General features: G+C 41.1%; 1 protein-coding gene and 2 long non-coding RNA genes across 3 annotated transcripts; 2 read left to right on the top strand and 1 right to left on the bottom strand.

Annotated features, from left to right (window-relative positions):
* The first annotated feature begins 24,203 nt into the window (after window positions 1–24,203).
* On the top strand, window positions 24,204–58,907 carry LOC146667313 (uncharacterized). Its single transcript, XR_014912037.1, has 3 exons — window positions 24,204–24,400; window positions 49,670–49,857; window positions 57,950–58,907. It is a non-coding gene; the product is annotated as an uncharacterized LOC146667313 (long non-coding RNA).
* On the bottom strand, window positions 53,723–55,419 carry LOC146667314 (uncharacterized). The gene is made up of 3 exons (XR_014911946.1): window positions 54,904–55,419; window positions 54,341–54,623; window positions 53,723–54,175 (listed from the first exon to the last, which is right to left on the bottom strand). It is a non-coding gene; the product is annotated as an uncharacterized LOC146667314 (long non-coding RNA).
* A 2,675-nt stretch (window positions 58,908–61,582) lies between the features above and the next one.
* LOC146667312 (heart- and neural crest derivatives-expressed protein 2-like) lies at window positions 61,583–68,286 on the top strand. The gene is made up of 2 exons (XM_085409015.1): window positions 61,583–63,805; window positions 67,867–68,286. The coding sequence occupies exons 1-2, from the start codon at window positions 63,191–63,193 to the stop codon at window positions 67,987–67,989; spliced, it is 738 nt and encodes a 245-aa protein (XP_085265141.1). The 5' UTR covers window positions 61,583–63,190; the 3' UTR covers window positions 67,990–68,286.
* Window positions 68,287–72,089: the final 3,803 nt, after the last annotated feature.

Genomic DNA, 72,089 nt, shown 5'->3' with positions numbered 1-72,089 from the left:
AGTTATAAGAAATCTAATTTGTCTGAGTAGAAGAGAACAGAGTGTGCTGGAGTTTTCTGCCCCATTTCAGCAGGAGCAGATAAACAGGGAGCCAAGGTCGTAGCTTAGGCGCTGTGTGAGAGAAAGCATGTGAATGTTTAGGCTTTGTATGATAAGGTGGAGGCACCAGAGGCTATAAAAGTTTGAGCACTGCTCCACCATTTTGAGATTTTGAGGCTGTCTGCATCAGTGTCCATCTCCCACGCGTGTGATCATTAAAATCATCGTTTGACTCAACCCGGCCGGACCAGTGTTGTTATTGTGGTTTTTTCTCTTGTCTCCATCCCCAATATTTTGAACCTTAACACTACATATGAATATTACCCAAATGCCTGTCTCAACAGATGTGTGTTGAGCTGTTTTTTAAAAGAAGCTACAGAGTCGTTGGTGCCTAGCAGGGGAGGTAAACTGTTCCACAATATTGGAGCCAGGGTTTGAAAAGAGCGATCCCCCTTCGTTTTCAAACGGCTCCGTGGAACCACTCTCAGTGGCTCTAAGGATCCGGTGTGGAGAGTAGGGTTGGAGGAGCTCAGTGATATAAGTGGGGGCCTCACCTTGTAGGAGCATGAATGTAAGAGTGAGGATTTTAAACTGATATCTACACCCAACTGGAAGCCAGTGCAAGGACTTTAACACAGGGTGATATGGGAGAATTTATGACTGTGGGATAAAAGCATGTTGGACCGCTTGGAGGCGATTTAAGGAAGCCTTAGACAGACAAGAAAAGAGTGTGTTACAGTAATCTAAACAAGAGGAGATGAAGGCATGCATAAGCATCTCCAGTTTGCCTTTGGATACAATAGTCCTGAGTTTGGCAATGTTTCTTAGATGAAAAAAGCAGGAGCGGGTCACAGACTAGATATGAGCTTCGACAGAGATTGATCAAAAATGATCCCAAGATTCAGAGCGGTAGCTTTTATTGAGGATGAGAAATGATCCAGACGTTGACTAATTTGGGGCTTGATGCTCTCTGGGGCAGAAATCAAACACTCAGTCTTGTCTGCATTCATCTGCAAGAAATTGTTCGTCATCCAGCCATTAATCTCTTCAAGAGAGTCCACTAGAGTGGATAATTTGTCTAATTCCCTTGGTTTAAAGGAGATGTATAATTGGATATCATCTGCATACAGATGGTAGGAATTAGTTTTGAAGCTGCTAATGATACGGCCTAAAGGAAGGATATATAATGAGAATAATAGGGGGTGTAGAACCGAACCTTGTGGGACTCCCCATGACAATTTAGCTACAGCTGAGCAAAAGTTTCCCACCGAAACTAAGAATGTTCTATCTGCCAGAAATGAGGTGAGCCATTTCAGAAGAGATCCAGATATCCCTACCATGTGATTTAAGCGGTGAATTAAGATCTGATGATCAACGGTATCAAAGGCCGAGCTAAGGTCTGAGCAATCGGCTCTGTCAGCGGCCATCAAAAGGTCATTGGTGACTTTGAGGAGAGCAGTTTCTGTGGAATATGACTTTCTAAATCTGAAGGTTATCAAGACTGTTATGTTTCTCCAGTGCTTTTCTTTCCCTGGGACCAAACGACTTTTTCTAATATTTTAGAAATGAAAGGAAGTTTTGAGATGGGTCTGTAGCTTGACTGAAGAGTCGGATCCAGGTTCGGCTTTTTCAGCAGAGGTTGAATAACACCCTGTTTAAAGCACCTGGGGACCTAGCCAGACAGCAGGGAACCGTTTATCAGTGTGACCACAGAGGGCCCAATGGTGTCAAAAAAAGTTTGTTCCAAATGATTCGATCTCCCAAACATTCCAGTTCTGTCATCACTAGCAGCTTTATTGCTATACAGCAACTCAGATAAGTTAGAAATTTATGTTGTATTCATACAGCGCAAAATTGCAAGAACCGTTGCCTCAAGGTGCTTCATACTGTAAGGTAAAGATCCTACAATAATACAAAGAAAACAGAGACAACCCCAACAATCAGACGACGTCCTATGAGCAAATGCCTTGGGGACAGTGGGAAAGAAAAACACCCTTTTAACAGGAAGAAACCTCCAGCAGAACCAGGCTCAAACTTGGAAATAACAAAGGAACAATGAAAGTCACCGTACCCATGGGCACACACAGCAAGATGAGACGACACAACAAAGGACAGAGGAAGATGCAGACAGTATATACACACAGGAAGAGATAGGCAAAGTGCACACACCTGGGCAACATAGACAGGGTATGCAAAATGGAACATAATACACAGGAGATGGGAGACCATCAAAATAAAACAGGAAGTAATTCACACACACACACACACGTGAACTTGACACTAGGACTGGGGATAAAAGACATGGAGACATGACAGACTGGGGAGATAACAGGAAGAAACAGAGATGAACATGGGAACAGGAAGAAAACGCAGGGACTAAATTTACTAAATTAAGCAGACAAGACCAGAATCGCAGACAGTCACAGAGACAGAAAACAGTTCAGACAGCGACAGGAACATGGCCAGGGAGGCAACAAAACACTGAGATGAAACTTGGACAGACTGGATGGGGGAACAAACTTGAAGAAAAACAAGGATTCAAGAACTAGGAATATAAATAATAAAAACTCAGAGGCAGTGAGCACAAGATTAACTAACACATATAATATAGAACTAGAACTAGTAGAAGTGATCACAAATTTCAAAGAAATCACAAGTCCATAACAAACTCAAACACTGTGGCAAAATTAAAACCTTACAAAGACAATTCATTTATGTAGACTGGTTTAGTTCAGATGTCCATAACATCCCATAGCCAGAGACAAAGAGGGGAGACTAGTCAGGTTGGGTTGTAGATGATTATTTTACAAATAAAATAAATCATTGTTTTATTTTTTAGTTTTAATTTGTATTGCAGCTGTTGGTATTTAATATTACTTTTTGCTATAGTATGTTGGGTAGCATATTGTTAGCTTAGCCACCACACACTCTGCAGTTCTGCACAAGGGGTGTGTTTGTTTGTCGGGTGGTTGCGTTTGCATGTGTTTGTTGTTAGGAATGGCCTTTGCAGCCCTAACTTAATACCAGTACATTGCTGCTACTATCTCTAAACAGTCGAGAGCACCCAGAAGGCATCCATATAGTTGCTGGGGACTTTAATGAGGCATGTTTGATGTCTGTACTTCCCAAATTCCACCAACATGTTAAGTGTCCTACCAAGGGGGACAGGGCACTGGACCATGTGTACAGCAACATCAAGCATGTCTACAGAGCGACACCCCTTCCCTACCTAGGACAATCTGACCACCTCTCTCTGCCCCTCATCCCCGCCTACACCCCTCAGGGAACAAACCCTCCAAGCACCCAGGTCATTGAAACATGGCCAGATGATGCTGTCCTCCAGATACTGCTTTGTCCTCCAGATACTGTTTTGTCCTCCAGATACTGTTTTGTCCTCCAGCACTGTTTTGAGCTGAAAGATTGTCCAATCTTTGAAGAGCAGGACCTGGAGACCTTCACTCAGTCCGCCCTTTTCTGCGTTAAGTGCTGTTTAGAGAATGTGACAGTGACAAAAAACAAACAAACAAACAAAAAAAACATGCAGTTTTTTTCCTAACCTCAGGCTGAGGCACAGTTCTCTGTACAGCACTGCCAGAGCCAACCTGAGGTAGTGTTTATTAGCAGTCTGAGTGGACCAGGGGAAGAAGCTGTTAGTGAGTCTGGAGGTGTGGGATTGATCTGAGGTCTACCAGGACAAGCACAGTATCCACAAGTCCACCGTCAGAGGCCATAAGAAGATCGTTTGTAACCTTGTGATGAGCTCTGACAGCTGACTGAAACTCTTCAAATAAGACATTCTTCTGCAGATAATCTGTTAGCTGTTTTGCAACTACACTTTCAAGAGTACCAAACACGCAGGCAGTAGGAGAACACGCTCTAAACTGAGTAGCAGTAGAAGGCCAGCAGAAGCTTCCAGTCCAAGTAATTCTTCCTCAGGACACGGAAGAAGTGAGACGCCAGCTGCTGCCGAGCCGTCTGCATCTAGTAGAGCTACGTCATCTCAGTGTTTTATCTTTTCAAAGTCGCCCAGTCCATAAACAAGGTCTTTTCCCCTCAAATAAGTCAAGAGATCCAACATGAAGGATTTTACTTCTAAGGCTCATATAAATAAAGTTAAGTTTGTTTGTTTTTTCCTGCAGAATAGGTCAAGCATCTTTTCCTGTTTTTGAGCAAGCAAATAAAACTTTCTGTAGTGTTTCTGAGCCTGCATATAAAAAAACTTCTTGTCCTGGTTTTATGCTGGAGAACTTAAGAACTGAGTCTTTGGATTTACAGCTTGTATTCTCTGTTCCAGAAGTATTGTAGCAGTCACAATTGTGTGGTGTCTCTTTAAGACAGCCTAAGGCAGGGGTCTCCAACTCCAGGCCTCGAGGGCCGGTGTCCTGCAGGTTTTAGATCTCACCCTGGGTCAACACACCTGAATCAAAAGATTAGTTCATTACTAGGCCTCTGCAGAACTTCAAGACATGTTGAGGAGGTCATTTAGCCATTTGAATCAGCTGTGTTGGATCAAGGACACGTCTAAAACCTGCAGGACTGCTTCTCCTCCTGATCACCCTCTTGTGTATATATTGTCTCAGTCTTCCTTTGTCAGAACGTCAAATCATTCTCTCCTTGTGTTTCCCAGCCTCAGTGCTGTTCTCAGTTCAGGTTCCAGTCAGTTTGTGTCTAGATTACCTTTTGTATCTAATGTGTTGCTTACTGCTGCATCCCTGTTTTCAGTTGGAATAAAAGTCTTGTTTTGGGTTTACCCTGTGCCTCTGCATCTGTGTTTGGGTCCTCACACTCATCCCCACAAAAACTTAACAAGGAAGCAGTGCTGAGCTTGTGCTGTGATCATGACAAACTAGAGGGTACTGAGTAGGGATGGGTACCAGTATCCGGTGCCATGATGGCACTGGTTCTGACATGATGGCAGCAGCAGCCGTTCTTCTCTGCGTGAGTAGCTTCATGTTGTTCGTGTGTAATTTACGTTGAGTAGGCTAACCACGTTATTACATTAATGCATGTAAGGTGAACTAGCAAACATCATCATAGCTACATGCGGCTGTCTTCTTGTTTGATGCCAGATACTCCCTTCACCCTGGACAAAAAGGCTAAAATGACCAAAGAAAAAGTGGAAAACAGCTAAACATGAGAGGTTTAGGACAAAGTTTGTGTTTTTTCCATTGTTTAAGCACTGCTTCCAGCCAAGAGTGATGCCATATATGCCCCATAGCTGCAGAAAAGGCTAACATTGTTATCTTTTTACAAAAACCAGCTGAACATGAGAGGTTTTTGGACCAATTTTGTGTTCTCCATTCTTTAAGCACCGGTTAGAGCACCGTTTAAGCACCGGCACCGTTTCAAAAGTACCAGTTTGGTACTGGTATTGGCTAAAACCTAAACAATACCCATCCCCAGTACTGAGTAGATATTGTCACTTTTTATTTCCCCCGGACGTTATTTTATCTCTTCTTTTTATATTAAGCCTTGGACACAAACTCATTGAGCTATGATAAGGTAAGTTTTTCCTGCTTTATGTCATAGATAATATGGAGTTAATAAGAGTTAAATGGATAATGGCAAACCGTAAGATATTAGCTTACAAAATATTAAGATGAGGAATGCTAATTCCATGTTTAGCTGTTATGTAGTGTTAGAAATGCGATGGACAAGGCTGCATTATGACAGATTTCAGGATGGTGTGAAGTGTAAAACATGGGCTTACATGCTGTCCTGATTGAATTCCAGCAGATATAATGATGACATGGGTGTGACGTGGTAAACTCTGCTGGCGTGGAAAGCTCGATTGCTACAGGCCTGGTCAGGTATCACAGCTGAGGAATTAGATCACACATCGTTGCTCTCCTTTAACCGAGACTTTGTCGCCTCATTAAGGGTGTATAACAGTGGGTGTGTGGTCCTGGAAATATAAAGCACATCAAACTTGAGCCATAATGTTACCACAGAACAATACACAGAACCATGGCTCATTCTAACATTTCAACAAGTGTAATTCTGACTTATTCATTTGAGAACTAATAATGCTTCCGTACTTATGTTTGTCCTACGTACGGTGTACAGCACTTCAAAATCAGGCAAAGATGTCCCAAAACACAAGTTACTCCCTAATCGTTTCTATCAAGCCACAGATACATTTTCCACTCTCTCTCTTATCTAATATTCAAATGCTAACAATCCACCTCATCACACTTGATGCTGATTGGTGGAACTCTCTACCTGTGAATGAACAGGTAATCAGAGCCGACGAAAAATTAAGAGTCCTGCCTCCCAGTTGTTTATTAGATTAATACACTAATATCTCCTGAATGGGGTACATTTGTGTTTGTGTTCATGTGTGGAACTGAATGACTTGACCTGAAAGACTTTAAGCCTTGAAAAGAGCACGTGGTGGCTGCAATGAAGAAAAGCCAGGATGTTAACATTCTCAGTACTGGTATTTGTGCTTTCATGCTTCCTGCTGCAGAAAATGGATGTTCTGATGATGTCGATGTTAATGATTAATGCCAATATTAATTCAGTGTCCAACAATCCTAGGTCAGTTGCTCAGAGTTTTACTTGCCCAGTATTTTGCAGGTCCAAAGGTGGAAAATAATGTTAATAAAGCTTTAAAATCAATAAAAAATGATGTCATTAACCCCATGCCCCCCTTTAGACTCTTCAGCTTGCTGCAGGAGTCACTGCAATCAAAGGCTGCCTCAGCCTTCAGTAAGCAGCATGATTTAAACATCCTGTAGTTCATCTGCATACATGCGCCTTTATTTTACTGTAGCTTTACTGTAAATCTTTCTCTGTGTAAAGCAAACAGTTTGCAATGGAAGCAACTGAATGTTTTGTTTTTCTTCATAATTCATGCTTTGTTGGACGGGTAGTTTGATCAAGAACTACCACCAGCCTGTAAAAGTTTAGATGTTGATTCACTCTACCTCAGCTTAGCACCTTGCTGACAGCTCTAGCTCTTTTCTCTGTGTCATTAATCTGCACTTATTCTTCATTTAATTACTAAGTTAAGTTACTGTGTCGTGTCGTGTTGTATTTAGTGCCGATGTGGGACAGTTTTCCAATTTCATTGTACTATTGTACTACCTATGACTGTGCAATGACAATAAAGGGTTATCTTATCTTATCTTATGACAGCATCATCACTGAGGCTGTTGTGTTATCAGTCGTTTTGTTGATAAAGCTTGTGTGGGCTTAATTTTGTGTAAACACATTTCTACTGCAGGTCTACTTTTAGCTGTAAATGTGGGTTTTACTTTTACATAGTGGGCTCTGTAGAGTGTGTATTAATCGAAGCTCAAGCACTGATGATTTTTTATAAACAATGTCTTTGAGTTGCATGATGAATGGTTGCAGCCTTACTCTCACACTGTCATACTGTCAAACATCAGTGGCCAGAAGACTTTGATTTTCCCAAGACACAGAACTTCTGTTAGAGAAAGACAATTCAGACTATTACACACTTTACCAGATGTTGACTCTTACCTCTCAAATGAACAGACTAGCTAAATAAATGTAACAATACAAGGCTTAGAGGATGTCATTTCTTGTTCCATTGCAGAGGCAAAAAAAGGCAACTCTGTTGTACTGTAGAGTGTGTGCAAAAGGCTGTAACTATTGCAGTGTTTACAGTGAATTAGATGGAGGAGTTGCACAGGGACATGGCCACGGGCAGGAAGGATTCCCTGTGTCGTTCAGTGGTGCTTTTTAGTAATCCCAGTTTCTCACTGAGCGTGCTTGTGACTAGCCAGCACGTCATGGAGTGGGTGGGAGGTGTTATCCAGCATTGTCCTTGTCTTGGACAACATCCACCTCTCAGGCACCACCTTCAGGGAGTCCAGCTCCATCCCTACAACATTACTGGCCTATAACTTTATCAGGCTGCGTGCATGGTTGACGCATGCACACTAGTAGTTAAAAAAAAGAGACACGTGAATATTTCATTAAAAAAAAACCAGTGTCCCTAAATTCTCATTTTGCTCCTATATTTTTTCCCTTTACTCTACGAGTCCCTGTGAAAACAATTTTACTACTACTACTTTATATCTTTGCACTGCAGCTCTGTGTGAAGATATAAGGAATCCACAGCTCTGCGACATTGTGCAGAAGTGATTCAATACTTTTCTTTGATTAAGACTCTGAGGACCATTCCTGTTTGTCTACAGGATCAGACTTGGATCAGTAGAGTATGAGAGGCCGTCATCGGCATAGTGAGCACCTCATGTATCAAGTTTGATGGTTCGAGGTGCAGAAACACTGAATCGTGGATTCTTCTGGCTCTTCCTATCATCCTTTCCCATGAGCCACCCAAGTGTGATGCATGGGGAAGGATTATGACCCATGAACTGCCTTTGCCTGCTGAACTGTTTTACCACTCTATACAGAAGCCTGAAACTCTCCTTCCCATATTCTCAGTCATAACAGATCATACCTTCAGTGTGTGAGATGCAGTAGGACTTAGCACGTTAAACTTATCAAAGAAAGCTAAAGACTGCTGAGCTATGATAACACAGGGTTTTGTGGCTTTGTCCCATTCTACTTTAGGATAGACCGTGGCCGGGCAGATCTCAACAGTGAAAGTCTCACTCCACAGATTTGAGTGAACTGGATAGTAATGTCTAAGGTTTGTATGGGTTCTGGCTTCCCTCCATGCTCCTAAAGCAGGTTTATAAACCACGGTGCCTGACCTGGGTGCAGAGCAGATTCGTGTTTGTCACTGTTGCGCTCAGTGCACTTAATGTTGCTTTGACACTCCCTTGCAGGGTGCACTGAGGACTTGCAACCCCTAAAACAGTTACTATTCTCCCTGAGGAACTTTCTGTCTTGACACTTTTTTAATGTGTGGGGTTTCTTATCAGAACATCTCTTATCTGGATCCTTTTTGTGTCTGTGGAGCAGCAGCTGACAGCTCTGTTTTGTTGACGGAAACCTCCCCCGTTTGTATTTTCAAAGAGGTTTTTCTACTTTAACCATGTTGGTTTGACAATCAGAGTTGAAACTTGGATCATTCCTAATTTGTGCTTGCTGGTAGATGAAGGCAACAAAGAGGGAAAACGGGGGAAATGGTACACAATGTAACTGTTTGCAAGAGGATCCACGAGAAAGCCATTTAACTTGTATACCATATGTAAACTTTTGTGCTATTGCATTTACACCTCTGGGGGTATCAAGATAAGCAAGACCAGGCAGATCTCCCTCAGCCTTAGCAGCATCTAGTTCCATCATCACGTTACTGAGATCCTGGAGTTTGGCATGGTCTTTCTTGCCAATTTTTGGGAATACCCAGTTTTTGGAACCAAGCCTTCTCAAAAGCCTCAGATGAACTAAAACAAGCACCAGTATGCTCAGCACTTTGCTGGCTGGTGTATGTGGGTGGACTTAATGTATTTTGCATGCTCAGCTGATTGACTTCCCAGTCATTCGAAAAGAAGATCCATTTCTTCATCACTAATGGCTTTCTGGAATGAACCCCATGTAGTTTTCTGGTCTGTTATTAAACTGTGAAAGACCAGTTGTAACAAACTCACACTGTGATAGAAGTCTGACAAAAATGTGTCATGTTTGGAGTAAGTGGGCGGCTGAGAGTTACCACATGGGAGATGGGGAAGCGCTTGCTTGGCATCGTTGCAGGGTGGCTAATGTGCAGTTATGTTGCATGGAGGCATTAGAAAGTCTTCATAATCATTTTCTCTGACGAAAATAACGTGTTAAATAATCATGATCGTTCTTTATTAACTTCTTTGGACATATTCAAGAAGCCCTAGTACTTCTCATTATTGTCATGTTAAACACACTTTTGTCTTGAAGATGCAACCAGTGAGTTATCAAAAAATAAATCCTTAGTAGTCCTCAGAGTACTAAGTGAAATACTTTTACACAGTGTTCTCAAAAGATGTTTCCGTGTGAGGACTTGAGAGGAACAGTTTCAGGCTACGTCCACACATAAAGGCAGAAATGAAGGAAAACGCTGCTATGAACATGCCAAAGCAACAGGTGGCGCTAGATTCCTAACCGTGCAGAAATGTTGGCCAATCAGAAGTCTAGAAGCCTCGGTGGGAAAAAGTAAACAAAGCTGGGGCATAGAAGCAGAACCGAGTCGTATGTGTGGAGGGACAGTAACTGTGTGTATATGTAAGCATTTAAACACTGCAGAGAGTAGAATTAACAGTAACAGTATTGTAGAAATTCATTTCACCGAAACAATAACGTGGCGCACAGTGTGACGTCACAAAAGGCGCACACCTTTGACGCTGCGTTTTCTCCGTTTTTCTCGTCCACACGTAAACGCAAAAACTGAGTTTTAGAAAATATCCACCCTGGCCGGAGTTTTTAGAAATCTCCGTTTTCAGTGACTGAAAACGCCGTTTACGTGTGGACGAAAGGTGCAAACGCATAGAAAAATCTGCGTTTTCAAAAATACCCGGGTACGTGTGGACGTAGCCTCAGTTTGGATGTTCCAGAAGTACAAGGAGCACGCATCTTTAGAACAGTGGTTAAAGCTCACACTAAGGACTTTGGTTTATAGGACTAAGAAGACTACAGACTTTTGGTTTATCGCTGGCTTATATGGAACAAGTAGTGGAAGGAACAGAACAACAAAAGTGACGTCAGGTAGTGAAGGCAGTATTTAACTGGAAATTATACTTAAACTATAACTAGGAAAAAAAAATCCTTTTTTTTATGTCAGTTTATAAAAATGTTGTAAGTACCATAAGTGTATGTTTAACAGTAAAACAACACAAGCTTCGATATTCAGATATGGAAACTTGTTTCTGCCAAGAGCAAAACAAAAATTGCTCATTCAAAATTTTGAGTTCATTAAATATTCATTAATGTTCTTTAATATTCATATGGATGACAGTGATCATCCTGCCTCTATAGTTTTGGTTTAAACAACAACTTTGCTACGTATTAAGGGCCATACTTTGGACCTAGTTTGTTGCTCTGAACTTACTCCTTTTAATTGCAAAGCTGATGAACTGCTCACTTCTGATCACTTGCTTCTTTCTTGTCAAAATGACCTTTTCTATAACCAAGAACCTTCGTACCATTTATTTTCGGAACATTAATAAGAAAATCAATCCTGATACTCTTTCCTTTGCTTTCTGTGGTCATTTGCATTTTCATAACCTGCTCACCCAAGAGGACTTAGTTTCTTATTATAATGCTATTCTCAACAGTAGTCTAAACTCTGTTGCCCCTCTCAAAACCAAATCTGCATCATTCTCTCAGTCAGCACCTGGTTCACAGCTGAACTCAGGCTCCTGAAAGCAAAAGGCCGATGGCTTGAACGCCTTTATCAGAAAACTGGTCTTGCTTAATAATCATATTCTGTATTATAAGGAGTGTAATCTGCCTGCTACTCCACCATTATCTGTTCAAATGATGACTCAACCAAGACACTGTTTTCACTGTTCAACTCTTCTTTTAGGTCACCAGATTTTCTACCTGCGCACCTTTACTCGTCCTCCTCTGATTCTCTAATGTTTTTTTCATCGAGAAAATTCACAAAATACACCAAGACCTGGTTTCCGATGTTCCATGTAGCTCTTCCTGTGTATTTCCTCTCCCATCACGCTGTTTCTCTGCTTTCCAGCTTCCCTCTGTTACTGATATTTCAGATCTCATCTGTAAGTCAAAACTTTCTACGTGTCAGCTGGACCCCATTCTTACAGTTTTGGTTAAGGCATGTCTGCCTTCTTTGCTTCCCCTCATGTCTGCTATCGTCTGTTCTTCACTTACCACTGGAACTGTTCCTGCTTCCCTCAAAATTTGCCGCCATCACCCCAATATTGAAAAAAAAAACTCGTCTAGATCCCAATAATTTTGAGAATTTTCATCCTATTTCCAATCTACCATTCCTTTCAAATATTCTTGAGAAGATAGTCGCCACACAACTGCACTCACATTTAACTAATAATAATCTGTATGAACAGTTCCAGTCCCGCAGCACTGAAAGAGCACTTATAAAAATAACCAATGATCTTCTTATGGCAGCTGACTCTGGTTTACTTTCCATTCTTATTCTCCTCGATCTGAGCGCTGCTTTCGACACTATTTCTCACTCCATTCTCCTCAGTAGGTTAGCCTCTATCGGTCTCTCCCATACTCCACTAGCCTGGTTTAAATCGTACCTGTCTGATCGCACTCAGTTTATTCAACTCAAATCCTTCACTTCTCAGCCCTTCCCTCTGACCACTGGCGTACCCCAGGGATCTGTCCTGGGCCCCTTCTTTTCATTATCTACCTTCTTCCACTTGGACATAAATATAATATCCAGTTTCACTGTTATGCCGATGACACCCAGCTGTATCTGTCCACTAAACCTGATGCTGCTCTTCCCCCATCCTCCCTCACCCTCTGCTTAGCTGAACTAAATTCATGGTTCTCTTCTTATTTTCTTAAACTCAACAGTAACAAATCCGAGCTCCTCTTGGTCGGCTCTAAATCTACATTATCCAGAACCAACAGTTTCTCTGTTACTATCAATAACTCGCTGGTCTTCGTTTCTTCCTCTGTGAAAAGCTTGGGTCTCATCCTCGACAGTACTTTTCGATTCACACATTAATAATGTCACTTGGTCTGCATATTTTCAATTGCGCAACATTATTTGTCTCCGTCCTTTTCTCACCCCACATGCCGCTGCCATTCTTGTCCACAGCCTTGTTACTTCCAGGATCGATTACTGTAATTCACTTCTTTATGGTCTTACTCAGAAATCCGTCCACAAGCTTCAACGCGTCCAGAACTCTGCTGCCCGTATCATCACCAGGACCTCTTCTGTCCACCACATCACTCCTGTCCTGCAGCAGCTTTACTGACTCCTGGTCAAATATCGTATCAATTTCAAAATACTCTTGTACACATTTAAGACTATTCATCATCTCTCCTCATCTGGTTCAGATCACCGCCCCATCTCGGTGTCTCAGATCTTCTTCTTCTCTTTCTCTCTCCGTCCCCTCCCCCTGTTTTGCCACCATGGGGAGCAGGGCTTTCAGCTGCTCCACTCTGGAATTCCTGACCTCCTGATTTAAGAAATATCACCTCCTTCTCTCTCTTTAGGTCCCAACTCAAAACTCGTTCAAAACAGCTTATCCCACATAACCTCTCCACTCTGCTATTTTAAATTTGTTTTATGTCTTATGCTTTTATGATTGTGTAAACTGCTGGCTTTTATGTTGCTTTTGTTATTCTGCTGTGTGCAGTGTCCTTGAGTGTTCTGAAAGGCGCTTTCAAATAAAATGTATTATTATTAATTTCAAGAAAATAACTTAATATTTTGAGTTAGCTCTGCCAGTTAGGAAGCTCTGTAAAGGTACATTGTTACCTGGAAGCAGAAGGCATGAGGCATCAGCTACCAGTGCTACCAGTACTGCAGTTACCGGTTATGACTGAGCAAACTGCGGAGTAATTTCAGTGTGGTTTTAAAAACGATAAAATCCTTGTGTTACTAGCTGAATTGCATCTGTTGCTGAGGAACTTCAAGGGAACTTCATTGTGGATTAGCAGAGCTAACTTGAAATTTCAAGTTATTTTCTCAAAACTTTGAGATGCCTAACCTAAACTTTTGAGAAAATAACTCAAAATATTGAGTTATGGATGGTTTGAAGCCATTCATAAGCTTCCATACTAGAAGTGTTTCTCTTCTAGTTTTTCTCTTCTAGTGTTTCTCTTCTCTTGTTGGGCTGGCTGTAGCTCAGGTGGTGTAGCTGGTCATCTACTGATCGGAAGGTTGGTGGTTTGATTCCTGGCTTCCCCTAGTCTGCGTGCCAAATATCCTTGGGCAAGATACTAACCCCAAATTGCTCTCCGATGCATCCATCGGAGTGTGAATGTGTGTGAATGTCAGTTAGAAAGCACCTAGGAAAACTGTGCTTGTTTGAATGCACAAGTTGTATAAAGCGCTTTGAGTGTCAGAAGAGTAGAAAAGCGCTATATAAGAACCAGTACATTTACCATTTACTGGTTTGAGAGAAGCATTTCCTTGAAAGTTGGTAAATCCTTAGTTGGGCTAAATAACATAACATTTCAGAGTAAAGCTAATAATTAAGTAAAAACTTCTTAAGTGAACTTGCCTGGAATTTCAGCTAAAACAAAATTAAATCTGTTGGGTTGATCTGACTTAGGAATTTATCAATTTATTGCCAAATGACTGTAAACTTCCAGCCAGACAGGTAAACTGAACCGACAACATACTACTTCACTTTGGGGGGAGGACAAGGTTCAGAAGGGGTTTATTATGAAGAAATATACTTTTTTTTATAAGTATTAAAACTCTGACTTCATTTCCAAATATCTCACTTCTTAATGTGTATTTTCATAGATTACTTCCAGGATCAAAAGCATGCATTTCACATTCCCACAGCTAATCTACACTGAACTTCCATGAGATGGTTTTACTAAGCAGTTTCAATTACAGTTCTTGCTGGGTTTGGAAATATGATTTTGAAGAAAAGAGAAAAGAAAAAATCAGAACTCTGCTTTCAGTAACAGTAACCTTTCAGTTGTAAATCAAGTTTAATAATTAAACAGAACAACCTGAATTTCTTTAGATCTTATTCACACGATTCATTGTATCCCAAAGAATTGTTGCTTAACTTTTCAAAGGAAATGTTATTTACACTTTTAGCATAAGATAAGATAAGATAAGATAACCTTTATTAGTCCCACACGTGGGAAATTTGTTAGCATGTTCATATCTGTATTTTAACTTGTGCAACTTATTAAATCTTATTGAATGAGACACCTATAAAATCAAAGATCGGGCTAAAGTCTAGTAAGAAATGGCTTGAAAAGTCTGGAAAGCTTTCCTAAGCCGGGACACTCAGATGCAGTTCTAACTTTAAAAACAGACCTAGTCTCCAAGTCTGTTTCATGGTTTAACGTTTGTTTCATGTGGGTTAGGTGATCTCAGAGAGCGAAATAATAATAATAATAAATGTACATATAAATGTATATACCTTAAATGTAATATTGGGACGTGTTAGTGACATCTGCAGGGACATGACACATAAGGCTCAAACTATAGTGATTTAGCAATGACTACCCTGTTACTGTAGGGTCACCTTGAGGTGGATGCTATTGTGATTTGGCACCATTTAAATAAAAGTGAATTGAAGCTAATGTTAATGCTAGATGCTACACTGTCTGAGGGATTTCTACATATCAGCTAGAGAATAAATACTGAAATACAATGCAGATTTCACACAGGTCAAGAACACTTGTGAACACAGTTCATTGCTCATCCATAAATACAATTTAAAATTCTACTTTGCAAAGGAAAAACTGCAAAGAGAGAGAAACGCCATGTGATATGTTGGGGTGGGTGAAAGTACTGAATAGATAGATAGACATGATTTAAGGAGGTTGTCTGTGAGGACAACATTGAATTAGATTCGAAAGGGTTTGAAGCAGAGAAGGCTTTTCTTATTTTTGCAAATTTCTGCCAAAACACTTACTCCACCATCATCACTCCATGGTGACACTGATGTTCCATACCTGCAAAACACTGCACAGTTTTGACTAGAGATGGCACGATACCACTTTTCTATGTCCGATACCGATATCATAAATTTGGATATCTGCCGATACCGACATGACTCCGATATAGTGTGTTTTAATCAATAAAACTGTTTAATATCTTGCTGCATTTTGTATAAGTTCATACTCAAGTTTAAATAAATAACAACACTAAAGCTATTCTGTTATACCTGTATGCAAAAAATACACTGCACCCAAAATATTTCATAGTTCAGCAAAACTGATCAATCTAATAAACTTAAACCTGCTCCATCCTCCCTATGCTGGTATTTTAAAGAGTACTTAGCAGAAATATTAAGCAACCTAACTAATAGGGTTGCAAACTCCCAGCAAAAAAAAGAGGGAACCACCCCCCACCTCATGATGCTTAATCGACGTAATCAACTTTAATTTGATGCACAGAATGCACAGAAATAAATTATTTTTCAAGAATAATTAAATAGATTCAACATCTTTCTTCAGCAGAACTGCAGACTGCACAGATGGTATCTTCCCAAAGGAAAAAGTACTATAGCTTACTGGGGTATATTAGACTTAACAGTTACTATATACAGTGATGGACTTCTATACATTTTACATCAAATTAAAACTTTGGGTGTCAGATAATTATTTATTAAAAGCTCGACATTTTAAATGAGAATAAGAAAGAAAAGTATGTCTTTGTGCCCCCTTTTCCCTGTTAATGCCCTATCAGCCCCCCTGGCTAAACTTTGCTATATCCGCCCCTGCACAGTTACAGCCGTCAGCTGTAGAAAAAGATCCTCGAGTAGAAAGTAATAATAAATACATTCTAACAACAGCTGATCAAGCTTAAACGTGCTGCTGTTGTTCAGCCGCTGGTTTCCTCTTTCTGGTGCAAAGTGGACCAAAAACAAAGAAGAGAGACGATCAGCTGATCATTGATCAGTTTCATGATTGAAGCAGCAGCAGGAGAGAGAGAGAGGCAGTCGCTCCATATATCGGTTGTTAAGCTTAATGTGGGAATGCTTTACAAACATTCAGAGATGGACTTACACACTTGCTTCTCTCTGGGATCACTTCCTCGGAGTTTGGCAGCGAGGCTCCAAACACACACAGCCGCTCTATCACGTGACCACACTGCTCCCACGTGCTACGGTTATGAGCCGAGTTACGTCGTGTTGCAAGTTTTGTGAGGTGCTTTTTTGATATTTAATGGATCGGATTACATTTCTTATTTCTCTCCGATATCCGATCCAGTAATTTACGTCAGTATCGGACCGATACCGATACGTAATATCGGATCGGTCCATCTCTAGTTTTGACACACAAGTAAATGAAAAATGCCACAATTTTTTAAATTTTTTTTTACATTTTTGATTTCCTGCTCTCTTTATTTGACTGGCTGTGTTTTTCAGCTGCAGATTAAAGTGTATTCGTGTGCTTAGCAATGACAGCTGAGTAATGCCATCAAAGCAGCGTAAAATTAGGATATGGGACAACGTACAGATAAAGTAAAGTTTTAAGTAGGTTATGCATGAATTTCACTAAAATTATAATGATTTTATTTTTTTTATTGTATATTGTCTTTGTGTGTTTGAGCATGTGTGTGTGGGGGTGGGGTAGAGAGACGACTGGACTGTGTCAGGACTGATGAGAAACATTCCTGTTAGCGTAGCATAACTTTCCTACTGCTCTGCTGATAACACTGGCTCTCTGTCACAGACGCGCGCGCACACACACACACACACACACACACACACACACACACACACACACACACACGCACGCACGCACGCACGCACGCACGCACGCACGCACGCACACACACACACACACACACACACACACACACGCACACTTATATCTCCTGCACTGCACTACTCCTACTTATACCATGAGAAACAGACTCTTATCCAACTTTGTGTTAGATTATTCCACCATGCACTAACACACACAAACACACACTTGTGTGTTTGAGTGACCTCATTATGGAAAGAGTTAGTTCTGATATCCTTTCTTATCCTGTGTGCTCAAACACAAACAGTCCAGTGCGCTGAGACAAACACAGATGCACTGACATAGTGAGTTAAATTAGAAGGACACCTTGTGTGCTGTGTATGTAAATTAAGAACAAACTTAGAAACAATAAACATCATATTTATATTTTATGAAATGTTCTTTGTAGGTTACTCTCTTTACTGTTAAACAACCGTTATTAAAAAAAACCTTCTATAATGACTGTAAAAGGCAGCAAATATAATAAACTTTAATGACGAAGTCTCAAATTACAACACATTGTTACAATGTGATATTTAATTACACATTAAACAACACAAAACAAACAAAGTATCAATGTGAGGTCTTTTTGTATGTTTTTTAAATGTATGGTGATACTGAGTTTGGTGCCAAATACATTTAAAAAACTTGTGATATGCCTCACTGTGCTAAAAGCTTTAATATGCAAAAAATACCTATTTTGTGTTTATTATAAAACAAACACAAAATAGTTCAAATACCCACAACACTGAAACCAGTTTCACACCGATGAGTTTGGTTTTATGATGTAGTCATGGTTACATCATTACATGATTTAATACCAGAAATCTAAGCACCTACAAGTCAAATAAGAAAAAAACACCACAAAACCCACCAACTGATCCAGACACTGAGCTTACTTAGTGCAATAATGCTGAAACTGGTGTCTGCAGTCAAATAGACGTATCAGCTGAGCATGTGCCCTGATGCTCACACAATAGCAGGGGAGTTTAATCGTGCAGATTTGGTAGCAGTACTTCTTAAACTAAGTCAAATAAGTGACAAGGGAAGAAAACACGCTAGACAAGGTTTATATCAACATCAAACTATAGGCTACAGAGCGAGACCACTGCCCCACCTGGGCCAACCAATATAATACCTGCATATTCTCCCACGAAAACTGCTACAACAACCATAAAGGCAGTTAAGACGTGGCCAGATGGTGCCTCTCAGCTGTTCCTGGACTGCTTAAATAGGACAAATTAGAACATGAACATTCAGACCTGAAGAACTGCTACATTAAATACTGCACGGACACTGTCACAGTGGACAAAGACATCTGTATGTATCCCAGTCAGAAGCCCTGGATGTCCGGGAAGTCCAACTGCTGCTAAAGGAGAGGAAAACAGCAGTCAGGTACTGAAACCGGTCTCTCCACAGCATGGCTGGACCCAGCCTGAAGAGAAAATGGGCCTCAGCCGGTGCTAAGGACAGATTCGTCAAATCTGAACATCTCTGCTGCTAAAGAACGCCCTGCAGAGACTGCACTTCCTGAGGGTGCTCTGGAAAAACAGCATCTCCTGGAGATATTGAGCTACTGCTCCTGCTGACTGTGCCTTTGCCATTGCAGCACCCAAATTATGGAATAATCTTCCTCTTGACATTCGCGCATCAGATTCTATTCAATCTTTTAAATCACGTCTAAAAACGTACACGTTTGGCTTTAAAGGCTAATTACTGTGGATTTTATCTGGCTCTGCATTTATATTATGTAATTATTTTACATCTGTAATTTATATTTTATATTGTGATTTTTGTCATGGTTTTACTGGAAAGCACTTTGGTGTACTTTGGTCTTTAAATGCACAAATAAATATGATATGATATATACTCCCCAGGAGGGTGCAGATATAGGCTTGGGTGTGGCTGCAGTTCTCTACTTGTGAGACTGCAAGTTCATTGCATAGAGTCACAATAATTTTGCTCCAACCACTCCTCGCTAATATGACTTTACCAGTATGAAGTTTAGTTAAATGATGTAAGCATTCAGTGTTTTCCACTTTAACTACAAGCCACATCCATTCTCACATGGATGGATGAATTATGGCAATATATGGTTCAGTGTCTTGCTGAAGGACACATAATAAATTTTAACGTAATAACTGTCATCCTATAGGAACTGCTGTAATTGTTATTGTATGTTCTGTATGATCAATTTAGTAATTTCCACAATTCAGCTTTTTTTGTGCAAAGCTCTGCAGTCTTTAATGAAATGAGGACAGTGTGTTTTAACACACCCTGGATGTGGATCAGAGACCTACAGGGTAATAAAAGGCAACACAGTTGAGTTGTTGTGAACATTGTTTAGATCAGAATATTATTAGTAGGATCAACCAATGAAAACTACTTTTTAAAATGTCCTTTTAATGTATTTGAGAATGCTGCTATATATATTTGCATTTTCTTATATATTATTTATCTTCTCGGAGGTTGTGCTCATAAATGTATGTCTGCCTGAGTAGTTGTTGTGTTGAGGCGGAGGGGGGGGGGGGCATACTTACCTGTTTTAGATCCGTGAAGATGATGGCATCCATCAAACCAAACACAGGAAACTGATTTGGCTTAACAGCATAATCACTGGCGCCAGACGTGGCACCGAGGGCATATGTGTGTGTCTGTGTGTGTGTGTGTGTGTGTGTGTGTGTAACCTGCAGTGAGCAAACAAACACTCACACATATCATTTGTTCAGTCAGATTTTTTTCCATGATGTAAATAACAAATATATTTCAGGAACACTGTAGCTGTTGGTCAGTCGATCTGAAGAAATGTTTCTGCCCAGATGAATGGGTGTAGCTTTGGGTGGATTTCAAAACTTTCATGGGTTTGCTGAAATAGAAAAGGCATTAGTAAAGAAAAATAACCTCCTCATTCATTATATGTTTTTCCTTAACACTAAAAAGGTGTGATTTGACATTTGTCTTGTGCTTTGAAAGCATGACTCAAACACTAATGCAACATTCACCCAGACTGTTCTTTTCAACTCCCAAACTGAAGTTATTTCCTTTTAAATAATATATTAATTAAAGGGCTTAGAAAAAAACAACATTTCTGTAGGTTGTGTTATTAACATGTCGCCTTTAACAACCAGCTTGTTAGGGCAGGTCATTTGACCTATTGTCATTCATTATCTAGTAATGAGCAAGATAACAAGCTTGTTTAGACTACAGAGACAAAGAGAATGGAAGAGAGAGAGAAGCAGAGAGTGAGAGACAGAGAGTATGTGCGTGTCTCTCTCTCTATGTGTGTCTGCCTATGATAATTTGCTGTGGCTCCAGTCTGACACCTTTAAATGGTTGTCATCAGTAACCATATGTTTCTCTCCCTTAAGAATCACTTAATAGGCCTCTCAGCAGTGCCCCGTCTGCAGCCAGATCCTCTGTATTGTAACAATCCCAGGACCCAAATAACCAGGAAAATTCAATTTGAGTAAAATGATGTAGATATTTTGATATTTGCCTAATCATTGAGTTTAAAAAATGTCAATGAATTTAAAATTAGTTTATCATTGTTTAACTTCAATCCCACCGACGCTCATGGGAGCAGAGTGGAGAGGTACTCTCTGTCAAAACTCTTCAAACTCTTTCAAACAAACTAACAAACCGACATCATTTCATAAATTATAACCCTCAAAGTTAATGTCTATATTCTTCTACACAGTCAGAGCAAATGTATATTAGCAACAGAAATAAAGTTAATCCCTGATTATACGATTTAAAAGATAGTAAAGAAGCTGTTAGGTAGCATACACCAGCAGATTGTCATCAGATGAAATCTACAATTTGCATTTAAAATAAACTTTTTGTTTTACTTTTTTCTTCAAAATGTAGCTAACTTTTCTAAAAGCAAAGCATTTCACGTTGCCATGGTGCAGTTGAAAGAAATAAAGCTAGATCTCTCTGCTGACTACAGGTTTTCAGTATATTAAAAAAAGATACTTCACAGAGTAAACCAAGGGAAATATAAAAGTTTCACCACCAAATGCAAACCATTCATCGGACGTGTTACAGGATAGATGTATGTATAAAATCCTACAGGTCAGAAAAAAATGAGTGCAGAAACAGCATTGTTTAATGAAGTTAAGAGCAGCCTGCAAAAGAATGACTAAAGTAGGGTCAAGGCTGATTTCCAGCTTAGTGCACAGTGAAATGCATGGACTTACTCTATTTTTTATTGATTAGGTGATAGACGACAGCAGCAGCTGCTTGAATTTTGAAGTATATACACTACTGGTCAAAAGTTTGAGAACACGCCTATTTTTCCAGTTATTTATTGCAATTTAAGTCATTCAAGTCCAATGAATAGCTTGAAATGGTACAAAGATAAGTGGTGACATAGCTGGCCATCGGCCCCCCGGGCATTTATGGGCCGATTTTTTATTTTTTATTTTTTTATTTTTTATAACAGTATAAACAATGAGAGGTGGTGGATTGGCCAGATGCTGGCAGATGTGTAAAAATAACTCAGTTGTTTGGTGGTGGCTGTGGCGGAGCTGCCACAAGAGGCCAGCAGGTGGATGAGAGAAAGGGGAGGCAGGAGGAGAGACCCGAGGCGGCCGAGTGTCAGGTGAACTGAACATCAGGTAAGAAGTTATGACCTGCAGTGTATCTGGGTCAGATATAAACCAAGTTCAGGTGGAGTTTATTTTCGTTGTGCTGACTTTTTACAGTCAGTTACAATAACTCGTACTGCTACTAGCTAGCTTGACGGAGTTTCTATACAGCTGGGTGGTGCTATGATGTTACTGATCCATCCATCCATCCATTCGCTTCCGCTTATCCTTTTCTGGGTCGCGGGGGGCGCTGGAGCCTATCCCAGCTGTCATAGGGCGAGAGGCGGGGTACACCCTGGACAGGTCGCCAGTATGTCAGGGCCAACACACAGGGACAGACAACCATTCGCACTCACATTCACACCTAGTGGCAATTTGGATTATCCAATTAACCTATCCCCACAAGCTGCATGTCTTTGGACGGTGGGAGGAAGCCGGAGTACCCGGAGAGAACCCACGCAAACACGGGGAGAACATGCAAACTCCACACAGAAAGACCTGATGGTGGAATTGAACTCAGGACCTTCTTGCTGTGCGGCAACAGTGCTAACCACCGTGCCAACGTGCCACGTAATATTTTCAGAGAAAATATTACGTGTTTTGTGTTGAGGTGAAAAGGAACAGTTTGTCCCGGACTTCAGCTACAATGAAAAAGACACAAAGCTGGAGTTATTCTGTCTTTGCTGCACAGCTGCCTCTTCTTCTTTCATTCTCCCCCCTCCCTCTCCTGTTTCTACTTCAATCATGAAACTGATCAATGATCAGCTGATCGTCTCTCTTGTTTGTTTATCGCTCACTTTGTGCCAGAAAGAGGAAACCAGCGGATGTCGCGCTAAACAACAGCAGCACGTTTAAGCTTGATCAGCTGTTGTTAGAATGTATTTAATATTAATTTCTAGTATCAGCTGATGTTTGCTGGAGCCACAGCTGTAAAGCTGCTGGTCATGATATGGTTTGGATATGTGGTGAGAGGGAAACATGAAGATGAAACCAGGAGATGTCCTTACTGAATCATCAGAGCTGAACAGGTGATGGAGAAACAGGTTTACCTTTTAGGTGACATGAATGAGTTGAAGTTATGAACTGTTTCTGAGAGACAAATAACACCAGGATCCTTTTCTAAGTAGCTGACAGCTGGTAACTGTGCAGGGGCGGGTCTAGCAAAGTGTTGCCAGGGGGCAGGTAGGGCATTAACAGGGAGAGGGGGGCACAAAGAAATACTTTTCTTTATTATTCTCATTTAAAATGTCTCACTTTTATTAAATAATTATGTGAATCTTACAACCAAAGTTTTTATCTGATGTACAATGTATAGAAATCTTACATATACCAACAAGACTGTACATCACTGTCACCACAGCGTCTGTTTTCATTCAAAGGCTTTATGGCTTTAATACCTGGGGGGCCGGTCTCTAGTCAAAATGCCCGGGCCGATTTTTTGTCCCAGTCCAGCCCTGAGTGGTGAACTGCCAGAGCAGAATTATACAAAAAAAGCCTTTTCAGGGAACACAAAGCGGGCTAACAAATTAAAGCTGTTCCAATGTCTTTAAAATTTATTATTGCGCTTGTTGTTGCCCCAGTCCAGAATGAAGAAAGCATTGCCGATATCGAGACTCAAAAATGTCTGAACACCGACACAGATTCCAGGATGTATTTCCTAATGAAGAGTTGATCCCAAAGCACCAGTTTTTAAAGCACCGCACTAACAAAGGCTTTTGGACCTGGGATTGCTCTCCGGACAACAAACACAGTCAGTTTAAACAGATTGTAAGGCATACTGGCAACTTTGACAACATACTCTTGTTCTGCTTTCTGACATGGTCACCTGTCAGGGAACAAGGTACTCTAAAGGCATGATTGTGACTTATGGTTCTACTGCAGGTCTTCCTGATTTTGCAGAGATTGTTTAAATGGCACTTTTAGGGGAATGGGTGCCTTTTATTGTAAGAAGACAGATGTCCTGCTCCACATCTGCCTCCAGTGTTGAGCGTCATCTCTCTGTGTGTTCTGTTTTCCAAGACATGGAACGAACTGTGAGATTCCTCATTGATCATGAAGTCAGGAAACTTAACCTCAACAGTGGCACACCATCAACTGTGGACGAGTTGGTTGTAGCTGTTAAAGAAACAAATTTCCATCCCCACAGATATAAAACTCCAATACAAAGACGAAGACTTTGATGACTTCTTCACCCCAACTTTCACAACTGAAGTAAAAGATAAAGACACGCTTAAAGTAGTGCAAGCACCACTAAGCTTAATACTGACAGCTGTTCCCCAGGAAGAAACACTTGAAGCATCTTATCTGAGCTCGCTATGCGAGTCTGTGAATCTCTCTGTGGACTCCTGAGATACTGAGTCCTTCCCCTTGTGAAAGGCAGAACCCGTGGCCTGCTGTGTTTCCCATTCCAACTTTCTCTACAACTGGAGGAGATGTGAAGTGGTTGTCCAGAATTCAAGGATAGATGGCCTGCTCTTTTCGAACCATTCCAGGTAAGCGATTTGCCATTTTATTCTGAATCCGTATCTAGTAATTTATATTTATATTTATAAAACTATAGTCCAACATTCAGTTTGTCATTGTTGTCCACTCCAAGAACAAAGTAACTCTAGAGTTAAAAAGAGCGATGGAACTCTGAGATGCCTCGTTGAGCATGTGGGAGACAGTGGACAGGCTGGATCACTCTTACGTACAAGCTTAAATCAATCCGGTTTTTGTGAACTGACTTAATTGTGAATGCCCTTTCAAGATGTTTTTATTTTATAGTTTCCATTCAGGTTTTTTTGTGCACACACTGAAAATGCAAATAAGACCAAGTGGATGGAAATTCCACCTTCATTTAATGGACAGGATCTTGTTGAGTTTTCACGGTGGTCTTCCCAGAAACTGAGATTATCTGAATTGAATGACATCATGAAACAAAACGTTTAAAAAAAACTGTCTTAATCATCGAAGAAATCCCAGTATTTACTGATGTTAGCCAAGGCTTGCAGCCTATTCCTTGGGGTGATATGTGCCCTTAATCTCTAGTATTGGCCCAAACTTTGGAGCTCTTTCAAAGTGTTTTTGTTGGACCCAAACCAAGCCCAAGGCTTATGACGCTCAAAAACAAGCTTCTAGCCTAGGCAATCAACTTGACTGCTGGCCCTGCAATGGTGAACAACTGCTTGGTTTTCTGTTCAAGGATGTTATGCAAGAACAGAACTGCATCAGTGGAATTCTTCAGGATCTTATAGAAATGGGAAGTTTTTAATGTGAAGGTTTGATAACAAGCCAAAGTTTGTAATTTCTGGTGTTTAAATCGTTTCAAAGGCCTGTTTTCTGTTATGTTTTACACACTAAAATTCTCTACTGTGAAGCTACACTTTAAATTGAATTATTAGAGTGGAGAGATTTCAATATATAAAACAGTTTTATTTGCTGTTATTTATCGTCCACTTGCGCCTTACTCACAGTTCCTGTCAGATTTATTTTTTATCTGATTTACTTCTCAGCTCAGATAAGATAATTATTGTGGATGATTGTAAGCTCCATGTAGATACTGACAGCCTCAACAAGGCATTAATCTAATATTAGACTCAACTGGCTTCTTTCAAATGTAAAAGAAGCCACGTATCACTTTAATCACAGTCACTCTTGTTCTGACATATGGCATAGATAACGATATGAAGATAAAGATTCCTTTATTGTTGCTGTTTGGACACTGCTCAGTGAAATTAGGGCAGACCTTAGGTTTCAGCAGACTAGCATATATACATCCTTGTTTAAACTCATGAATTAAATAACCGTACAATAAAATAGTAAATATAATAAGATAGCAAAAATAAACCAAAATGAGCAAAATAGTAAACATAATGACATTAAAATAACAAAATATAAAAGTATAAATACACACAGTTCTGCTAAAAAGGATATTGCACTTGTTGTTAGGTAGCTGCAGCCATAGAGTGTGGGTGTCATCATGTGTTGTGTCGTGGTATGCTGGTGTTCTATTGAGCACCAGTATTACTTTAACCTTAACTAGTAATACCTTCATTTCTTCATAATAATAAAATACTCGAAACCATCCCACAGATGTAATATTATCTACAGCTACTCTTAGTACCATTGATGTTAAGTTAGACTCTTTTTCTCCAATTGATCTTTCTGAGTTAACTTCAATAATTACTTCCTCCAAACCATCAACGTGTCTTTTAGACCCCATTCCTACAAAACTGCTCAGAGAAGACACATTCACTGCTAAGAAACCACGCTCATGTTTGTGTGGCCTATCATAATTCAGATGTTTTATTCTTTTCTAGACTCTCTTTAGTTTTTGAACTTGATAAATGAATAAATAAATATATATATTTTTACCCTTTCAATTTTTTATGAAATCACCTAAAGAAGAAAAATCAGCTAATGGAGACATGACTACATCCCCTTTGCTGAATTTTAAATAGGTATTTTGTGAAAGTCAAGCTGAATTACTTCAGAAATTATATGCTTCCAATTACTGAATCTGTTGGGGGCTCGAAGAGTTGGCTCATGGTTTTGGGGGATGTTCTGTGGTGCACAGAGAAATTACTTTTTCATTGTCTTCTTTGCTTGTGCATTTATACACCACTGCTGGGTTTACACTTTGTCTCCTTACCATTGCAAGTTGCTTTAGTCACAGGGGATTGTTGAACTGGTGGTTTAAAAATAAAACCTATCTGAACTCAATCTCTAAATGTCCCCATCATTATCTTTCAGCTCACCTTATTTCTGCCAACAGCCAGTAGAGGTCAAATCTCCAGCAAAACTTAGAAAGCAGAACAACTTTCCTGTATACTCAACCTTTCTTTACAATAACTTTGAATGCAAAGCATGAGGATGCTGTAACTGTGCTCCTGTCTCAGGGAGCCTTTTCCGGTATGAGCAACTCAACTCAAACAGCAACAACAAAAAAGCGATGGACGTGTCCTATTGGACCTTCTGGTTTTGTGGTTGTGTTTCTGCACATGTAAATGAGTGTTTGTGTGTGTTTGTTTGTTTAGAGAGTCACTGAGGGCATTTAGGGTCAGAATGTCAAGACGGGCCGACCGAAAGTTTGTGATCTTTGACCCTGGCTTGTGTCCAGATCAAAATATGTAGATCCTTCCTGTGCAACACACACACACACACACACACACACACACACACACACACACACACACACACACACACACACACACACACACACACACACACACACACACACACACACAGTGCAGTTGTGTGGCAGATATATGGGCTGGAATGTGGCCATAAAAATAATGCAGAATCACACTGAGCTTTTATAGTTATAGAAACAAGGGTGGGAGATGGAGGTGGGAGTGGCTGAAAAACGCGAAAGGGGCATGAAGCTGGAGAGGACGATCTGTGTCAATATTTGTATAAACAAAGCAATTTTATAACTGAAGCTCCTTAGATTAGCTACAGATTTATGAATCATCAGTGCCGATGCTAAATCCTCTTTTCGTGTTACAAAGCAACAATAGGATTTGCTAAAGAGTGTGCAGTGTCCATGTTTGTGACTGAACAATGCATGCAATTTATGTAATAGTGTGAACGTATTGGTAACTCTTCAAACAGTTAAACAGCAACAGATGACCTGTCGTCATCTAAATCAGCTTGTTTTCATCTAATACGTGTAAACTTGTTAAATTTGTAAGAAAAGTTTTAGTCTGAAAAATCTTTATTTCCCTGGGGAATAATGAAGTTCAAGGTCATTGGTTACTCGTTAGTCCACTCAGGAATTTGTGACAGAAAAAAGGGAAAGATGGCTTTGAGTTTCACCCAGAATGTCCTGATCAATGTGCTATATTAAAAGACAAGAAAAACAAAAACCTAAAAAAACAGTTTATACCAAATACACGGGCTTTGGAAAGTTTTTAGAATCAAATAGTGTCTGCAATTACATTTCTTGATGTCATACAAAAGTAACTGAATGAAATTTGGGGGAAAAAGTCTTCGCCATCATCTGTGATGACAAATACTCCCTGTATGTCCTTTATGTTGTATAGCTTGGCAGGGGCTCCTCTTTTGTGTCCCTGTGTGTATTGCATCTGTTCCGCCTGGCTGCTAGGCTGATTATCCAGACAAGGCATAAATGCTGGGTGGCCCTCTATTGGCCTGGTGTCTCCTCTGCTTAAGATCAGGGGCCCCAGTCACCTGATTGTCATAAAAACAACTTTATTAGCTTCTCTGGAGCCAACTAGGTGTGTCTGTGTGTATGTGTATGTGCATGTATGCTGGTAGTGCTCTGTGTAGGGCCATACCAGTCACCTGATCCTCATAAAAAGATAAATGGTCCATGTTCCAGGCCATTTATTATCGTTGCTGGAAAGAGGTTTTTGAAGCATGCTGTTTGTTTATAAATCTACTTTAACTTAAAAAACACTGCACTGTATTTCCAGACAAGAATGATGCAATTCTATATCTAAATATCCAAAGAATTGATTTTTTATAAACATTTTTATTTGATAGGAATCTAAATGGATTTATACCAAAGATGGGATAAAAACAAAAACAAAGCCCAAAGCATTGAGAGGCTCAAGAAGCACAACAGGATAAGAGCACATTGTCTTAGTTTTTTGTTAAAGTCGTTTGTAGCCATATTTAACCATTAAATGAAAGTGGCTGCACCACCTGCCTGTATTCAAATTCAAATTCAAATTTTATTTGTCACGTACACAGTCATACACAGTACGATATGTAGTGAAATGCTTGGACAACTGCTCGTGACCTAAAGAAAACAAAAAAGGAAAAGGCTATGAATAAGATAGGAAATAAATATGAAAAATTAAAAAGGGTAAATTTAACTAGGAAGGAATAAAATATAAATTAAGGTTAAAAATGAAATAACTGTTCAACACAAATTAGAATGAAGGGTAAATTTAACTGGGAAGAATAAGATAAAATATATAAATTAAAGTTGAAAATAAAATAACTGTACAACAAAATACACAATATAGAACTATATAAGAATGTATGAAGGAATCTAAATCTAAATAAATATATACACAATAACAGCAGCTGTACAAGTATTAACCGGAAATGAAGAATATAGTGACCAGTGTTGTGCAAAACCAAAGTCCAGAAAGTCCAGTGTGTGTGTAAGAACTGTATGTGTGGGTCAGTACTGTGTGGTGGTGTGATTGAGAGACCGTATCGCCTGCGGGAAGAAGCTCCTCCTCAGTCTCTCTGTGTTGGTCTTCAGGGAGCGGAATCGCTTTCCTGACCTCAACAGAGAGAACAGTCTGTTGTTGGGATGGCTGAGGTCCTTCACGATCTTCCTGGCCTTGGTCCAGCACCGCCTGCTGTAGATTGAGTGCAGGTCAGGGAGCTCGGAGCGGATGGTGCGCTCAGCTGACCGCACAACCCTCTGTAGAGCTCGTCTGTCCTGCATGGTGCTGTTCCCGAACCAGGTTAAGATGTTTCCCGTCAGGATGCTCTCTATGGTGCAGGAGTAAAAGTTCCTGAGCACCTTGGAGGGCAGTTGGAAGTCTCTCAAGAGTCTGAGGTGGTAGAGACGCTGACGGGCCTTTTTCACCACGGTGTTGATGTGACAGGACCATGACAGGTCCTGCGTGATGTGAACTCCGAGGTATTTGAAGCTGTCCACTCTCTCCACTGGGCACTCGTTGAAGACGGGGGTCTGGTAGTTCCTCTCCTGCTTAGTGCTGAAGTCCACTATCAGCTCCTTTGTCTTACTGACGTTTAGAAGGAGGTTGTTCCTCTGGCACCAGTTCTCCAGATTCCTAATCTCCTTCAGGTAGGCCGTCTCGTTGTTATCAGAGATCAGGCCCACCACGACGGTGTCGTCAGCAAACTTGATGATGGTGGTGGAGCTGGTAGTGGCCACACAGTCATATATGTACAAAGAGTACAGCAGGGGGCTCAGAACACACCCCTGGGGGGCTCCAGTGCTGAGAGTGGTGGAGGCTGAGACATGTCCGCCCATCCTTACTGCCTGTGGTCTGCCAGTTAGGAAGTTGGAGATCCACTGACACATAGATGAGCTGAGTCCCAGATGCTCCAGCTTGGTGGTGAGTGTGGAGGGAATTATGGTATTAAATGCAGAGCTGTAGTCTATGAAGAGCATTTTAACATAATTCCCCCTTCTAGTGTCCAAGTGAGTGAGTGATGTGTGGAGGAGATGAGAGATGGCATCGTCTGTGGAACGATTTGGACGGTAAGCGAACTGTAGTGGGTCCAGTGTGTCTGGTAGTGAAGAAATGATGAAGTCTCTGACCAGGCGTTCAAAGCACTTCATCACTACTGAGGTGAGGGCTACAGGGCGATAGTCATTGAGAGAAGCAGGGTGGGGTTTCTTCGGGACAGGAACAATGATGGACTCCTTGAAGCATGTGGGGATCACCGACTGAGATAAAGAGATGTTGAATATCTCAGTGAACACAGGAGCTAGCTGGTATGCGCAGTCTCTTAGGATACGACCTGGGATGCCGTCTGGTCCTGCTGCTTTCCTGGTGTTCACTCTCTTGAAGGCTCTCCTTACTTCATGCTCGGAGATGACGAGCACATTTCCGGTGCTGGCAGTATCTTCCTGTCTGCAGCCGTTAGCGCCGCTAACACTAGCATTGTTGGAGACCTTAGCTGCAGCCTCGAAGCGAGCATAGAAAGTGTTCAGCTCGTCTGCCAGAGTCACGGCCGCGTTCGTCATACCGGTTGTTGGTGCTTTATAGTCCGTTATTGTCCTTAGTCCCCGCCACAGGCTCCTAGAGTCACTCTGTTGGAGTTGTGACTCTAGTTTCCTCCCGTAGCGCTGCTTCGCCTCTTTCACCGTCCTCCGCACGTTATATGACGCGGCTTTGTACGGGTCCATGTCCCCCGTCATGAGTCCCGTGTTGTAGGCAGCGGTGCGGGATCTCAGAGCGTCGCGGATGGTTTTATCCACCCGCGGCTTCTGGTTGGGAAACGTTGTGATAGTCTTTGTCTCCACGGTATCATCCGCTAGTTTCCCGATGAATCCCACAACCGCTTCCGTAAACACGTTGACGTCATCGTCGGAGCTGTTTCTGAACATGCCCCAGTCTGCGTCATCGAGTGCGTCCTGTAACGCGGCCACCGATAAGATGGCGCCGGTGAGGTCGGCTGCCGTCACGACTGCTCCGACCACTTTTTCTTTGTCTTTGTTTTTTAAGTTAGTTTTCAGCGTTTCTAAATCGGCAAAATCATCACCATTGGGTACATTAGGTATGACAGTGACACTCTTGTTTCTATTGGTATACAATGTACTCACAATTCGAAGTTTTTAACTCCGGATCCGAGCTGGCCGAGTGAGATCTCGAGGGAGAACAAAGGGAAGCGGCGGCGGCCTAGAAGGAAGCGAGCCGGCGTCAGGAACAGGCTGAGAGCTCGTGCACACCGCACACCTCTGCCTAGCATCCTGCTCGCCAACGTCCAGTCACTGGAGAACAAGCTTGACGACCTCAGGGCCAGGATAAAGTTCCAGAGAGACATTCGGGACTGCAATCTCCTCTGCTGCACCAAGACATGGCTGAACCCAGCGGTGCCGGACCACGCCATCCAGCCGGCCGAGTTCTTCTCGGTTCACCGCATGGACAGGACACGGGACTCGGGGAAGTCAAGGGGAGGCGGCCTGTGTTTAATGGTGAACAACAACTGGTGCAACAGTGCGAACGTTGTTCCTCTCACACGCTCCTGCACACCAAATCTGGAACTACTGTCCATCATGTGTCGTCCTTTTTATCTACCTCGGGAATTTACATCGGTCATTGTAAGTGCCGTTTATATTCCACCACAAGCGGACACGGTCACCGCCTTATGCGAGCTGCATGAGGCACTCACACAGCACCAGACACAACACCGGGACGCTGCGCTTATTGTGACGGGGGACTTTAATAGCGCCAACCTCAAACGCGCAGCGCCGAACTTTTATCAACACATCACCTGCCCCACCAGGGGTGTATTATGGGAACGGCAGTCATTTGCCAATCATTTCATTCCAGAGTGATATATATTTTAATAATATCTGAACTGCTTGTACAGAAAGCCTGGGACAGGATCTCCTTGTATTTGGCTGTATTATTCTGACCACTCTATTTGCTGCAGAGAGGTAATGCCATAGCATTTTTCATTATTTGCTGCTACAGCCATCTTTCTTCACTATGAACCTGTCAGTCAAAGCAGCAGTGCCCCTAACAATAAAGAATAAATGAATCTCCCAATATAATAAACTGTAAATATAAAGGTGCAAATCACTTACAGAAATCATACTTAATTTTATAAATGGCTGCTGAATTGATTCCTTTCTCAAGTCGTCCCTCAAAGAATTGCAATCTTTACTTTTTGGTTTCCTCTTTCAGTCTGGGAGTCTGCTGCTTGGCTCTGCTTTGTTTATATGCCACAAACAGAGTCAAGGGATGTATTGCTAATCTTCTTAAAGAGTTATCATCATACAAAAGCTATTCTTGAGAAACTGGACTGTGCTTGGTCACTCCTTTAAGGTTACAGTTCAGTTTTATTTATATACTGCCAAAGAAAGTCACCCAAAAGTGCTTCATACTGCAAAATGATACAGTACAAGAGATTGTTGGAAACCCCCAACAATCACCCTGTGAGTAAGCACCACGAAAGTGAGAAGAACAAACTCTCTTTCCCCAGGAAGAGATGTCCAGAGACAGGCTCAGGAAGGATAAACTGTTTGGCACAGCTGTTTGTGGGGGTAAGCTGTTCCTTTCTTCAGTGTGTGGTATTTGTTGATAACCGTTTGTTGTTCATCTGACAGTTATTTGTGTTCTGACTCTATACTTCTCACGTACATTGACCTGGTGTCTGGTTCTTAGACCTGGTTCTTAGAGTGACTTTTTTTTGCCTTTGCTGATTCAAATAAGGATTCATGTTAGATAAGAAAATTAACAGTTTTGGATAAGAAAGTTAACTGTTTTTGTTCAGCATCAGGATGTGGGAAAGCTATAAAGGAATGTTAGTGTGTTTAGTATTTGTTTTGTGGAGCAAATGCTGAACAGGAAACTAAATAATGTGGATATATCTTGATTTAAAAACAAAAGTAAAAGAAACCCTAACAAGCAGAAAAAGAACACGGTGTAATGCCCCTTTATGCAGGCTTAAGAAAGAATCCATCTCAGTGTCAAATCCTACATTGTTTCTTGTGTTATCTTTTCTCACTGACAGTTGGGAGGACAATGCAGACAGCTGGAGGAGAGCCAGTCATATAAATGAATGTCTTCCTTCATTTGGAGATATACCAAAAGCAAAAGAAGATACATGGGAAATGCAAGATGAAGCGTCAGAAAACAGCCAGAGTAACAGATGAAAGCATGATGCAATGCAGGAATTTAGCGATTCTGGAATTCCAGAAAAGTCAACTAATATTCTGTCAGCAGCTGACAGAAGCACAGAGCTCTGTATATATCTGTACTGGGAGATATTGTTTTCATTTCTATACACTTCCTGTTCCTGCTGCATGAATAACTGCCATGCACTATAAACCTCTCAGTTTTCTGTAAGCTCAGTAAGACAACACCTGCTCTATTAGTAGTTATTGTTATATGTAAATTGATCTTGGGAGGAGGAATGATTTGAAGACTGTCCATCTGCCAGATTTAATTGTGTAGAATTTACAGCCACAGACAGATACACAGAAGGGGTAGGGAGAAAAAATGAATACAACATAATATCGCAATAGCTTGCATGGTAATAATATATTGATACTGAGGCAATAAATATTAATGTTGCCAATTCAACTTTATTAATATAGAGCCAAATGACAACAACAGTTGCCTCAAGATGCTTTTTTAAAGGTAAAAAGACAATGCAATAATACAAAGAAAACAGAGAAAACTACAACAATCATATGACCTCATATGAGCAAGCGCTTTGGAGACAGTGGCAAGGAAAAATTCCCTTTTAGCAGGAAGAAACCTTCCAGCAGACAAGGCTCAGGGAGAGGCGGCCATCTGCTGCGACCGGTTGGGGGTGAGCGGAAGAAGAAAGGACAAAGTTAAATTCATGGAGCTGTATAAACACATAGTGAGTAAAAAACTGACTGAAGAAGAAATACTCAGTGCATCATGGGAATTCCCCAACAGCCATCAACATAGCAGTGTAAATGTATGCTCCGTCTTCTAATGATGCTTCCTAAGGGAAGCATGTATAATGTAAACAGAATTGGTCCTAGCACTGAACCCTGTGGAACTCCATAATTAACCTCAGTGTTCATTTACATGAACAAACTGCAGTCTATTAGATAGATATGATGGTTTGGAGGAAGTAATTATTGAAGAAGTCAGTTGAGTCCACCCTGAAATTCCCAAGACTGGCTGTAACTGAGAATTTTACATCCATATTGATACTGACTCTGACCTCTTTGCTTGGAGTTTTATGAGTACCACATTTAGTTTTATCCAGCATGTGTCTGGCCCAACTTACACCAAAGGGCACCCTTTGCACATTGTTCTTACTTTGGCTCTGAATGTTGATTCTATTTGTTCTAAGGACATTTTTATTATTGACCACAGCTGTGTTATTTTTTAATTTATCTGCAACTGTTACGTCCCTCTGCAGCTTCTAATCGTCTCAGTGTTTTCAGCTGGTGCTAATTGGCCACACCTAGTCAGGTGTGGATAAAAGCATACCTGAGGCAAGCTTTCCGGCAGTGCACTAGTCTTTGCCTTGGTGGCACCAGCCATTTTAGCCAACCTGGTTTTCCATTTTAGGATGAAACCTCTTCTCACCCACACTCTGTTGTTCGTCTCCTTTTTTTATGTTGCGGCTTTTGAGCCGGGTCGTAACATAAGTGGGGGCTCGTCCGGGATATTTGGACATTTTAGTGGAGACTGAATGTCAGTTTGTTTTGCTTTTAAGTGGGTGGGTGATGGTGGTCACTGTAATTGAGCAAACTCCCTTTAGTTAGTGTGTTTCAGCTGGGTGGCTGTGCTGCCCTTCCATCGAAGCACTTGTTTGTTGTTTTGCTTTATTGTTTTAGTTTATTGTGTTTGGTGGCTATCCTGGGTGGGGGTACGCTTCAGAGTTTGGTAGGAGACTATATCTCTGGTCTGCTGCCTGCTCTCGAGTTCGCGTTTAAAGTTGCCTCGAGCCTGGTACACCACTGAAGACTAGGGTAGGAAAAGTAAGGGTTTTGTTGTTTTTAGTGTTTTAGGCTGGGAGTTGCACATAGTAAATCAGTGGCACCAAACTTGGTAGGAGGTTTGAGACCATTCTTGATTATGGTCTGTAGCTGAGGCAGGTAGGCTGTTTTTAAATTGGCATTGTGTGCACACCCTGTGTGTGCGTATGTCAGTGTGGATGGATGCTAATGAGATCTTTGTGAGGTGAGTGTTTTATGCTGTGACCTTTAGTGTTGTGGGGAATATGGCTATTTTGTTGGATCACTTGTGAGTGTTGTTGGCCAGGTGATGGCAATAACACTGTGGGGTGCTGAGCCACCCTTGATGTGATCATTGTGTGGCCATAGCTCTCCAGTTTGTGGTTGGTCACTAGTGTGCTTGATTTACTGAACTTTTTGGATTAAAGTAACTTGTTGTGGTATAGGGCCACTTGTATGTGACTGTTTGTGTGGTGGAGACAACAGATCACTTAGTTGTGATTATTTGTTGCTACTTTTGGTTTTGTGTTGTAGCAGATCAGGTAATCATTTTGGGTTTGACTGTTGTGCTCCTTTGTGTTGGTCACATGTTACTTTTTGTCTGTTCAGTGTGGCAACTTCAAATCCTCATGCCCATCCATGCTTAGAGATGCCAACTATAACGTGAACACTGTGCTTCTGTTAGCTTTAACTTTTATTCCAGGTTTGTGGGTCAAGGAACTGAAGGCTTCAGAGGGGCTTTTAATAAATTTAAGGGTCCTAGAGGAACCCTTTTAAGGGAGGAGGTGTTACGTCCCTCTGCAGCTTCTAATCGTCTCAGTGTTTTCAGCTGGTGCTAATTGGCCACACCTAGTCAGGTGTGGATAAAAGCATACCTGAGGCAAGCTTTCCGGCAGTGCACTAGTCTTTGCCTTGGTGGCACCAGCCATTTTAGCCAACCTGGTTTTCCATTTTAGGATGAAACCTCTTCTCACCCACACTCTGTTATTCATCTCCTTTTTTTATGTTGCGGCTTTTGAGCCGGGTCGTAACAGCAACTGTGACGAGGTTTTCAGCCTGCCATGAGGTCTGCTCTTGCTTCTTAAAATTCTCCACTGCCGGCATGTTTTCTAAGGCTTTTATTTCATTTTTATCCCCTTATAATGATGTTGGTGTCCCAACAGATCCTTTTAAGAACATTGCCTTTCTACCTGTCCTTGTAAACGAGTCCCAATTGTACAGTCTTCACCATGTAAAACACCACTTATCGATTCTGTTTTGGTGTACCCCAAGGTTCTCTTATGGGGCCTGTGTTGTTCTTGTTATATTTGCTCCCCCTTGTGCTCATTCTATCCCCCTTAAAGGACATCTCTTATCACTGCTATGCAGATGATGTTCAGTTGTGACCTTGTTTCACCCAAATGAAATGTCTGAACTCCATAGTTAATTAAAGTGCCTAGACACTGTTAAACATTGAACGGCAGACAGTTTTCTTGAATTAAATCAAGATAAAACTGAAATAATTCACTGTGCACCAGAAAAGTGCCCCCTAGACTCTTTAACTGTCTCTCGGATTTGCGTTGTGGCTTCGAAAGGCTTTGTTGTATATCTTGAGAAATTACCAGACTCATAGAAATGTAGTGTGTGGACTTTTAAAAAAAAAATTGTAGGCAGTGTTTTGGAGCCATTTTGCAGTGTTCAATGACCAGAGCAATAAAACATGAAAGCTCTCATCATGTCAAATTTCATGAATTTAAAAGCTTTCCAAACCTGTTAAAAACTAGCCTGTGTTTCATGACTGCCATTCTACCAGGGTTTGCTGGTAAATGAAAAATTTTCCACTGAAGAATCATCAAGGTCTATTCTTTTTTTTTTATTTATTTGTTTGCCTGTGCCATTTGGTTCTTTAGCCGTCAGAATTGTTGTCTGAAGACTAACATGGAGACCCAATGGATTTACTTTGCCATCACAGCCTTGCCATATTGGTCCATTTGATCTACCTTTGTTGTTATTATTTATTTTATTTTATTTTATTTTGAGTTGTTACAGACGGGACAGACATGACTGAGGGATAGGAAAGGGAGAAAGAAAGAGGAAGGAAAAGAAAAACAGAAGGGAAGAGGGACAGTGAGAAAGGAAACTTAAAGAGAAAGAAGAGAAAAAAAATCTGCAAAACAGCGAGGCCGTGAAAGGTGAACTGCGTTATAGTGAGGGACCACTGTAATATTATAACAAATATGATATAGAGCGCTACACAGTCCATCCTTCAGTTCATCCTTAAGAACTTTAAAGTGCTTTACCTCTTTTTATGGTATGGTAAACAGAAAAAAGGTAAATTTAGTAAATTTCATCCATACGAATGAAGCACATTGCAGTTGTCTTAAATGCAATGCTATTTTAAAGAAACTGTATGTGATTACACTGTGATTTGGGTCACACATCAACAAGGTAACTCCTACTTAATCCATTTAATACTACTAGCTGACACTAGCTAGACAAGTCTGAATATTTCTGTGTATTAATCGACACACTGTTGTCCAGTTAGAGTTAGGGCTAGGAAGAGGATGATGCATAGACAATCTGGCAGTGCAATTACAATGATCACACTACTACTTTTCCATGTACAATGGCTTGCAAAAGTATTGGGCCCCTTGAACTTTCCCACATTTTGTCACATTACAGCCACAAACATGAATCAATTTTATTGGAATTCCACATGAAAGACCAACACAAAGTGGTGCACACGTGAGAAGTGGAACGAAAATCATTCATGATTCCAAACATTTTTTACAAATAAATAACTGCAAAGTGGGGTGTGCGTAATTATTCAGCCCCCTGAGTCAATACTTTGTAGAACCAGCTTTTGCTGCAGTTCCAGCTGCCAGTCTTTTAGGGTCTGTCTCTACCAGCTTTGCACATCTACAGACTGAAATCTTTGCTCATTCTTCTTTGCAAAACAGCTCCAGCTCAGTCAGATTAGATGGACAGCGTTTGTGAACAGCAGTTGTCAGATCTTGTCACAGATTCTGGATTGGATTTAGATCTGGACTTTGACTGGGCCGTTCTAACACATGGATATGTTTTGTTTTAAACCATCCCATTGTTGCCCTGGCTTTATGTTTAGGGTCGAGGTCCTGCTGGAAGGTGAAGCTCCGCCCCAGTCTCAAGTCTTTTGCAGACTCCAAGAGGTTTTCTTCCAAGACTGCCCTGTATTTGGCTCCATCCATCTTCCCATCAACTCTGACCAGCTTCCCTGTCCTGCTGAAGAGAAGCACCCCCAGAGCATGATGCTGCCACCACCATATCTGACAGTGGGGATGGTTCAGAGTGATGTGCAGGGTTAGTTTTCCACACATAGCGTTTTGCATTTTGGTCTCATCTGACCAGAGCAGCTTCTTCCACATGTTTGCTGTGTCCCCCACATGGCTTGTGGCAAACTGCAAACGGGACTTCTTATGGTTTTCTGTTAACAATGGCTTTCTTCTTGCCACTCTTCCATAAAGGCCAACTTTGTTCAGTACACGACTAATAGTTGTCCTATGGACAGATTCCCCCACCTGAGCTGTAGATCTCTGCAGCTCGTCCAGAGTCACCATGGGCCTCTTGGCTGCATTTCTGATCAGCGCGCTCCTTGTTCAGCCTGTGAGTTTAGGTGGACGGCCTTGTCTTGGTAGGTTTACAGTTGTGCCATACTCCTTCCATTTCTGAATGATGGCTTGAACAGAGCTCCGTGGATGTTCAAGGCTTGGGAAATCTTTTTGTAGCCTAAGCCTGCTTTAAATTTCTCAGTAACTTTATCCCTGACCTGTCTGGTGTGTTCTTTGGACTTCATGGTGTTGTTGCTCCCAATATTCTCTTAGACAACCTCTGAGGCCGTCACAGAGCAGCTGTATTTGTACTGACATTAGATTACACACAGGTGCACTCTGTTTAGTCATTAGCACTCATCAGGCAACGTCTATGTGCAACTGACTGCACTCAGACCAAAGGGGGCTGAATAATTACGCACACCCCACTTTGCAGTTATTGATTTGTAAAACATGTTTGGAATCATGTCTGATTTTCGTTCCACTTCTCACGTGTGCACCACTTTGTGTTGGTCTTTCACCTGGAATTCCAATAACATTGATTCATGTTTGTGGCTGTAATGTGACAAAATGTGGGAAAGTTCAAGGGGGCCCAATACTTTTGCAAGCCACTGTGTGTGTGTGTGTGTGTGTGTGTGTAAGAGAGAGAGGACGGAACAGCTTTTTTGTACAAGTCCAGGATGGTTATAACATCACATGGCATGTAAAACAAAACTTTTAATCAGATTTATGTTTTTTTATGAAAAAAAATATGTGCAGAAAACTGCTGGTAATGAAAAGATGTCTGTGAACCCACAAGAAAAGGTGTAGCTTAGTTTGACAAGGCGTGTTATACTGTAAGGTAAAGCCCTACAATGATACAGAGAAAACTGAAAATCCCAACAATCAGGTGACCCCCTATGAGCAGCACTTTGGCGACAGTGGGAAGGAAAAACTCCCTTTCAACGGGAAGAAACCTCCGGCAGAACCAGGCTCAGGGAGGGGCGGCCATCTGCCTCAGTTGGTTTGGGGTGAGGGGAGGAAGACAGGACAAAGACATGCTGTGGAAGAGAGCCACAGAAAAATAATAACTAATGATTAAATGCAGAGAGTATTTAAACACGAGTAAGTGCGTGAGTGGGGGTGAGTGAAGGAGAAACTCTGTGCCATGGAAAGCCTGAAGGAGCCTAGGCCTATTGCAGCATAACTAAGCGTCACCCAACCCAGTCCTAACTATATGCTCTGTTAAAAAGGAAAGTTTTAAGCCCTTTATCTTAAAAGCAACAGTAGGGCATCTGTCACAGAAGAGTGGTCTGAAAGCTGAAGGCTCTGCCTCCCATTCTGCTTTTAAATATCTAGAAACCACAAGTAAGCCTGCAGTGAGAGCAAAGTACTCTATTGGGGTGATATGGTACTATGAGGTCTCTATAATAAGATGGAGCCTGATTATTCAAGACCTCGTATGCAATGAGAATATTTTTAATTAGATCCTGGATTTAACAGGGAGCTAGTGAAGAGAAGCCAGTATGGGTGAAATATTTCTAAATATTGCTATTTCTTGATTAAGAGATGATTAACTTGGGAAGACCACGTGGCGCTAACTGCTTGCAGTAATATCTATTTGCACAAACTTATTTGCAGCAAGGATATGGATGCATTAACAGGCATTGCAAGCAATTGTTCTTTCCCATTTTTAATTTCTGGGGTAAGGAGTAGTCTGCAAGGATACATTCAAGATCTCGCTGCTGTCAGAAAGCAACAGAATCACATGCTGTGAATGTTCCTCTATTGGGCTACATAGAACTAGCTTGGCATATTATCCCATGCTACAGTGCCTTGTACAGCAAGTTCTTGTGTGTCTTATTTGTCTGCAGGCTACATGTTCATAACGAACACTAACGAAGAGAAATTACCCTTTTAGCTTTAAGTTCTCTGTGTGGGCTACACAAAGACACATACATCTGACATGTAACTTAGCAGTGGAAATGGCTTCTCAGCTACATTTTAGGTCTTTCTTTGTCAAAAGCTTAACAGACATGGACACTAATGCTGCCACACAGCACAAAAGGCTGCAGTGTGCTTGTGTGTCTGTGTGTGATGGTGATCTGGCAAATCTTTAACGGCTTAATGAGGTAAGCAACAACATGCCTGGGGCCATGTTGGAGACAGAACACACACACACACACACACACACACACACACACACACACACACACACACACACAGTCACAAAAGCTTGTGAGCTAAAGATAGTTGCTATTTGAGTTGTCAAACGTCAGTGAATCATAGGGTCACACAGAGTTGACCTTAGGGTGGCAAGACACTGATGAGTAAATTTCTTTATTACCTCTAGCATTTATTCTGCTGTATGACACAGTTGCAAAACAATAGCATGATATTCAGTTGTACATTATAAAGCAGAGCTCATGCAAATTGTCAGACTCATTTTTTCAGGTTTTTAGGAAACGACCATGTCTGTACAAAAAAGCAAGAAAAACATGCACCTCTTTCTGCTCTAGCCAGCTGTCTGCAGAATCAGACGTTGTGATATCTTTATTGTAAAAAAAATGACAATGAGATCAAAACACACTCATGTTTTAGCTATTTTTTGTTATTTACTGGCTATCGTAGCGTCCATAAACTTGGTAATACTGACAGAAAACCATTTAAGGATGTGGAATATACTCACTGACTTTGAGCTATGAGGTCATTAGGGGTCATTAGCAGTGCTGGCGCTGTCCTGTACCATGAGGTCACTGCTAATTACGTTGGCCTTAAGATTAGACAGTACAACACACACACACACACACACAGGCCCCATACAGTAGGCCCATACAGCAGGATAGAATGGATAATGTGATTGTACTAATGGCTGGACATCAAACATGAAACATGAGTTAATGGATGGGACCACCATGGCAGGCACACAAAGTCAAAAAAGAAGAAGAAAGGACACAGAGACAGGCATGTGCTTATACAGATACTGTACTTTGCATGAATATTGCTTTTCACTCGTTTTTTAAACGGAGTGACACTGAATTAAACTTTTTTTGGTGTAATTGATTCTAGATTTTTGTAGTTGACTGTAGACTTTAAGTTTGAACAGAAATTTGCAATTGCAGTATTTTAAAACATGCCATTGAGGCTTTTGAATTTTTTTAAATTATTTTTTTATCCCTTTATATAAATTGTTAAGACTGTTAATTGCTAAGTCTTCGAGCCAGGGAAACAATTCCCATTTGGGCTTGTGTCAGGAAGGACATCCACCAAATCAAACATGTGGAGCTACTCACTGTGGCGGTCCCTGGTGACAAGGGAGCAGCTGCAAGTAGCATGTATAAATTAAGTTCTAGTCAAGTTAATGCAAATATTAAGGTTAATATTCATACATTCAGCTGTGCAAGTGCTTTTAAACTGATATGAGAGGAAAATGCATGCACAAGACGATAAAAAAAATCAATCAAACACTAATGCCAAGAATGGAGAGTGTGACTTCACTCAGACTTGTGCAGGCGCAGTGAGAACACGTAAACTTTACATAGAAACAGGGAGATTCTGACCCAGACCCTGCTCTGAGCCAACATGTCACCTGTTTATGTTGGCAAAGTTACAGTAGTGCCAGCTGAGTTGGAACGTTTCACCCAATAAAGCTGCAAAGAGGTTTGGTCTGACTGAATACGGGATATCAGTGTTGCTGAATATGGAGGACTAACTTTAACTGAGTATTGCCCGATCGACCGATCACTGTGAAGTATGCTTTTCAGTAGATATAGAATTATTTGTACTTCATGAGACAAGAAAATGTTAAACACTGATTTAAAGCATAGACTAACATTCTGTCAGAACTCTATTGCCCTGTCTATAATGCAGCATAGTTATCAGAGCAGGAGGAAACCAGGCTTGACCCACTATCCTTTTGGATCACTTCAGTGCTGTCTTAACTCCAGTTCTTGCTGAACTGAAGCAAAATGCCAAATCCCTCCTTGCAGCAAAATCAGTGTTATTGCTGGCTGTGACCCAGCTGCACTCTGACAGTACAGTTCATTTGTACTAGTAGACTAGAAGGTCCAGGATGGGACAGGTTAGTGTCCCAAACTGAGGAGGGCAAAATGAGTCATTGCTGCCCTGCCTATGGAAAAAACTTTTCATTTGTTAAAATATCAGGTGCAGATCTTTCAGAGTCACAACCTGGTAAAGGGAAAACCCAAAGAAGCAAGAGCAAAGACGTGCAAAAGAGGCCACTGGAGCATGGTGTAAACTAGAGCGTTTACTAATTTAACCCTGATAAAGATTTTGTTAGGGTAGCAGGGTGGCAGGGTGGTTAGCACTGTTGCCGCACAGCAAGAAGGTCCTGCGTTCAATTCCACCATCAGGCTCCAGTGGGAGTGAATATAAGTGCGAATGGTTGTCTGTCTCTGCGTGTTAGCCCTGCGACAGACTGGCGACCGCTCCAGGGTGTACCCCGCCTCCTGCCCTATGACAGCTGGGGTAGGCTCCAGCGCCCCTACGCGAGCCTGAAAAGGATAAGCAGATGGATGGAAGATTTTGTTTAAAAATAGGCATGCTTAAGAAAAAAAATGAAATACTGTTAAGGCTGCAGCTTTTTTTGCTCTACAAGCATGCATGAGATGGAGAAGTAGTGCTAGCCAAAGATAGAGAGGGAGAGAAGAACAGTGTTAACAAACCGTGTTGGACTGCAGCAATTTATCAGAGTGTCAGACTGTTTATTGAAAAGACTGCTGCTGGAACGAGAATTATAAACATTGTCTGTACTGTGTCTAACCAAAAGGAAATAAATCTATTTTATTCTATTCTTGTCCATAGGTAGGCAATATAAGTGGCTTTTACAATAAACAAATATTAAACTGGAAAAGGTGAACCCTAGTTTTCTGGCAGTAAGCTCAAGAAAAGCATGACCTGATACGAGTAATTTTAGTAGTTTTACTGCAAATAAATAAATAAAATAGTAATAATAAAAGTCTCATTTGCATCAAGTGCTTTAAGGCAACTGAAAACTGAAGTAAATCTTTATTATTTGCCCTTCAGCAAAGAACCAGCTTTAAATGGCAGCTTTAGGAACTTTTCACTAGCAGCAAAAACTGATAACTTTTTCCGGTTTGACATCATAAAATCATATTTTTATACAAAGATAATCTCAGCATGGCACGCAGTACATGCTTAAAAGACTTTATGAGGAAAGTAGATGAAAGTCATGTCCTTAAGATACAGATAACATTTTTGCTGGATAAAATCCTGCAAAATCCTGACACTGAGAGATGCATCTAGTCCTTAAATTGATGCATCTGCTGTTGGCCAAAAAACCCCAGACATGTTTCCTTTTAACAGATTTAAATAAAATAAGACTTTTTATTGCTACTGTATGTGTATGAACTGAAATATCATTCCAAATGAAACCAGGAGCTGCTGGTTTTACACACAAATGTCCTCCGGTGATGTACGAGACTTTCATAATAATTTTTTAACGTGAAGGCTCACTGTTATGAATGATCCCAAACCATACATTTTTCCTAAGCAAGTAGTTTTTAAGTGTTTAAACCAACCAGCAAGTAAAACCAAAAAGAAAAGGCAAAAAAGATATTATTCAAAACAACAACTAAAGAGTAGCAATTGATGCAGGGCACAACATTCCCAACTAGACTTCTGGCTGACAAACCTGCAACTGACTACTCAACCAGTGTGCAGACTTGTAGAGCTTCATATGGATCTTCATCATTTTAGCTAACCGGAGAGTCTCATTGCCCCTTTGTTGGGGTACATCAGAACATAGTTGACTTAATACTGATTTAAATCAACTTAATGCTGAGTTGACTTAACACCAGTGATACCAAGAATCTTAAACAATGCTTAAAAATGCTCTTGGCAGAAATTCCGAAAATATACAGTCTCCATTTACTACTACTACCTCCCCCCCTCCCTCCCCCCCCTCTCTCTCTACCAGCAGACAAATGAGATTTCCATTTTTTTAGAGCTTTATTTATGGTCAGTTGGCTCTGTGCCAGAAACTCCAGCATCACTCACGCACTTATCCACACATCCATACGCACATGCTACTCTATCTGTAGCACTGCTTTAAGAATGGCTTCCTGTAGTCCAAACAAAATGTAAACACAGGGACAAGAAAAAAAGAGGGCGAGGGAAAGAAAAAAGGGAAGGAGACAAGGAATCCAAATTGTACTTTTCACTGGTTGACTCATTCAGTTTATAATCAGTTAACATGTCTTTGTATTGTTGATAGTTCACTTGTATTCCTGACATTTATCCTACATTAAAGTATAACAATTCTGAATGTATATATATTTAATATCATATAAAATGAAAGTCAGATCAACATGTACTGAGTCAGGCACATAATCCTAAATAATTATTTGAATAATAAATTGATGAACATGTTCAGTGTATAGTGTGAGCGCTGTGAGCTGGTTTTGTTCAGGCTTGTTTCTGTTGATCTCCATGGAGACAAGTGTTTCCAAATAAAAAATAATCAAAATAATTTCCATCAAAGTAAAATTGTAAAGACTTCCTCTAAAGGACATATCACTAAAAGATGAAGAGAATTTGGACAAGTATCTGTGTACAAGGGACAAGACACACACATCAACGCTCACACTAGACGGGATAACAGAAGGCCAAGAACTGATCTCCTGAGTTCCCAGAATCGCACAGACAAAAAGGATTCAACTCTGTGAGATGTGCTGCTGCTTGAAAAGGGCACATTTTCTTGGTTTAAACCTTTGATATTTTCTCTGTTCTTCTGTTCTGTTGTATGAATTTTACAGAGCATACCAACTTTTTTGAATGTTGGGTTGTAAACCCACTATTCCCATATCAAGACTTACTTTGGAAAAAACAGACTTTGTCTTCAATGACAATACTTTTTTGGTCATGGTTTTTGATGGTTTTTATACTGTCAGGTCCAACTAATATCACAGAGCTCAAAGGAATGAAAAATGTTAAAAATGGCTCCCAAGTAAGGGACAAGGTCTCAAGGAGTTACAGATAGCTTGTGATAAATTCAAATAAGATGTTGTTTTGGAATTTGAGATTTTTAAAAAATGTGAATGTGAAGGAAACTAGTTTGTTTTTCCACATCTTTGTGACTTGTGCTGCTGCTCCTAGTACCAGATGCTTTGTTCTCCATGTAGTAACTTAACACACAAAATAGTGCATTTTTTGCAGAATGCGTTGCCAGGCATGAATCATAAAGCAGACTATGGGATATGATCGACAGAGGCACTTAGCTGGGTGAACACACTGTGGCAGCAATAAAAGTGAATTTGAACCATACTGTTTGCCTGGTAGTCACGCTTTGCAGAACACATCTGCATTGCACCAAAATCCACTCTCTGGACCAGTGTGAGACGGTCATCACAAAGGAGGGAGGATGAAATGGATGAATTTGGCACCTCAAGCCCTAACTGATGTCTATCCTTTACCAGGCTCACCAAAGAAGCAGAGTCTGCCTCTCTCCATGCTTTGATAAGGTTTAGGTAGTATGTTTGTGTGGCTCCAGTTCTGCTCCATGGCACAAGTTCATAGTAAATGATAAATGGATGGTAAATGGACTGGTTATATAGCTTTTCTACTCTACCTGAGCACTCCAAGTGCTTTATAAAGTATAGTGTATGTCCCGGACTCACTGGGTGACCACAAAGGGTGAGTACAGACTACTTGGTGAGTAGTTTGGAGCTGGAAGAAAGACTGTCTCCTGGTATCAATTGTCTCAGTCTAGCCCTTCTGTTGTATAGGTGCTGCTGGCATTCCTGGAGCAAATCCTCCCATAGTAGTCTCCCCAGCATGTGTAGTGTTGCTTCAGGTCCAAGACGAACTGAATCTTGGATATTCTTCCCAGCTTTCCTTAAATAATACAATGATCGACCGTGCGTCCTGCCAAACAATAATGGTACAAAGGGAGAAAAGATCGGTCTGAGGAGGTAGACGTTTAGTCAGACTTATTTAAAGCCTAGTAATTTGCACGGTTGTTTTATCAAGCGAGACATGAACAATGTGCCCTGACAGTCAGTACCTCTTTCAGGATGCTGATTTAGGAGATGACCTGAAACAGCCCCTGACTACACTCTTTGCAGAGACTCTGTTTTGGGATACTGTGTTGCATAAATAATACAAAGTGATATCCCAACACACTCTGGTGAAATGGCATGATCGAGTCCATGCTCAAACTGGACCTCCATTAAAGGTAATGTGTTGCCAGCTGACATTCCAGGCAACATGTGCACCACCAGCACACATCCCCCCAGTTGCAGGAACAATAAAATTCACTACAATTTTGCTGTATCTCATGTGACCAGCCATTATTATAACTCCTCTCTGGAGCAATTGGCGGACTGCATGCAGCACAAGAATCACATTTGCCTATCTGTCGTCAGTAAACCCTTACACATTGTCCCACCAAGTTTTTAACCCACTGGACCAATCGGTATCGAGAAGTAAAGAGAGCTAATCAAAGCCTTAACTCTATACTTTTTGCCCTTGTATTTAATTTCTACGGACACTATGGGATATTTATGCCTGCATCTCCAGCACTCCTGCCCTGACATCTGCATGACTCCCTGTGACCTGGATGCAGTCCCTGAGTTGCCAGGACCTGATGAGATGAGGCAGAGAGAAAATGCTTAGTATGGTGTGTCTCTGATGGACGTTCTAAGGAGCCCAACAGACATCCTTGAGCTTGTCTCACGACGCATGGCCTCTCTGGAAAGCAGGGGCGTTATCCACTGTGAACACTCTTCCGTGGCCACTGGCATGCCTGCACCAAGAACTAAGGGAGAGAGAGCTTTTGTCTCTGTGGCCCCCAGACTCTGGGACTGTCTTTATCTGAGCTTGAGGTCTGTGGACTCAATAGTCTCTTTTAAAAAAAACTATTAAAAACTCATGTTTTTGGAATTGTGTTTGTTAACTTTTTTTGTTTTTATTTGTTTTAAATGCTCTGGTATTTTTCTATGATGCACTTTGTGATTTCTATCTTGAAAGGTGCTATATAAATAACATTTTGCTTACTTACTTAACTCCGTGGCCTCGAACATATCCAGAAAGGATTCAGGATCATCCCACTCTGCATCTTGTGCAACGTGATCACTGGTAGCGGCAGCGCTTGATGAAATGACTCAGACAGAGCTAGAGTCTCCAACAACTGCACTGTCACTCCGTTTGTACCAGCATCTTACGCTGTTGCTGGTGCACCACCACCTACTTGGGATGAGTGGTGGCTAGCTCTGTCACATCTGTGCCACAGCCTGGCTGCAGGTCCTATGGGTCTGACATGTGTGTCAGGAGGGTGGATGCCACTGTAGCAGGACTTATGTTACTGGGATACCCAACATGACCCTGGAGGTGCTTGGTTCATATTCAGTTTTATTGCACGTACACTGGGTCTGCTCAGCTATTTCCATTGCTGGTCTTCCTCCATCTGCACTGTTCTCTGCACACTAGCTCAGTCCTTATCTTCTGGTTCTAGCCTGCTTCCCTGTAGAAAGGGAAGGCATCATGACTCATCATTTGCCACTATGGAGATAATTTTCAGAATAGATACTTTAACTCAGTGAGAATCAGGCCAGGTGCAAATTATATGCAGTACAATTGGGCATCTCACTGCTGCCAATATAAGTTACAATATTCTTGAGTCTATTTGAGTCTGGCATGTTTTTGGGCAAATTTTCTACCAGTCTCTAAAAGAACTGGTCCAAGTGTATGGCTCAAAGCTGTGCAGTGCCAAAACAACATATTTCTCTTCTCCATTACTTCTTGCAGTCTGATGAACAACATCCAGAGCCTTCAGGAACTCGGGGCGGACCTCATCCACACCAGGGGGTCTACCACCAAGAAGTTGTTTAACTGCCTCAGTGATCTCATCCCCAGACTCTGCTTCCTCCTCGGAAGACGTGTCAGTGTGATTAAGGAGGTCCTCGAAATATACCTTCCACCCGCCCGTCAATTTTCTCAGTCGAAGTCAGCAGCGCTCCGCCAGCACTATACACAGTGCAGGTAGAGCACCGCTTTCCCCTCCTGAGACGCCTGATGGTTTGCCAGTCCAAAAGTCTTTTTCCATGGCCTCTCCGAACTCCTCCCACACCCAAGTTTTTGCTTCAGCCACTGCCCGAGCCGCATTCCACTTGGCCTGTCAGTACCTGTCGGCTGCCTCTGGAGTCCCACAGGCTAACCAAGCCTGATAGGACTCCTTCTTCAGCCTGGTGGCTCCCTTCACCTCTGGTGTCCACCATTTGGTTCGGGGATTACCACCACAGCAGGCACCAACCACCTTGCGGCCGCAGCTCAATGCAGCAGCTTCGGCAATGGAGACACTGAACATGATCCATTCGGACTCAATGTCCCCAGTCTCCCTCGGAATGCTGTCGAAGCTCTGCCGGAGGTGTGCGTTGAAGATCTCGCGGACTGGGGCCTCTGCTAGACGTTCCCAGCACACCCTCACTACGCGTTTAGGTGCACCGGGTCTGTCCAGCGTCCTCCCCCGCCACCTGATCCAACTCACCACCAGGTGTTGATCAGTTGACAGCTCAGCCCCTGTCTTTACCCGGGTGTCCAGAACATATGGTCGCAGGTCTGCTGATACGATTACAAAATCGATCATCGACCTACGGCCTACTACGGCCTACGGCCTACCTACTCACATCCCCAGGCTTCTACCTTTCTACCTATAAAACCCGGAGAGCAGCCAAATGGCTGGTAGGCTTTTAGCTAAGCTTTAGCTTCAGCCAAGTGGAAGCTAAATTGGCTAGTCATTCATATGTAAATTAGGTTGTTACCTGGGAATTCTGGAGGGAGGGGAGTGGGGGTGTGTGATTGAGGGGGTGGGGGAGCTGCTAAAAGCTGTGCACTTCCTTTTGTGTTTCATCTTGATGCATTCTCAATCATCCAGGGAAACAAATCTCCAAAAGTCACCAACTTGGAGTGTTTCAGTTTGCCATCTTAGGGAGAAATCAACACACATGGGTGTATGTCCTTTGTTGCTGAGATTTATTGATAAAAACAGTACAAAAAACCAACCATTTGTACACATATTTACAAATAATAATAAAAAGTGAGTGAGTACATTTCAACATTTTCAGCATAAGCGCAGATGACAGTCAGGACCCGTTCCCCGACCCTAAGGCGCAGGGAACAAACCCTTTCATCCACCAGGAAGATCCCCAACGTACCGGCAGCAAGCTGCCTCTCACCAGGGGCAACTCCAGACTGAGACAGAGTCCAGCCCCTCTCCAGGAGACTGGTTCCAGAGCCCAAGCCATGCATAGAGGTGAGTCCGACTATATCTAGCCAGTACCTCTCAACCTCACGCACTAACTCAGGCTCCTTCCCCACCAGAGAGGTGACATTCCATGTCCCAATTGTTTTATTTCTGTTTTATTGAGACATGTGTCCTAGCGTCTGTAAAAAACTGTAAGATATTAATAAATAAAATGTTAGTTTTTATATAGTTTAGTAGCACCAGCAACTCACTTTGCTTTCTGTATTTACTTTATCTGCCATCTTCACCTTTGGAGCATAATGCAACTGCATGGTGCAACGTAAATATAAAGTGGTTGGAGTGAACAAGTGTTTAAACATTTACTTTTTTTCTTCTTTATGAGGTGTTTTGCACCAACAATTTGTGATCAGATGCTGGCAAATAGAGAGTGGAATATTAGGCCTGTTACTGTGTACAAATTTATGTGGGAGCTGGAAACGAGCATGTGTACAATCTGATTCTGTTTTTTCTGTTGCCTTGGGTTGTTTTTTTTGACACATACACTTTCAGTTATTACCGTGTACACAATTATTATTCTTGCTACACCTCTCTGAGTTGGCACCCTCATTTGATACAGGCCATTCACTGCTTTCAGATGAGAAAGACTGCTGGGTCTTTATGCGCAGTGTTGTCTGTCTGAATGCAGCCTCACTCTCTTCACAAGTGTTTGCAGAGTACTCCTGGCTCTGGCTTTGGAAAATCTGCTGTGAAACATAAACATGTTGAAGAGTTTTAGATAGGCTTGTAGGTCAGACACCAGTACAGTTACAAAGAAAATGCAAAACAGAGTTTATTTAATTCTGTGGTGGATTACAGACAATTTCCAAAGCATAGAAATGATTAGCGGTGCTGTACGACCAATCAAGAATATTATTCACTGCATTTCCCTTCACTAACTGAATTAGTAGTCAGTATGTAGTACATAGAGTATATAAACCACTGCAGATTAGTGTTTAAATTATGATACGATGCCCAACTTTGCTTGGATGAAGGATTCATGTTACTTTCAGATATCTCTGATATCCCCCCATGAGAATTATACATCCCATTTAATATTAATATTGTAGACTTGTTTGTCTTTTACATCAACTATCAGTGCACATGAAAATCCCATACATTCTATATGCATTTAAACTCAAAGTACAGGGGTCTCTCTGTGGATTCTGAGTGAAAAATGAAACTTCTCAGTGGGTGACATGGAAACCCTTCATGGGCTAACCCACTAAAGGGTCATAATTCTCTGGTCTAGGGGGAAGACCAGTTTTATTTAGCATATATTTCCTTAGAACATTTTCCTACTGCACTTATCGTACTTGTCCTCTGTTGGAACTCATTATAAGACCTAAGGATAAGTTGACACTGGAGATTTTAAGATCTAGCACTCTGGTTGCTTTGTAGGTTCTTGCAACAGTCAATTAATCAGAATCAGAATCATCTTTATTGGGCTCTGGTTATTTCTTTGCTCTCAGCGTACACAGCAGAGTAGACAAGAGACAATTCTGACAAGATGACACAGAACCAAATAACATATAAACCATATTTATGTTGCAAACATGCCAGAATAAATAAGGAATGGATGAGTTGTTAGTCCCCTTCGTGAATCGCTACCTTATCGTGGTGGAGGACTTTTTGTGTCTCAGGGATCCAAGGAACTATGTTGCCTGAAGGTCTCCCATTGCAAATTGGTCCTGGTTGAGGGACCAGACAAAGAGCGATTCAAAAGACCCCTATGAATGTACAATCAAGGGAAGAGTTTACGCTGCCCGGGATAGGGTTACTGGGGCCCCGCCCTGGAGCCAGGCCCGTGGAGGGTGCCTGAGGGTGAACGTCTGGTGGCTGGGCCTTAGTCCATGTGGTCTGGGTGGGCACAGCCCGAAAAAGTGACATGGGCCCAACCTCCTGCAGGCCCACCACCTGCTGGAGGCACCATAAGGGTTGGGTGCAACGTGTGCCTGGTGGCGGTCAGGGCGGCAGCGGATCGACCTCCGGCTACAAAGGTAAGCAATTGGGTGATTGAATGTCACCCTTCTGCTGGGGAAGGAGCCTGGTGGTAACCCCCGAACCACATGGTGGACAGCTGAGTTGAAGGGAGTCACTAGGATGAAGAAGGAGTCCTATCAGGCTTGGTTAGCCTATGGGACTTCGGAGGCAGCTGATAGTTACCGACAGGCCAAGCAGAAAAACTCCAGAGTGGGAGAAGTTCAGAGAGTCCACGGAAAAAGACTTTTGGACTGCCTCGAAGAGATTCTTGCAAACCATCAGGCGACTTAGGAGGGGAAAGCAGTGCTCTACCTGCACTGTGTATAGAGCGGGTGGAGCGCTGCTGACTTCGACTGAGAACATTGTTGTGCGGTGGAAGGAATACTTCGAGGACCTTCTTAATGCCACTAGCTCATCTTCCGTGGAGGAAGGAGAGTCTGGGGAGGAGGGGGACGACTCACCTATCTCTGGGTGCGAGGTCACGTAAACAACTCCTTGCTGGCAGAGCACCTGGGGTGGCTCCTGAAGGCTCTGAATGTTGTAGGGTTGACACGCCTCTACAATGTTGCATGGAGATCAGGGGTGGTACCTCTGGACTGCCAGACCAGGGTGGTGGTCCCCATCTTTTAGAAGGGTTGACCGGAGGATGTGTTTCAACTACAGGGGGATCACACTCCTCAGCCTCCCTGGGAAAGTCTATACCAGGGTGCTGGAAAGGAGAGTTCATCCGCTGAAACCTCCGATCGATCGATTGATCTATCTATCTATCTATCTATCTATCTATCTATCTATCTATCTATCTATCTATCTATCTATCTATCTATCTATCTATCTATCTATCTATCTATCTATCTATCTATCTATCTATCTATCTATCTATCTATCTATCTATGTTTGTATAAGACTGTATACACAGCTTGCCTTGATTCAGCAGCAGATGTTTTAAGTACAAACTCTATGTGACTGTCCTAAGTGGGCTTTGGAGAGAAGCTGTACAGATCTCTGCTTGTTTTGGTGTGCCCTGTAGCGCCTACCAGGGGGAAGGTGTTGGAAAAGGTTTTATTTGAGTTTTTCTACAATATTACAGTTTTTCTCAGTCGCTTTGGTGCATTTCTCACAACAGAATTGAACTCTCCACCACTACTAAGGCACTTCTCAAAACAATTAGTGCAAACTGCAAAACATGGTGGATAACTTGCAAAAGTGAGTCACTCCATCAAAAAGAAAAGTCAGGTGTCCAAAATAAGTTGTCAATGCATCAACAACAAATCCCTTGAGCAAAACAGACAATACATTCATCAAAAGCAAGTACTGATACCAAACAAAGTGTCAGGGCTGTCACAATTACAAGTCATTAGACCAGCACCTTTGGTCACAAAATCACATGGTCTGAACATGTTCCCATTGTGACGGATGTCTTTGTAGGTGCTTCCCAATGACATGTCAAGTCCGGACCGCATGCATGGCATGTTGAAAACCATAAATTGTAAAGGACAATCAAGACACTCCATATGCACTCTTGATAATATTTAATTGAAACTGTTCACAGCATTGTGCAAACTGGGGAAATACAGTAAATCAAACATTTTACAGCAAACAAACTCACCTAGACAGTAAACCTCACTGCAGTAGTTACGACTCAAAAAAAAACAAACTGAAAAACAGACACTGCTGCATATCAATCATTGATATCTAGACGCTCCCGTCTGTCTGCCCACATATTTGCATCAACATCACAGCGTATGTCAGCTCTATCGATGCATCGGGGAAAGTATCTTCTGGAGTGTCGAATCCACCCTCTGCAGGACTCTGCTGTGATGTCATCACAAGCTGCATCCATAGCTGCTAGCAGGGTCATTTGGGTATGTGGATGCCTGTCATATACCTTCCACCTCCAGGAAGAGAAAAACTCCTCAATTGGATTCAGGAATGGACTGTAAGGAGGAAGAAACTCCATAAGCATCCTGTCGTGTGCTGCAAACCACTGCCTGACTACAGCAGAGTGATGGAAGCTTACATTATCCCAAACCACTACATACATTGTCCGATTGTCACCAGGATCATCCCTTCCATTTTGTGGGATCAGGTCCCTATGAAGAGCATCCAGAAAAGCCAACAGGTGTTGTGAATTGTATGCACCAATACGAGGAATATGGGTGTGAACACCATTCTCTGAGATTGCGGCACACATTGTAATATTCCCTCCTCGTTGGCCTGGGACATCAATGGTGGCTCTTTCACCAATGTGATTCCGTCCACGCCGTCTGCCTTTTGCGAGATTGAATCCCGCTTCGTCAAGATATACAAACATGTGCAGGGGTTCCCTGGCCTCCAACTCCAGGATATGCTTTACAAAGGATGAGAATCAGACAGGTCTGTAATGGTGCATTTGGCAGAACAGATTGTACAGTTGGAATTGTACATAGGATTACAGTAACATGCATAAATGTAGGTTGAGTACATGGCCTAAACTGTTACAGTGAACAGAGGTACATATGCGAACATGTGTTACCTGTACATACTGGTGACGGAGCTCCTTCACTCGATCACTGTTCCGTTCAAATGGCACTCTGTACAATTGCTTCATGGACATTTCATTCCGTCTGAGGACTCTGTCTATGGTGGAAATTGATATTGACTGAATATTTCCGAAGATGGTGTCATCGTTTACGACAGTTCTTTGTATTTCTCTCAGTCTCAAAGCGTTGTTTGCAGCCACCATTGCACAAATTCTTTCCTCTTGCTGCGGAGTCATAAGTCGACCTCTTCCACCTCCTCTAGGTTGTCTGGCAGTCCTTTTTGAGATGCAGATGGGAAAACACACACATGTAAGCGCAAACATGCTTACAGTGATTGTCACAGGACTATCATTCAAAACTCCTTTCTTTACAGCATTACTGTATTGTACCACAGCACACTATGCCACACCTGGGCCAAGTCTGCGCTTCAGTTACAGTACGTCTATGTGTAAGGATCTGTAAGGTCATGTCCTAATGCAAGTCTCCTGTATGACTATGAAAGTGCAGAGCAAATTAGTTTGTGCTGCATACTGTAACTAGATTACGGTGTGCTCACCTGTTTTCCCGACGAAATGTCTGGATGATAGAACTTACAGTAGTTCTCCCAACATTTGGCTGCACCCTTCGACCAGCCTCGGCCATTGTGAGGCCATGGTTTATCACATGATCCACAAGTGTTGCCCTGATTTCGTCAGGAACGTGTCTATGTGGTTGGCCTCTTCTCACCCGGTTTTGTCCTCGTCCTCCACCGATCCTCACTCCTCTTCCACGAGGCTGACGTTCCATGTTCTGCTGTTTTGTAGATTCAGTATGCACCTCATGCCAATCCTGTCTGTTGGTTTACATTGCAGTATATATGTACTTGTGGAGTGGGGGATGCTGTGCCGCGGTTCACCTGTGACTGGGTAGGAGAGGCTTTTCATTGGTTGCAAGTAGGAGTGACACACACCAATTTTCATTAGTGTGAGATAAGGTTCACCTGAGACATGTAGTTTATGGAGATTTTCATGGGAACTCCTCCAAAATAGGGTTTTCAAAATGGGTGTATGAATCGTTTGACAAGCTGTTCAGCAATTTTGAGTGCACTGACACAAGCAATGCAATGAAGACTATTAGTTGTAAGGACAATGACTATTCAGCCGGTACAAGTATGAATAATTGTGACATTCATGATGAAAGAAAGGAGATAGTGATGAATAGGAAGTCAAACGTGACCATTCTTTAGATATTTGTACTCACTCAACTGCTTCATGTCCAAAGGCATTTGCCTTTGGACGCAGTGAACGTGAAACCGCCACAGGGTTGTGCCAAAACGACTACATGTTGTGGTGGTTGAACTAACTGTTGTGCAATGTTTAATTCTGTTGTGAGAAATGCACCAAAGCGACTGAGAAAAACTGTAAATAGGTCTTTCATTGCCTACAATATTACACCCTACAATATCAGAAAGACACATCCAAGAATTCCCTTTTGACAGGAATAGAACCTTGCTGGCTGTCTCTTCTTACATCTCCTTCACATTAGAGTGGAAACTATGTTAGAGCTTTGCCATTAAGACAGATGACCACAGAGGGCGTTTGAGAACACACCATCAACTATAGACTATGTAATCTCCCTGTCCTAATTTAAAGACCGGTGACCACTTCACCCTGTAAAACAAACAGATCAGAGAAAAGAGTGAACTGGTTTTCACAAAAAAAATAAAGTGCAGAATGTATCACTGAAGTCTATGAACTGATTTGTAAACTTGGTTAATTAATTAAAAAAGCCCTACGAATAATATATGAGAACCTGGGGACAAAGGACAGTGGACAGACTTTAATAACTCATAAAAACACAAAATCAGTGTTAAAGACGTCTTTGGTGCCTAATCCAATGAAATTTTCCAATAAATCTTGTTCTTATATCTTATAGTTAGTTCTGTTAATCAATCCATCCATTGCACCTGGTTTATCTCATGTTATGGTTTCCACCTGCATGAATGCAGTACTCTGACAGCTATAACAGTAAATGTTTACATGTACTTGCATGATTGGATTAGCCTATGTTTAATAAGGATATTGTATCAAATCAAGAAAAATCTGGCTTACAGAGCTCCTTCGTAATTTTAAATAAAAACACTTAAATGTGTATTTGGATTAGCGCTGAGCCAGAACTGAAAGATAGGATTACCCACACACTGAGGCCCCTGTTTGTCAACAATATAAAACCTCACACACACACACACACACACACACACACACACACACACACACACACACACACACACACACACACACACACACACACACACACACACACACACACGTGTACAAACTACGTGACTGATTATTTGAGTTTAGGAAAATATGATAAAACATACAGTGTGTGTGTGTGTGTGTGTGTGTGTGTGTGTGTGTGTGTGTGTGTGTGTGTGTGTGTGTGTGTGTGCGCGCGCGCGCTCAGTAAAATGTGGGAACAGACCAACTTATTAAAACTGAAAGCGTAGTTTGGACTACTTCTTAATGACCACGTAATTACCTGCACACAGACAGCTGATGTGATGCATTAATCATGGCACTATTTGCATTTTTCTCTTAATTGTAGCTGTTTTCTAGCGGTGGTGATTTCAGACTTTCTAACTGTTGGAACAGTATTCCTCTATAGCAAGAGTAATAAATGAAGCACATGGGATTACTTGAAGCTTGTGACTAACATGCAGCATTAGTGCATGCAGTCTTCAATAGCAAGTAGCTGGTATTTAAAATAATTTATTCTAAAACAGCATAAGATAATATTTAGTAACACTTTGTAATAACTGGTTTGAAATGATAAGTAGACTTTAGTACTTAATAAGGTTAATTCATCGGTTTATAGAACATTAGATAGATCTTTCCAAGTTTCTACTAACATTTATGCAACTTTGTAACAGGTAAATAAATATTGCGCATATATTAATTTATTCTTTACTTACTTACTTTTATATTTGGATGTCTACCATAAAGTTGATGTTTAAAATAGTTGTTTTAGTATATCAGTAGCTTACCAGTAGGCAGGTAGCGTAGTAGGGTGGTAAATGTGTATTCACCAGCAGTTTGGTTTGTTTAAAGAGCTGCCTGAAGATATTACTAAGGGTTAAAATACTTTCATTCACAATATTACTATGCAAGCTGAAAAAATGCTTCAGTTTACCAAGCAGGTGGGTGTTCTGCCAAAGTATCTATATGTAATATAATATATACAATTTTATTTGTGCTAATGTTAATATTAATGCTAATATTTGTAAGTCTAATTTTTGAGCCAGCTAGTGTAAAAGAACTTGTAGTGACAGTAAGCATGACAGTAAAAAAATGAATATTTGATAAAGTGGCTACAACACATTTTTAAATGTGGTTTTAAATACTTTCTGAAAAAATTAAAGGTAATAATTTGTATTTATTGCTTAATAGTTTGTATAAAAGCAATACATGGCTTCAACACAGTCTGGTGGTAGGTTGTGAAATTATATAGCAAAGTCCTAGTTATGAGTCCCTGCCACGTAAGTCCCACACCAGACCAATTCTTTTACACTTCCTTTGTAACTTTTTCTATTGTTTTCAAATTACTTTCTGATTATGTTTCAGCAACAAATCTACAAAAAGATGATGCTTGGATCTAAAGTATGCTCATCACAAGTTCAATGGCTCGGTGTCTTTTGGATTTGAAGTCTAAGATGAGGCAGTCGATGCTAGTCCCAGAGCTGGGACATCGAGGATGATATTTATCACCACAGCTGATCCACAGAAGTGTACAAGCAGTTCTTTAAAAACAAAGTAGGATATGAAGCAGGTGCCTCAAAGACTAACTACCTTTTTATTTTTAAAGATACAGGGAGACAAAGGTTACACATATGTTAGTGATTATTATCAATCTATTGATGTGGTGATTTGCATCTCTGCCTACCTATCAAACAAGACCCTGTTATTTATTTATTTATTTATTGACCATGTGAGTGTACGTAAAAAGTGTATCATGATGTTTTTTGCTGTTTTCTCACATGACTGAGAATGCCCCTGCTCTGTTTTCATATCACGTCCTTTTCACAGTTTCAACCTGTGCAGTTTTACAAAACCTGTAATCCTTTAGATTAACCATCTCTTTGTTCTCTATGGCGCTGACAACATGGGGAGGACTTTCTGCGTGAAGTCTTCTCTTTATGGTCCACTTCAACAGTGTGTCAACCTCTTAAAAAGCATAATCCTTGTTTGGTTGAATGTTCTCGCGTGGACTTGTTTATTTGTTGCACCTTAAGGATGGTCTGTTTCACTGGCACTGAGAGTGAATTTGGATGTTTTGGGTTTCAAATGTAAATACTTTAAATCATCAGACCACTGAAGAATTAAGAAATAGTCTCCTTGTCTCCAAAAAAGGCCTTTGCTTGATTGTCCAAGAGATGCTGAAAAGTTAACTGTGGCTAAAAAATAAAAAAATAATACAATATACAATATTTTTGGTCAGTCTGTCAAGTTAAAGCTTTAAGCCAGTTTTAATCATATTAACAATAATTTGAAAATGTATTGTTACACAGCTAAGATTTTAGAAAATCACGTCTAAAATATGCATCTAAATATATCTTGATTAAATAAAGATGTCTTTATTTTCATTAGCAGCTGTGTGAGTCTGTCTTGTTATGAAATTTGCATTTTTGTCCTATTAATTTTAAATGAGAATTCATGTTGTTGTACCGCAACATTATATTCATCTGTGCAAAGCTCAGCACACGGTTACCTACAGAACTGCATGTAGGTGTGAGCCCAGGTAACAACAACACTTTACTCTGAAAAGGAACTTCCGCTGCTCTGGAATGTACCTGCACATCATCAGCCTGACACACACACATAGCTTTACTCTCTCTCCGTCTTCCTCTCTGCCCCTTCCCCCTCCCTGCCTCCACCTCGCTCTCTTTCTTTCACACACAGACACATAACCCTGCTACTCTGTCAGATTTATTTATACAAAGGAGGAATGACTAAGATCAGAGAAGAGGGCATATAGGGGGATAGATGTGTGCATGTGTGCATGGTTGCATGTGTCTGTGTGTGAAAGAGAGAGAGAGAGAAGGATGTATAGAGAGGGAGAGATCAGGAGTCTGACCGACTGACCTACAGTCTAATTATGTATCATTATCAGGAGACAAACTGATCTAAATTACTGCAACAGCTCCCATTCACATAGATGGATTACACAGAGCAGGACGATGCACACGCACACACTCACGCACACACATAGAATCAGCTCCATTCAGCACTTAAACAAATATAAATCATATGCCTTCCTCACAGAGAATTCCTCTGCACATTCTGCAACCCCCATTTTCTCCTTAACTCTGTCTTCTGCACAGTCTAGCAGAGATACAACCGTTGGCAAAGATCTTTTACTCTGAAGCAGACATTAGTTTGAAGTATCTTTTCATAAAATTACACTTTTGTTACCATTAATAATAGTTTCATATAATCAGAATCAAACGACCAAATCCTTCATACAACATTTGCACTTTCAACTCATTTGCACAGTAAGACTGGAAACATTGTAACACTCCATTTCACATACCAAATGGCACACCTGTTGCTACGCTGCTGACAGGAAAGACTACAGCAAACATATTACAGTGTTTCCCAAGTTGTCCAGTCTTATAGCCCCATCGCCAACACTGATTCCTGTTTAGCCTCTAAAACCTCGTCTCTGCCACCAGAACACATCATTTTTATCCTGTATGGCTTTCTCTCCAACGCTGTTGTAGAGAGTTGGGGAAATGAAAAGTTATGCTAGACTGTAAATGACTGGCTTTACAAAGAAACTAATAAAAACTATAAAACGCTAAACTGATAAGCAAAACTTACTGAACCTTGAAATAAACTACAAACTTGCCCTTAAAGTGTCATATAGATGGAATTACCTCCATGAAAGTCAAATCAATGGAGCAATAGCTGTGTTTTTAGAAATTCTTTTTTTAAAACCTCATCGTTTTTATGTTTTTCTCAAATGGAATTTAGTTTTCTCAGGCTCATTGGTTCAACTGCTTGGTTACATTTATGAAAGGTCATAGTTTGGGTTAAATAAGGAAAGTTATTGTCACAACTCAGCGTTTTCCATTTTATGAGGTTGCCAAGAAGCAAGCATGGGCAACTCCTAATTTCACAGCCGTTGTTCACACTCGTGAAATGAACCTGAGCAACAGTATCGAATCGCGACTGTCAAAAAAAGAGTGTGCTAGTGTGTTATATGCATATTAGACACACACAGTTCGTTTCCTTCTTGTGTCTGTTTACTTTATGGTCACAAAGAAGGAAAAGACCTTCACTGCAACATGTTGCTGCGCAGTGCCGCTGCTATTTTCTTACTGTGTTGCTGGGACCCCAAAACATTTCATTTTACAGCGCCAGAAATCATTAACAACGACCTTACTTCAACTAAGTAAGTAGTGGTCTAGTGGAGGTTAACGTTTAAGCATTCAGGCACACACGCATGAAGTCAGTGGATTTCAATGATGTGTATGTGTCTGCATCACAGTCCTTGAGTGAGATGCTGCAGGTCTTGAAAATGTTGTTAGAGATCTTACAGTTACAATCTTACAATTATCTCAAGTTGCTTCCAAATTTATATTGCCAGCAAGATTTTCCAAGTATTTTAAATTAATCATTTGACAGTAGCCCCACCCAGTTAACCAGTTCATTTTATTTCAGGTGTTTATTTCACGCGTTTCCACAGCCTGGAGTACTGAACGCACACACAAAGCCCCCACCCCCACTGTCTCTCTTCAGATAAAGTAAATAAATAAATAACTATTTAAAAAATAGCGGTAAATTGCGTGTACATATTCAGATGTTGTATATAGCGTTTTCTTTAAATGATTGATGAACGGCAGCGAAGTTCAGATTCATTGATGACTCTGAACTTCGCTGGCAAATAAAGAGAATTAATAAAGATGTGGACCTCGTAGAGCCCAACTCACAACCAAAAAAGTTTGTTGTTTATTGATCTTTCCATTTGTATTCTTTGGGAAAGGCCGCGTCTTTGGGTCCAGTCAGTCACCTCGCCCTGATATTTTACCGGCTGTTTATTTACAATGAGATACATTCAGAGATTACTGTTAATTAATTAATTACTTACTTAATTAATAATAATAATATTGAGACCTTCAGTGGTTCGGTAAACGAAATGAATTTCTTTAATTATAGATCTGAAAAAATATGAGCTTAAATGCATTTCAGTGTGTTTAAATTTAACTATATCGCTTTAACGTTTTATTCATATACGATAAAAAAAAAAACGGTTATTTGCGTAATAAAGAAATAAATATATAAATAAATACATTTTCAGTAAGCAGTGAGGACTGAACTTTTTAAACACTTGCAACCAAAATGTGGGTGCAATGTTTCCTGCTTTAATAAATCTAGACCTGAATAAAACCCACACAAAACTATAATGTTGAGATTTATATGCATATGTGGAGATGCGGACCGCTGCTTCGTTAGCCGAAGCATGCGCTGCGTCGTATTATAAAACTACGAATACACAACTCAAATGAGCTCTGTCAGAAATATAGGCTGTAAGCAGGTACTCCCGAACGCTTAGTGTTGCTGAGTGTTGGAATAAATTTGAATTCAAAGGAGATGAAAGATACTTTAACTCGTCTAGATTCACTATAATAGCTGCGTAATTGAATTAAAACTAGTATGAACATGAACACCAATCATGTTCAAAATTATTATTATTATTTTTATAAACAGGACCTATGAAGCTAGTCTCGTACACCCCCAAAGCATATTAAAGAATAGTAGAGGCCTCTTAATCTGATGTCAGCAGCAGAGACTTTCAGCGTGCTGTCACTGCTGACATGTTTCCTTAAATACGTTTTAAATGCATTAACAGTCTAAATAGTGAATTAAAATGCATTTATGGTCCATAGAGTTTGGGCTATCTCGTCTGCATATTGCAGCCTTACTCTTGATAACAGAAACAAGAACTGGATCAGCATCGCTGTATTCTTGACTTTGGAGTGGTTTCTGCACGCGTGAACGTAAACCGCGCGCGCGCATCTGTGTATGCCAGCATATCTACTTAGCAGACCCACTGACATAAAAGTGAAGTAAACAGAGCCTGCAGACGGGGCCAGAGCAAGGGGCGGAGGCTCGCCATTGGTTGACTGAGGCAGTGAAATCCGTTTCTCCTCCCCGGTAGTGAAGATGACGTGGTGAATGAACCCCACTCTCCCTCTCTCTCACCGACAAGCTGGCTTTAGAATAGTTCAGTATCAACTAGCCACTTGTGACCCTGTGCCTGAACAGACCAGTCTTGCATTGCCAAACTGCCCTGAGCCTGACAGCTGACAACTGTCTCGAGAAAGATTAAATGGCGTGCAGGGTGGGGTGGGGGGTGAAGAAGAGGAATACGCACTGAGTGGCCAGTAAAAGAAGAGACCTAAAAAGTTCTGCTGTGACTTTTTAAAGAGAAGATAAATGAGGAAAATGTCTTAGGAGGAGTCGTTTCAACACAACTGAGAGGCCTCGCGACAGGTCGCTAGGACGGGTCCGGTGTACTGTCGCACGGAATACCGACCCGTATGGTCGGAAGCGATTGGCTTCGACCGCGGGGAATGAACTGAGGATGCAGACATCTACTCTGAGCGCTGCTGACTAACGAAGGTGCGATTGCTGCTGCAGCATCTGACAAGGACTTGTTCGCGCGCGCTGTGTGTGTGTGTGTGTGTGTGTGTGTGTGTGTGTGTGTGTGTGTGTGTGTGTGTGTGTGTGTGTGTGTGTGTGCGCGCGCGTTGGGGTGGGGGGCGCTCACGCGTGCCCGAGTGCGTATTTTTGTGTGTCACTATGAGTCTTGTCTCGGGCTTCCCTCACCACCCGGTCATGCACCATCACGACAGCCACCACTATTCGCTGCATGCGGCGGCGGCCGGTCGGTGTCACGAAGACACCGGTGCTCCACCGTACTTCACAAGCTGGTTGATAAGTCACGCGGATATGTCACCTACAGAGTATAGCCTTGCGCCCGGCTACAGCCCGGAGTACCATGGCAACAGCGGCAGTGGGTCAACCGTCGGACTGGACCCACACCATCACCACTACTATGGCCCTGGAGGGTTAGTTCCAGGACCCGGCACCATCTCGATGAACGGAACCACGGTCGGTATGCACCATCATCACCACACTCATCCTCGGACCGTGAAGCGAAGACCAACGGCCAATCGCAAGGAAAGGCGGCGGACCCAGAGCATTAACTCAGCTTTCGCGGAGCTGAGGGAATGTATCCCTAACGTCCCGGCCGACACCAAGCTGTCCAAGATCAAGACGCTGCGCTTGGCCACCAGCTACATCTCTTACTTAATGGACATCCTAGACAAGGACGAACAACACGGAGACACCCAGGCTTTCAAGGCCGAGCTAAAAAAGACGGAGGCTCGGGAAGAACGGCGGAAAAGAGAGGCGGTAAGATGTGCTCTACGGCCACTATTTGTTGTGAAAATGAGGTTAAAAGGTATTCATTATAATAATCGCTTAACGCAAACAGTACACATATAGTATTGTCTCTGGTTAGCTGGTTCATTAGTAAAGGAGTTATTAAAGGAAGGTTCTAACGCTGGAGTGGGCAGGATGGATTTAGAGTTACTTTCGAAGAAAAGTAACAACAGTTTAAAATCGGATTATAATTACAGGCAATTACAGATTTAGAATTCTGTACTGTATATCTGGCAAAGCAAGACACTCTTTTTTCCAAACCAAATGGATAAATCATTTCCAATGGTGACCTTATATTTAAGACGAATTAAATGAGTTTATTTTTACTCGACTCAACAAATTACCTAAGTTCACAAATTTGATTCACTCCTAACACTGAATTATTTCATATCGATTTATTTGACAAAGACGAATCATTGAAGGAGACATTTCAACACGTTGTTGGTAGGCAGCGTCTGACAGGAGACAATAAACATTCATTTTGTGCATCGTGGGATTTACTGAAGGTTCATAGTTCTTTTAAAACACTGAGTCACGCCGTTTACTTTCCACAAAATAAAAAATTGTGTAAAATGAACTTCCGAATAGTCTGGAATTTATAGAATACGGGGCATCTTTTCGTATCTAACTGCGGGTTGTTTTACATGATGTGAAGTAAAATCGACACATTTAAAATTGTACTTTTTGCTTTTGCACGAGTGCCCATATGTTTTTTCCACAGCAGCCTATTCATAAAGCGGCATCAGCACACAGTTACTATATTTTACGGCTATTAGGTTTAATGTTCTCTACAATAATAGTGATAAATTCAGTTAACAACAACAGTAGTGGCACCGTAAATAAAGTTTTAACCAATTGTCTGCTGCAATTTGACCGAGATTCACCAACAAGCCGCGAATCTTCTGCATATTGAATGAAAACTAATGGACTGAATAGATAGAGCTGTTATCAGCTCGGTGTATATTAATTTGCACTGAATTTAAATTCCAGCATTAAGACGCATCCCTTATCCACGCAGACGTGATACTTATACTACTGTATAAGTGTGTAGACCTTTAGACATCCAAAACAGTCTCTACAGTGCTGTGATGAGTGAGTGGGGTGGGGAACAGGCAGAGACCAAGCCAAAATCTACTGTGGTAGGGGAAAGGGGAAACAGCAGCACGGGCTTATGGTGTGCTAGAATTACACAGTACACAAATGGGGGGTAATCAGAGAGCAACATTTATTTGGAGATGGGCTGCTGAAATAGCCAATAAACTGAGAGCAAATAGTAAAATTGAAGAGTGTTTCCCTATTTTTGTAATAGTCACATGACTTCTTTTGCACTGATCACTCAAGCAAAAACATATATCATCATAAACATACAAAAAGATTACAAATACATGAAATAAGTCTACAGAAAGCTGGCTGCCATTCTCTGACGGTTTGGAGCCAGGAGGGCCAGGTGCTGCCATACAGACCGACCACTATTATGCCTGGAACACTATCATCCTTACAGCCAGTAACGCTATGTACTTTTGGTCACTTTTGGTACTTTTAGCTCTGGCTGCACTGCCAGATGTGTAATGTGGAAGCCATGGCTCCAGCTTTAGAGGGCTGTGTAGTTGTTTGCTATTTATTTGTTTGGCTAATCCAACAGTTGAAATTCCATTTCAGCGGATTCTTACCTGCCTTTTGCATTCAGCTGACCCCCGCACACACTAGCATTTATCTGGCCAAAACATAGTAATATCAAACGGAGGCCATATTTATATTTATATGGTCATAGCTTATGTCAGCGGTTCATGCTTCTGCATTTTCTTTATGATGCTTATTTATGTCAGAATAAATATTATCAGCACAACAAGTTGCCTTTCTTAGAGGGACCACTGAGCTTTGTCCTGCAGAGAAGATGAGTGTGGATGATGGCCATGTGTGGTATTGTTTGTTCAGCAGACAAACAATACCACAGCAGAGACTGGAGGAGAATAATCATTTCCTGTCTATTGTCTATAGGAAGTGTGGTGCATAATTGAAGCCAGAGAGCTTTCTTTTTTCCCTCATATTTCAAACAGAGAATGTAGTCCACTTCATAACTCATGTCAGCTCTCTCATGAGACTCCTGGCTTGGGCTGAATGCACATTTTCACAGCCCAACAGAGACACTACAGCTGAATAAAATTATATCCTACGTGTCAACAGAATCCATTGATTAGTTTTAAAAAATCCGCAAAATAATTAATAAGAAGAAGCATCACTATGTTACATCAGTGAACTAACATAATGGCGCTTCTGTTCCTCAGCCTGGTCTTCCATTAATAATAAAGTGGGAAACCCAGAGGACAACTTACAGCGTCCTTAAGAGGACAGACCTCTAAGCTTGCAAATAAGGGGGAGGGGTGCGTGGCCGGTCTCGAGGAAATAAACTCAGTTTTGTTGTTGTTGTTTTGTAAGTTTACATCGCAGTGCGTAAAATAGGGAATTAACATCTGGATATAACGCAATTCACAGAAGGTTTTTTTCCAGTTCAGTTTGTGTTTCGCTAGTTTCAAGGATACAGTCTGTTAACAATAAAATTCCTGGATGCTGGATTAACTTTTTTCAGGCCTTTGCTTTCACGTATTAGGTCATTGTATGACACACACACACACACACACACACACACACACACACACACACACACACACACACACACACACACACACACACACACACACACACACAGAGCATAAACAAAATATTTCGTAAACATTTTCCCCTAAACTCAGAGTTGGAGACAAATTCTGATGTTTTGTTAGCGTAAGTTTTGCTGGTTGGAAATACGAATTCTCTTTTTTTTTACTTATCTAATATAAAAAATTCATAGTCATAGTTGCATATTAAAATTTGTCACTTTGCCTGAAGAATAAAATCACTTCCTCTATTTCAGCTCGGGGGGGTTGCAGGTGGCCTGTCCTCTTTGACTTGTACTTTATATTCTCTGCGTGGCGTTTTAAAGCCGTTCAAAAAGGTCTGAACGCCACGGCTTCAGGTAATCACTCGAGTTCAGAACTAGTTACTTTGTTTCTTTTCCCCTCTTGTGTAGGATGGATCGAGGTTGGTGGATTATGTGTGCACTAAAGCTGCAGAGTGGTTTACCGCTGCAGAATTAGAGCAGGCTGTCTTCGCTCAAAGCGTAGTGTCGCGTTTTTATGGAGTTTGATGTAAGAAGGAAAACATTAAGCCGGACTGAGGAGTCGTCAGCGCTCATTGCTACAGATAGAGTCAATTTATGATTCGCACTGGATTCTTTCCCCTGACATGTACAGTATCCCAATTACATAGACGCCGTTCATTCATTAAAAATGATTATCTCATTTGGCCTGTTAAGGAGGTCTATTATTATTATTATTATTATTATTATTATTATTATTATTATTATTATTATTATTATTATTATTGTCGTCGTTGTTAAAGAAAAACAGACTGGGTAAGGGATGAACGAAACCTCGAAACGAAAGTTTCTCTCTGTTGTTCCCCACGTTGTGCCTGCATTTGCGCGAACGTGGTTATTTATTTATTTATTTATTTTTACCAACATAGCAAAGTCTATTCTTCTAACTGCTCTTCTGTTTACTATATTGCTGTTGTACTCTGAATATATATATTCTAACTTATTTTGATCAGGCCTAATACGTCATAACGGGCAGCGTTTGGGGCTTTTGAAAACGCAAGCTTAGTTGGAAAAAACAAAAATAAAAAATAAATATGAATTCCTATTCAAATGTATTTATTTTATTTTATTTTATTTTATTTTATTTTATTCATGTTAACAGTGGCTATTCCACCCATTCGTTAATACTGCGTGGTACACAGTAGCTGGGGTATTTCTCATCGTTGTCATTATTTTACACAGTGACACAGGCTGCCTACAATTTAAGACATTCAAGACATCAATAAAATTTAGGTGCGTTCGGTATTGTAGTAGTAGTCTGAAGTATTGCGCATTCAAAGAAAGAGTAGATGTATCAATAAATAAAATAATAAGGATAAATTTCATGTTTTTACAGGTGGAGATCTCGAAGACTTCGTCCTCCAACTCCTCGTCGTCCTCCTCGTCAGCGGGCGATAAGAAAAGTAAGGGGCGGACGGGATGGCCTCAGCATGTCTGGGCTCTGGAACTGAAGCAGTAGTCCGTCTCTGCCTCAATGTCTCCTGTCGCAGGTTGACAGCACTCCTTCCTTTCTCAAGCTCGGCCGTCGAACTGCGAATAGGAGAGAGCGTCCAGGCGAACTGAAACGGTTGTCGAGGCTTCCCTCACAAACAGTAGCTACAGAGACGCTGCGTGAGGCTCTGTTCAGGTGTGACGCGAAGGCAATGACAGTTTGCTGTAATTTAGGATTAACACACACACACACACACACACACACACACACACACACACACACACACACACACACACACACACACACACACACACACACACACACCATCAATCAGCAAAATCCCACTTTATATTCTAACTTAAGGTCCAGAAACGAACCACAGACTGCTTTGTCAGTGGTCATGTTTGATGTCCGTGAAAGGTCATCTGTTGGACTCGGTGTGGTGGAATGAACGAGTGGTCCATCTGCGCAGACCGCTGAGTTATGTTCTACCAGATCATACCAGGACGTGTGCGACTCCCACACACAGAATTACACAAAATTACAAACACATACACAGATTCACACACAGGGTCTTGAGGTGTTTGCTTTATTTAAGGAAAAATATTTATGTGCAATGTGACCTCTGGAAGGATACAAACAGCCATTGTGTCTGATATTACAGAGTATCTGTGGTTACAGGACCAGGTGTATGTGAAGATCTCTTCTGTTTCTCCGTCTTTCTCTTACAGTTTATTGTTGTAAATGTAATGTCGTCACGGCAGATGACGACGTGTCCACGTTGTGGTGTCAAAATGTCTCGGGAGCTAAGTAATGCTTTATGTGTCATGAAAACAGTGTCACGATTTGAATAAACCGCCACCTGGTAACTGGGTTGATTGTTGACTCTCATTTGGTCAGACTGCACAAAGGTTTTAATGAAAGTAACACTAAAAGCAAAATTGGAAATTCAGTGTTGCTAATTTAATAATATGTCAACCGGTTTATTCAAAGGTAAAAACAAGAAATGTTCTCTCATATAATAAATGTTTTTATTACATTTCAAATCTAGCTTTGTCAGTGGTTTAAAGGTGACATGACTATGAAAACTTGTGTTTTGCCTTTTCTCACTCTGAGCTTAGTAGCATTGCATTTGGGTAAATGCCCTTTTTATTTACAAAATACATTTACACTGCAGTTGGCTTCAAGTTTGAGTGCTCTTCATCAGGCCAGAAGGTTAAATCCTGTGAGGGCTACGTAATCATAACCCTTGACCCCATGCTGTTAAGAGTACTCATGTTTTGACATTTGAAAAATGTTCTTGGAGCAAATAATAAAAAACAACTTATGTCTGAGTTAGGTGCTGATTGGGTAGTGAAAACAATAATTGCATCCTCACATTTTTACATTAAAGGAACAAACACAGAAAAGAAAAGATAGGAAGAAAAATATCCTCTGATAGTTGAACAAGTACTATTTCGAATTTCTGCATAAATAACTGCTCTATAATAAGGATCAATATGAGAAATGGAGAAGCAATTAAAGCTAAGAGCATGTTCATGGCCAGGAGTGAACATTGTTTAATCCCACTACCAAGACGGTGTTTAGTAAAGTTATGTCAAAATTAGCCTCCAAAGAGAACAAGTTTAGCTCTCTTTGGAGGCTATGTTGTTTTAATTGCATGACTGTCATATTTCACTGGACAGCTGATTGATTTGTTGCTGTGTTTTCAGCCTGCTGTGACAAACTATGCTTTTTTGATCAGGCAGTAGCAGGAAGTTGTGAAGAACAGAGCACATTCATTTTTTAAAATGCAACATTTCATTTAAAGCTAAGGCGGGGCTTTAATCCGTTTTTTAGCTTCTTGCGCTCTGCATAATAAAATGCTGCTGCTAGAAATGCTTTAACAAACAACAGGCTGAAATGCTTGTTAATCATTAAAGCCAGAAAAACGTTTACCTTTTGCTGCTGAACAATCGCAGTACTGCGGAGGCTGATGAACTTCCTGAAAGGCGGAGACTCATGTGAAACTGAGCATCATTCTTCATCATTCTGGCATTTATTGTTGTTCCAATCATCAAGAAATCATTCAGATCTCATACAAGACAGCTTGATTTATATTTTGGAATTTTTCAACGTAGCCTTGCTCTGCTAATGGAAGCAGACTGCATCTACCACACGCTGACCTTTAATGAACAAGAAGTAACATAAAGCCCCAGGTGGAGTATTACAAGAAGTACCATGGAAGCTGTTTGGAAAAAGACGCTTTCAAGAAAACTTGGTCCATTTATCAACTTGAATGGTAAATGGACTGATTCCTATATAGCGCTTTTCTACTCTCCAGGAGCACTCCAATCACTTTATGCACATTCACCCATTCACACAAGCACTTTCTGCTATGTTTAAGTGCTTACTAGTCGGGGTATCATGCCGGAGGATATTTGGCACGTCCACTCACAGATAACTGCCACGTTAGCAGGTAAAAGACATGATGCCATATGACACGGTTCCTACTCTTCACATTTTGATCTGATAGAGCTGTCAGTTAGCCATCTACTGACAAGACTTTATCTGGTATGCTGGTTAGTGTGTGTATCGGGCCATAAAAAAGAGGATTTTTCTGGTCCTGATGAAAACTAATACAAACTCTAATGGCCTGAGTCTGGCCTTGGGTGAAAACAGGAGAATGCAAAGAGCGTAATTAGTGAGCATCAGACAGAAATGACCCTGCAGTGACCTGGGCACAAACAAACACACACTCCATCCCCTGAAAACCGTACAACTTTTGATATTCCTTCTGTGCTGATGCTATTATATGAAACAAGTATTGTAAGGACTTTATGATGAAGCACTGAAGTTTTCACAATGATTTTTACACCAGCTATAAGAGATAAAACACAATAAGTTTGGGTTTGGCACATTTTCACCTCCAGCTTTGATTGTTTTTGTAAGTTTTTCAGTTTAAGTGCACAAGTATTTGAAAAACAACAAAGGAATCACATTTCTGCCACCATGACACCATGCATTGGTACAGTGCTGTGACAAAGTCTTTGTCACCCTCCTAATTTTGTTGCATATTTGTCACAAATACATGTTCATTTGAACAAATGTTTATATTTGACAAACATAACCAGATTAAATACAAGGTGCATTTTTAAATGATGAGTTCATTTATTAAGGACCTTCCAAAAATGTGGTCAATCACAGTTCGATCACTGCTGGGCAGATACTTCTTAACATATGCCAAGGCCCTTGAAAAACATTTCTGATAAATAATCACAGCAATGAAAAAAATGCAATGAAGGACGGGAAATGAAACATTTTTGGCACCGACCATGACGTGGCGTGCTTTTGAAATTTTCATTTTTATTATGTCCACTTCCTCAGTGTGTCACATTCTACAGTGCATCCGTCCTCAGCAGTAGACATCACACCCTCCTGTAAGATCTGCTGTTCTGAGATGGTCACATCAGCCTGGACCAACAATTCTAATTTCCCTAACTGTCTGAATCATACTTTAAAAACGTGAACGTGAACAGGTGCCATGTGTCCTCCTCCCTGAAAGCAGTTTCTCACCCAAACCACATGAAATATTTTGAGTATAAAATTCAGTTTATTCACCAAGCATGAGCTACAGCTACCTGTTAGGAGCTTTTTAGGTTATGTATTCTGACTTTAGTGACTTTGGATTTATATTTTCAGCTTGAAATAAGTTGGGCTCTAGGTCTGACATTTAGCCTTCATAGTTTAATGTCATTCTCATTTCTGCTTCTGAGTTTTGTTATTTATATTCTTAGTCATTGGTTTGTAACAGTTTTAGTCCCCTCTCATGTCACCCTCCATGTTACCTCTGGTCTGATAGCTTACAGTTCCATATTAGGTTCATAGTCTGTGGTCTATTAGTTTTTTCTGTGTTCTCAGTTAGTGATATCTAATTACCTTCATCTTTGGTTCCTGTCATGTCTCCATGTCTCTCTTTCCTTGTGCTCTGTCTCCTAGTTAGTTGTTTAAGCTTTTGTGTCCTCTTTCAGTCATGTGTTTGTGTTCTGTTACTTTGTTGCTGTTTCCAGTTGGTGTCTCGAGCCTGAGTCTCTGAGTTTGTTATGTTTCCTGTCTTAGTTTGATAGTCTCTTGTCCCGTGTGCATTA

This window comes from Rhamphochromis longiceps, linkage group LG6 (assembly GCF_057381845.1).
Source record: "Rhamphochromis longiceps isolate RC_006_pf linkage group LG6, R_longiceps_female_GT1.1, whole genome shotgun sequence".
NCBI lineage: Eukaryota > Metazoa > Chordata > Actinopteri > Cichliformes > Cichlidae > Rhamphochromis > Rhamphochromis longiceps.
The sequence above is the reverse complement of the archived record's forward strand: the minus strand, read 5'-3'. Positions and strand labels throughout refer to the sequence as shown.

Excerpts from the sequence above, each read along its gene's own strand:
- LOC146667312 (XM_085409015.1), top strand. The coding sequence starts at position 63,191 with ATGAGTCTTGTCTCGGGCTTCCCTCACCACCCGGTCATGCACCATCAC. Across the intron at positions 63,806-67,866 it reads AACGGCGGAAAAGAGAGGCG|GTGGAGATCTCGAAGACTTC; the intron begins GTAAGATGTGCT and ends ATGTTTTTACAG.